This window comes from Ambystoma mexicanum, chromosome 4q, assembly GCF_040938575.1.
Source record: "Ambystoma mexicanum isolate Mex_15411 chromosome 4q, UKY_AmexF1_1, whole genome shotgun sequence".
Taxonomy (NCBI): domain Eukaryota; kingdom Metazoa; phylum Chordata; class Amphibia; order Caudata; family Ambystomatidae; genus Ambystoma; species Ambystoma mexicanum.
This window is the reverse complement of record NC_090928.1, coordinates 649,062,734-649,134,822: the sequence shown is the minus strand read 5'-3', so window position 1 is coordinate 649,134,822 and position 72,089 is coordinate 649,062,734.

The window sequence follows — 72,089 nt, the reverse complement described above, 5'->3', positions numbered from 1 at the left end:
CAGAATAAAATGAAGCTAGTCACAACCACATATGCCAGCACTGGCCCCATTATGCTGCTTATTGCCAAAGAGAATCATGAGGCCATTCACAAAAATATATTCCAGTTTTGACCTCCTAACATAAGTTTTGTGCCCAAAGAATATGCTGCCAGTCACAACAACATATGCCATTGCTGGCCCGCTTCACTTCGCTGCTTGTGCCCGATGGGTAGCATTAGTCCAGTCAGAACAATTTATGCTAGTGTAGACCCCCTTTATCATGCTCCTTGTGCCAAAAGAATAACAGGTGGGCAACCACAACAATAATATAATTCCATGCAGCCCCCTTGACTTACATGCTAGTTGTGCCCAATGAAAAACACAATGCTTATATATATAAATGTAAACTGGCATTTATACAGTAAAAAGCATTTTCAAGCTGCTTTTTGCCCAGTCTCTGACACATGTAGCTTTCTTTGCCCAACATCTAACTGTGTGTCGGTTTTAGATTTTTGGTAAACAATGGATGCTTTTGTATTTGCATTTGTATTTATTTGTTTGTATAGCGCTTTCATCCAAAGCGCTTTAGATTATAACAACTGAATACATAGAACATAACGATCTTTTGTGAACGAATCTTTTGTGAAAGATTTGTTGGAAAAAACCTCTCCAAAGGTTCATTCAGGGGTAACGTAAGTGATTCCTAGTGCACCTCTTCTTCGGGCATTGTCAAAGCCTACAGTTTTAGAATGTGCGTAGGTGTAGTGTAGGCATTTGGCAGACACTGTCATAATGGTACTAAAAGTCCAAAAATGGCTTCAGCTGACAAATGGTGGGAATACCCAGGGATATAATGGTAGTCCCTGTTGGCCTTGCTAATGCTTGATTTTATCAGCACTGCAAAGCAAGCACACACATATTGGTTATAAATATAGTGGCTGAAGATACACTAGGTGCTGACATTTTTGTTATACCAGGAGCTGATTTCCAACTGCAATGAAGCCATTGTTTTCCGATAATGGCAGCACGCATCAATGCTGAAGAGAAAAGACTGACGGGTGAAGGAGGAAGTGGGGTGAAAATAAAATGGCATCATAGTCACTACCCTTTGGATTCAGGGTGAGTGAGTGACTATACAGTTTGCGTTTAAAAGGCAAAATAAATACGGTCTGGTCATTGATTTCCTGGCTACAGCTGGACTCCGTGTGACAGTGGGAGAAGAGATGCATTGCAGAGGGTTAAGCATATTGGGTAGTTTGCACTGCAAACCATATGTGACAAAAGAACTACTGCTCTTCAGGAGTACAGGGATGAGCAGTGGCTAAAGCACCTTCTCAGCCCCACCCTACTACTAAATCAGCAGTGATCCCAATCATAAAGGTGAAACAGGAACAGCCCTAAAGGTATACCTCCTTCACCTCTCTTGGTATCGTGGACTGAGGGCAGCCTATATCTTCAGGAGGTTTGTGAGCTGATAACAGTACTTAAATATAATAGTTCCAAGAAATATATATATATATATATATATATATATATATTCAATCAACCTACTAGAAAGCACTACAATACCCCAACCTTTTAAATTAAAACACAGGGAATGGAGACTTTTGTGAAAGGGCAGTCTGGGTAGATGAGCAGGGGGGTGTTCAGGCAATCGTTTGGCAACAATACCACTGCTCAAGGTTATGCCCTGGAGGAAAAAGGTAGAAAAGGGGGCTTAAAAGTCAATATGGTCCCAAGAGTGGACCAGGGTGACAAGGGCTCTTCACAGTACCTTTATTCTTGTCTTTGTGGGCTCGACTGTGTTGATCCAGGCTTCTTGACGCTTTAGCTGCCACGAGCCTAGGCCAAGAGGTTTCGAGTCAATGGGCCTCATTACACGGATGGCGGAGAACCATGGCGCTATTACCGCCATGGTTCATGCCGGTAAAATACCGGCACCGCCTTGGCGGAAAGGGGAATTACCGCCCCATTCCAAGGTTGGCGGGGCAGTAATTCCCCCTTCCACCATTGCCCTTCCCCATTCCCATTTTTGCCTCATAGGGCATAATGGGAATGGGGAAGGTGCTAATTACGGTACAACAAATTGCGGTACCGTAATTAGCTCCCTGGGTCCCTTTGTGGGTTGGTTTTTAACGCCTGCAAAAAGCAGGCGTTAAATCCGCCAACCCGCAAAAGGACCTCGTAGTAAGGCGGTAAGGATTTACCGGTGCCGGTATTTTACCGGTACCGGTAAATACTTGCCGCCATCCGTGTAATGAGGCCCAATGTCACTGGCAGTCCACATCGAGTTCATTCAATGCTGCAGGCTCCTGAAGGGTTGAGTCGGTGTTCGTGGCGGTGAGACAATGGGCCTCATTCCAAGTCCGGCAGTAACAGTGCCGGAAAAACCGTCAGATTGCTGCTGGACCCAGAATGAATTACCAGCTCCGGACTTGCCGGAATTACTGGGGCATTACAGCCCCGGTGATCTGGTCATTCCGGAGCCGGCATTCCCTTACTCCCCATTCGTATGGAATCCCACAGGACTCCATGGGAATGGGGACCGTGTTAACGGTGCCAGTGTTTCCATTTCCATCAGCAGAACTGGCGGGAGTAAGGCTACCCGCCTGCTGAACTCAGTCTACTGGTCCAAAGCAGCACCACAGCTCCTGTGGTGGCTTGATGGTGTTGAGCGCGGTTGATTTAGATTCAAGATTTGTCGAGGCACACTTGCAGGAAATAAATTAAGAGGGACAGCACTTGCTTGGCTCTTAAAAATGTTCAGCTGCACCCTCATATCATGGGAAGCCTGTGAGAAGCCAAATGGCCCGCCAGCCTCAAGCACAGGGCGTGGATTAGGGGTATTGAATTAAGCGGGGCTGTACGCTGTCATTGGCCCCAACCCAGGATGGAATGATAGCGGATCTACCACAGTAGAGGGCACTGTGACCATGCAGAGGAGTCCCCAGGAATCAAAGCCTGCCAGGTGTTTACACATATTGCCACATAAGTGGCTCTCCAGGCATTTTGCAGGTCTACGCATGAAGGGATACACCTATTAGTCATTAGCCGTCCAGCTATCAAATAGCTGGGGGAGCTTATATTAACATCCTGAAGGCATTGAGAATCTATGGTAATTCATTATCATCCTGTGAGGCTGGGCCTAATGCAGGGCAGGGCAGCTTATTTTAGGGAGTGCCAAGCTTCCCCAGTTGGAAATCACTTGAGTAGGATCACCATCATCATCATCAAATAACTTTATTTGGCCATCAGGCCATCAAAGTGCATCCTAACATAACCAAAGCAATTAATTTGGTATGCCAATACATCATATCAGAAGGACAATATAACATTTACCATGGCCCCCAAGTCCTGCCAATCACGGTGGTGCTCGACAGTTCAAAGACCCTCTTGTTGTCTTCACTTAGAAATTCAGGGCCCCACAGGCCCTAGTTTGCGGCAGTTGCCCTTTGTCCAGAAGGATGAAAGGCTGAGTTGGTCTTGCCAGGATTCGAACCTGCAACCTGCAGATCAAACACACATCGCAGCAGCGCACGCTCAATCCACTGAGCTACCTTACCAGCTAGACCAATCTTACAGGTTATACGAAAATGAGCAAGTACATGTCTGAATGTTCTCAAAGTCAGAAAGCAAATTACACTCTGCAGTGGCTACCATTAAACTGGTAACTAAGTTTTACAGCAGGCCAGTTCATCTGCAGGTCTGGTGCAAAGTTGGCCACATGTCAAACCTGCGTGGATCTACTTTTCAGGCTTCAGAGGATGTCAAAATACATACCATTGGGAGGGTTCATAACTGTGTATTAAAGAATTTAGAGTAGCACTTGGAAAGCAGCACACTCACATGGCATCCTGTACTCTGGACACTCGTTACCTCATACATACAAACATCCTGAACAGCATGCCAGAGAGATAGGAAAGATAGACACATTACAAAAAAGCATTCATTGTGGCACAATGAAATCAAGGGACACTTTATGTATTATGGTCAAACATTTCTACACTGTACACAAGCATTTAGGCACAAGCATTTTGACAAGTGACCAAGGACACCGAGATGGAATGTCTTGTGATGATTGTAACAGAGACATGCTATAACTGCAACTTGTGAAAAGCAAAATACAGAGTCCGAAATGGATGCTTATTCTACTCTAAATGCTTTTTGGACGTTTTTGTCTGCATTGTGAATTTGAGGTGTTTAAGAACAGACTAAATCAGTAACCCACCCCCTGAAGTGTGCCTGAAATGAACCTTTAATGAGTTTAGCAATTATTGTATAGAAATCTATGGGTTTATGCCAGCATTCTGCTCTCACCAGATGTATTACACGTAATCTTTACAACTTTTAAACTGTTGCAGTAAATGCAATGCAGTGGGTTAAGGTTTCAAACTCCAAAATGAGACCTCAGGTAGCAAAGGAGACCCGAGGGATGGCAAGCTACCGTATCACGGATGGGTATTCTATTTTTGCCAGATTTGGTCTTCAGCCCATTTTGGGGGCTTTTATTTTTAGATCAACAGGAATTTTACAGTATGATGCATTTATTACTCTGAATTAAGATGAACAGATTTGTTCTAAGGTGTTCCTTTAATTGAGCTCTTTCCTCCCCTTTTCTCTCTTTTTTCAATTGTTTGGGTCTCCATGATTGGTTTTTCTTATTACTTACCCTAATGTGTGTGGTTTTATTCTATTTTCTGTATTGTATCTGGTTTTCTATGATCGGATTTTGGGCGATTTCTGATCCTTCCTTTTCGCTTCCTTGCAATGGATTTGCTTATTTTTTGATACTGCTGTGTTCTGAATGACATATGTGATCAGAACATTTATGAATACGTATTTGAGTGTTTTTCTAATAAGCCGTGCCTTGAAAAGGACCCAAGAAAAAGGGTCGAAACACGTGTCAGCAAAGAATCTAATTAACAAAGACAAAGAACCGAATTAAAATCGAGTATTGTCACTTAATATGAGAGTGTGATATTGTGTAATTTTGTTCTTTTCCTTAACCAAATATATGAGACAGCGCATCCTCCTTCTCTTTTTATTTCATGTCTGTTTAGGCGATGGTCTGCCAGTCAGCACCAGTGGCATTCCAGCAAAGCTAATGCCATCACCACTGCATCACTGCATGCCGCCAGTGGTATCACCACTGCATCACTGCGTGGTATTACCACTGCATCACTGCATGCCGCCAGTGGTATTACCACTGCATCACTGCATGCCGCCAGTGGTATTACCACTGCATCACTGCATGCCGCCAGTGGTATCACCACTGCATCACTGCATGCCGCCAGTGGTATCACCACTGCATGCCGCCAGTGGTATTACCACTGCATCACTGCATGCCGCCAGTGGTATTACCACTGCATCAGTGGTAATGTGGCCACTGCGTCTGATTTACACAGATAAGCACCAGTGTTCGTCCTATTTCCTTCTGGAGGATTTCCTGCAGGGGGTACCTCCAAAGCTGTAATGAGGCTTTAGACCCCGATTAATAAAACATGTGTCCACTTAAACGAGAGAATGCACTAAAAGAACACCTTTCACAAAGTGGATCCGAATGCGCACACATGATATGCCCCTCCCCCCTCTCTGTGGCACAGTGGCACAAAACCTAGATGAGCGAATGTTGCGGCCTTAGACATAGATCCCATGTTAGCGAAAGGGGATGGGCACGGAACTGCATTGAAAGGCCACGCATTTCCTTTCCCGCGCCCGTTTGGACCAGGTGCAGGGAATGCACCGTGCAAAGATGGACTTTTCTAAACCCTGCTGAGTATTTTGATCAGATCGGGACAGGAAACAGCAGGAGCAGCTGCCACTGTCCTGAACACAGTTCGACTCGCTGACAGGAGTAGTAATGCACAATAGTGAACATGTACAGGGACGCAGTACGGGCAGGGGGGGGGCTCCGCCCTGGGGCAACGGAAGACAAAGCAACACGACTTCGAATCCCGGGCCTGCGCTTGCAGACTGGTTTCTGGTATTAAGTGCATTATAAAAGATGAATGAATCATGGCCACACCCCTGCACTTTGTCAACAGACACGGGAATACACAATGCACCCACGGGCTTTTCCTGAAACGCCTGGGCATTTTTATCAGACTGGGACAGGAAATAATAGCACCATCAACTGCTGCTGTCCTGAATACATGTATACTCCTTATTATTATTATTATTATTATCATTGTATTTATGGAGCGCGCACCTAGCTTCAAGAAGCAACAGAGCGCTTTACAGGGGTATACAACAGTACAGACACACAATGGAGCACTTTACAGTGGTATACCCCAGTACAGATGCATAACGGAGCGCTTTTCAGAGGTAACAGAACAGATATACTGCGGGGGGGGGTTGGATACAACAGGGCACAGAGGAGGGGTACAGCTGTACAGGGTGGCGGGGAGGAGAAGGGCGTGCGGCGTCTAGCGAGTCAGGGGGTGCGGTGGCGGCGTGATGGCCTAGATGTTGAGGAGGAGAGACTCCTTGTAGAGGTGGCTCTTGAGTTCTTTTCTGAATTGGGGCCAGTCTGATGCTGACAGGGAGGAGGTTCCATAGTCTTGGGGCGTAGGCATAGTAGGCTTGTTGTTTGATCCTTTCCTTTTTTCAACGGCGGATTTCAAGTCTGCACATGTCCTGGCTTCTGGTGGTGTCCTGTCCGCTGGAGATGCTGAAAAAAACCTGAAAAAAGCACTGAGAATGCTCAAAAACAAGTCTAATATAAATAACCAAAGCATGATAAGACATCTGAAACAAACTTATAAGAACTGGCTAATTAGCCATAAACATATCATGTTACAAAGAGATGCTGAAATTATGATGGAAGTACTTGCTAAAAGAAAGACTAGAGATTTTTGGGCTTTGCTGAATAACATCTCAACACCCCAAGGAGCCATTATGAAATCTATGATTCCGGAAGTTCAATGGGTCAGACACTACGCAGAAACATTTAACAACAATCAACCCAATAAAAGAATTTTACCAACCTCGGAGCATGAGTGGTCAATTGAAATAAAAAAAGAGGATATCTATAGAAACATCCTAAAATTAAGTACCTCTAGAGCACCGGAACCTGATGGTCTAACAAATTACCAACTAAAACAACACCCAGAATTATGGGCAGATTTCTGCTACTCATTATTTCGGACCATTCTCCAGATGAAACAGATACCATCTTCCTGGCGGTGTGCCATTGTAGTACCAATTTTTAAAAAAGGTGCTCAAACTGACCCCAAGAATTACCGACCGATAGCTCTGCTCGATGTGGTCGGCAAAATCTTTGCTTCCCAGCTCCAAATCCAACTACTACAATGGATCCAAGATTCCAAAAGATACGATCTTCGACAAACTGGATTCGTGAAAGGGGTTGGTTGTGGGCTGAATCTAACAATTCTGAACTTTCTAAAAATGGAAGCTATCAGACAAAACAGAAAGATCTATGTAGCATTTGTTGATCTATCTAGCGCTTTTGATTCCATCGACCGTGAGATGCTCTGGGAAAAGATGAAGAAATGGAAGTGCCCAGATAATTTACTACAACCTATAAAGGAACTCCACACGGACACAGTCATTAAAATCAGACTTGATTCAAGTGGAACGCTGAGCAAGCCAATTGAAATGAATCAAGACGTAAAACAGGGCTGCCCGCTTGCAGCAACGCTGTTTGGCTTATTTATGTCTGATATTGGCGATAGTCTCGCAGATGTAAATTCCTTTCCACCGAAAATAAATGGGCAGGCAATAAGTTGGATGCTATATGCAGATGACATTGCATTACTCGACCTAACACCGATTGGACTAACTCGAAAACTAGCGGCTCTAGAGAGATATGTAGAACAACACAAACTAAAAATCAATCCTGCAAAATCTGAAAAAATAATCCTGCAAGATTTAACACGAAGTAATAAACGGACTACAAAAAGCATCCCAAAGTGGAGATTGTGAAATGACATCTTAAGATGTGTGAAAAAGACAAAGTACCTAGGTGTCTGGATCAACAGTAACATAAATGATGCACCCTGGACAGAGAATGCTAAACAAAAATGTAGACAACTAGCAAGTCAAGGAGTAGTAATAAATAAAAAGTTTGGGAAATTCTCGTTACAACCAGTAATAACCCACTATAACCAAAAAGTGATTCCATCACTGATCTACGGGGCAGAAAGTGCCTTAGGAGTGTCTGCCACTCTATGGCCAGAACTAGAAAATCAATATTGGAGGAGAGTCTTGCATTTACAGAAAGGAATCTCGAGTGCATGTGTGAGATATGAACTCAATCTCATATCCATGCATGTCCAAGTGTTATGGAACACGCTATCCATATATCGGAAAATCATCACAGTAGAATGTCTTCCTCAGTTCAAGATCTTACAAAATGCCTTGAAGGGCAACAAAGAAACCCTACTATGTAAATGGGCAGTTGGGTGTAAAAAGCAATTGGAGCTACTGGGAACTGATCAAGATACCCTGAGAAACAACCCGAATTATGTGAAGAAAAAGCTATGGGAACAGGATTGGTGCTCGACAGTTGATGATCGCAATCGCCACAAACTTATGGAAGATGCAGCTATTGAGGCAAAAGATCGAAAGAAATTGCCTCAATACTTGATGAGATCTGCTAATGCAAGACATTGAGCAATCTATATGAAATTTCGTATGAACTTAATAAACACCAGAGTAAGCCAAGCAATAAGAACGCGGAATTCGAAAGCATTACTCAGGTGTCGTCTCTGTAATAAACACCAAGAAACCCTTAAACATCTTACACTGTACTGTGAGGCTCTGAAAGACCGGAGATCTGTACATTTGGGACATCTAGTGCGGAAATACGCCACCTTAAGCGGAGAGGATCTATGGCGAAAATTTCATAACCCATGTGAAAAGGACATTTTCGGGTTGACACATTTCTTAGAAGTACTCGAAAGTTTGCTAAAAGAGATCTAACTTGAAGAAAGAATCTAAAAAGTAATGGGTGCTTCAAAAATGTTGTGATGAGGTGATGAGATGAAGCAAAACCAGATAAAGGATTGGTAATGGAGCAAAGAATCATCTGTAGTGAACAGAGTTAATGAAAAGTGGGATCAACCAAGTCGGAGAGAAGCAAGAAGGCATGGAACAATACACTCTGTTATGAAATAATGCACTGCAATGACTCATTTTTGAAGCACCCCATAGATAGATAGGGGAGGAATTGTGTGTATAATTTTGTTTTTTTCAAAAAGTTTGTATAAACTAAATGAAAAATAAAAAAAAAAAAAAAATAAAAAAAGATGCTGAGTTTCTTCACAAGGTAGTTGGATCACTTGAGGGCGACTGCCTTATAGATGACTTGAAAGTGAGTGATTTGTGCATGCAGTGGGATGCAGTGATGGTCGAGGAGGTCCGGGATGGTGTGCTTGTATCTGTGTAGACCATTGATGGGCTTGCAGCAACATGTAGGACACTTCTCATGGGCACAAGAAAGGATGACGGGAGGGCCTTACCCCAATCTATGTGGGATAGGACCAGTGCTTGAATGGTGGATCTAAAGCTGTCTGGATGGAGGAAGGGCTTGCCTTTCCACAGGAGGGGGAGGTGATACCAACCTATCTGAGGTTTCATAGCTATGTGTGTCTTGAAGGAGAGGTGTTTGTCAATGTGGAACCCAAGGGACTTGGCACAGGAAGGAAACTCAGGTGTGAAGACCTCAGGGTTCATGGATGATAGCCAGGTCTCTATATCAGTATTGTTGTCAAGGTGTAGGAAAGTAGGTCTTGGAGGGGTTGAGCTTCAAGTGTGCACTTGATATCCAAGACTGCATCAGCGAGAGGCAGGTTTGAGCCTGTGGATGTCCTTGATGGAGCCTCCCAACGGCTCCATGTATAGATTGAAGATCATTGGGGAGAGGATGAAACCCTGCGGGACTCCACAGATGACAGGTAGCATTAGCGATCTAGAGGAGTCCATCTGAACAAAATTCAGGTTGGTGAGTTAGGACTTGAACCAGCATAGGGCAAGGTCGCTGATCCTCATGTGCCAATGTAGGGTGTCTGTGAGCACCTGCTGGTCTACTGTGTCGAAAGCAGCTGAGAGATCTAGTGGAATCAGGAGGCAGGGATGGTTGCAATCAAGAATGCTGAGGGCATCATCAACCACCTGTATGGTTGCCATCTCCATGCTCATCTGGGTCTGAACTCAAATTGGTAGGTTTGGAGGTGATTGTTGGTGTTGATGTTTTTCTGCAGATGCGCGGCTACCGCTTTCTCGATGATTTTAGCTAGGAAGGGAAGATGGGGCGATAGTTACGTAGGTTGTCAGGATCCAGAGCATTTGTCCTCTGTTTAGGGTTGATAGGAAGGATCCTTGAGTTAGGCAGTTGTTGATGATCTCCAGGTAGAGAAGGAGAGCTTCTGCTGGGAGGGTCTTGAGGATGAATGCTGGGAGGACATTGTCTGTATACAATGTGGCTTTGAAGGCGGTCAGGGTTTCTACCAGACCCTCTGTAGAGACTGTCTTGAATGTTGTCCAGGGTGTGGAGATTTCACTATGAGGGACATGAGGTGGGTCTGTGGATGCAGAGCTGGTGTCTATGTGCTGGCGAATCTGCTGATTTTGTTGGTGAAGAAGGTATTGATAGCGGTGGATTTTTCTATAGAGTGTAGTATGGCAGGGTCAGGTAATGGGTTGAAGAAGTGCTTGCCCACTTTGAAGAGGGCTCTGCTTTTGTTGTCAGCTTCTGCTATGGTGTTCTGATAGTAGGAGGACTGGGCTATGTTGATTAGTTGTCGGCGGGTTACTTGAAGGTCCTTGAAGAGCGCCAGGTGAGATGCGGTGCTGGAGTGACGGCAGGTTTTCTTTTGTTTCCTGGTGACTATTTTGCTGAGTTTGAGTTCTTGCATATACCACGGTACTGATGGGTTTGGTTTGCAGGTGCGTTGTTTCGGAGGTGGGTATCAGTTGATGGAGGCTGAGAGGGTGGCATTGAGTGGTTCTAGAAGAGAGTCGCAGTTTGTTTGGGGGTGTTCAGTCCATGTGAGGTGGAGATTGGCGAGGTCTTCCATAAGGGCTTCCACCAGGAAGCTCTTAAAGGACCTGAAGGTCTGTATGATGGGTTCTGCTCTGAGTGCTTTACTGGTGTGCTGTGCAGGATGTTGAAAGGCCCGGCTAGGTGGTCAGACCAGTCAAGCGGGAGAGGAGAGCTGTAGTGGAGAGAAGGCAGTGCAGTGATGATTAGGTCAAGGGTGTTACCTTTCTCGTGCATTGGGTCTTTCGTGTGCTGTGTGTGGCTGAGAGTGTTGAGAAGGTTGAGGAGCGCTTCATTCATTGGTTTGGTGGTCTTGTTGCTTGGGAGGTTGAAGGCACCTAGGAAGATTTTGGTGACCCGGTCGGTGAAGTCTCCGATGAAGGTGGTGTTGGGTTTGTGTGGTCTGTAGATGAGAATGAAGGTGACTTTGGCCGTCGGGGAGAAGGGACGTGGCAGGAGAGGACTTTGAAGGAGCCAATGTTGTCATCAAGTCAGGTGCAGGGCCATGAGGTCTTATGGATAACTGCAAGGCCTCTGCCTGTTTAGATCAGTCGGTCTCTGTGTTGAATGGTGTAGCTGTTGGGGACAAGGACATCTAGGATGAGGGTGGAGGTGGGTGTCAGCCAGGTCTCAGTGATGAAGATGGTGTCAAGGTTGTGTGTAGTGATGAGGTGGGTGATGTCTGCTGCATGAGTGATAGCTGAGCAGATATTGGTGAGCATCAACTTCCGTATTTTGTATGGTGAGGGGGTGCTGATGGGCTTCAGGCTGATGTGGGTGGGGTTGATGCATTGCGGATGTCAATGCCTTGGAGGAGGGATGATGATGTTTAAGATGGCGTTGCCTGGTGATGGTGTGGATGGCCTGTGGGGACGGAGGGAGAAAATACATGTTGGCGCATGCTTACCTGTTGTCTGAGCAGGGATTTGTGCCCTGGGTTCCCCCGGTCCGAAAAAGTCCAAGGAATTGCTCTTTTCTTTATCTGCCCTTCACATCAGACGCCCGGGGTGAGAGTCACCCTTGATCTAAGAGTTAAAAGAAGAAAGGAAAAGGCAGGGCTAAGAAGGTAGGTGGGGCTTAGGCCACGTGACCTAGATCCACTTGCACCTGCTCAGCAACTGCAAAGGAAAAGAGGCTGGAGGGCTGCTTAAGTAGGGGAAAGGGGTGGCAAAACAGGAAGGTACCAACAGATTTAGCAGTGTTTGACAGTGTTCCCAGTTCCATGAGTGACACCTGGCGGCAGTCTAGGATTTTGCTTCCAATTGCATGCTGAACCTTGCTGTTTCATTTTTCATAATGATGGGTGGGCCTACAAGTCCCAGCATGGAGTGCGGAAGAAAATAAACAGGACTGCCTCAAAGATTCCTCGTGGAACTGGGAAACTTGACAGGTATGATTAAATACTGTACTGAACCTTTACAGTACAGCAATGCAAGCCTTTGTGGCGGTGCTTTCTGGGATGCACACTTCTTTGAGAATCAGAACCACAATTGTAATTCATCAGTGTGCCCACATATGCCCAACTACATCCAGAGGAAGGTCTTGTAGCCGAACCAGCCGGGGCCAGTGGAGAAAGAGCTATTGTGCTGAGAACAGACGGATCTGGGGCCTTTTTGTGTGTTTACTTAAACTCATTTAAAGTCGGGGAACATTCATTGTTCAGACTTCTTTGGCGCAGGCCCCTCAGCTCCGATTTCCATCAGTAGTTTAAATGAGGTTATGTACTTGGACCCAAATAAGAAACAGAGCTTGTTCCCACACAGAAAATAGCAAACGCAAGGGTAAACATAGAGCACCAGAGATGACAACAAGAGATTAGGCAGAATTAGCATAACGGGAAATGCCAAATGAAACCCCCACGAGCTCTGAACAGCGTCTAATGGATGCAGGCCTCGCTTGGGGCACTGATCGCTAACTGAGGTCGCTGGGCTGCAAAAGAAAACCTTGTTTCCCTGAGTGCTGCTGTATGGGGAAGCCGGTGGGAGAAAACACACCGGACTTCTGGAAAGAATAGAAGGCGCTATTGACGCAGTCACAGAGAAACATTCATTTTGTGGACTGTGCCTCACAATACGGTAATTGGAAAAAACTAAAACGAGCATTGGCAAAACCAATCGGTCTCACGTTTTGTTATTTCACAGGGAAGAAATGTTAGTATGTATTTTTTCAATGTATTTTTATTCCATTTCATAAAAATAACATAGCATAACAATAACACATCGGTGTGCACATATCGCAATGTTGCAGAAAAGCACTATACAATATAATTTTACCTTTTCGTGTAACCCTTATTATAACCCTGGATTTTACCCTCCCGCCATCCTCTTCCCAACTTGGCCAGACTGTAGTAACCTGTTGCTGCGTCATTCCTCGCTGTGCATACCTCGCATTGTCCTCTGTGCCTTTTTTCGATGGTCTCTTTTACGTCTCATCCTGTTCTGTTCTGAGCAGGGTTAGTGTCAGGTCTGTCCATTGTAGCATGTCTTCACTAGGTTCGTGATTTTGGCCACTGATCGCCTGCTTCCACACCTCCGTCTCCGCTATGGTCCATTTTTGCAGGTCCTTTCACCACCTTACTACTGACGGCCCTTTGCCCGATTTCCACTCCATTGCCACAGCGTTTTTGCCAGTACATATGCTAGGTCTTTCAGCTTCCCTAGCGCTTTTCTGCACTTGCTCCTCGGGAAGAGCCCCAATATACATGCCTCCAGTGATTGAACATCTAGTTCAATATGCCCTCGGGATAGTTTTTGTGCTATGCCCATCCAGAACTTTGCTATGACTTACCTTCCTAAAACATATGCAGAATTCCTGCATTTTCCACCTTACATTTTGGGCAGCTTTGCTTACTTGCTTCTTTGAATCAAGCCATGGGCCTCATTATAAATATGGTGGTAAGGCAACAAAGGTGTCGGTATCTCTACCGGTACCGTTGCTACCGTACCGCCATACTAGGAGTTCTGGCCGTGGGTTCCCTTGCAGCCACCATGTCTGATCTGGTGGCTATACCGGCACCCGAGAGCAGAACATGATGGTAGCATTGATGGTATTAACGGTACCGGTGCTACCACCCTCCCCATTCCCATTGAGCTCGGCTGGGCCAGAATAGCCCGGTAATTGCCCATTCGCGGGTGCTGGACCCGGATGAGAGTTTGGAGGTAGCCTTGCCGGTAAAACCGGCAAGGCTACCTCCAACCTCGTAAGGAGGCCCATTGTCTCAGGTGTTAGGTACACCCTCTGTGTTATATACATTTATAATAACTGAAATATAGCATTTCTGGAGACCTTTTTGTGATAGTTTGATACCTTTTGCCATTCCTTGTCCGTGAGGGTCTTGCCTAGTTCTGTTTCCCATTTTCCCCTAATTCGCAGTTCCGTCTTTGAGTGGTTTTATATAAGCACATCATACAACCTTGATATAGCATGTCCGCCCTCTGAGATATTCATCATAGTTTCCACTACATCACATTCTATTGTGTCGCCTCCTATTGTTGGCCATCTCGTCTTAATCATGTTCACAATGGAGTGATGTAGGAGATATTGTCCCACGTGTATACCTGTTATGTCTTGTAATTCGTCAAAGTCTAACAAGGAACCTTCCCTCCACACATCTCCTATTGTAATAATCCTGCATGTCTCCCAGTCAGTTCTCACATTGGCCCTTTGGCCCCTGTTATCTGTCATCACTGTTGCTAGGGGTTTTTCTGATGATAAAGGATCTTTCATTTTAAATTTTTTTCAGATTCTGCGCCTATACCTGTATGCCCAATTTTACCAGGTGTGGGCATTCTTGTGGTTCTGTCTGGAACACCGATAATACTTCTTTTAATTGTAGGGGTTGCATTGCTGGTTGTAGGAGTGTCGTGTCCATTGTAAGTTAATCCACTAGCCGACCAACTACATGCTGCATCTGACCTGCTAGGTAATAAAGTTCAAAAATTGGGATTCTCAGCTCTCCTTTTTCGTAGTGCCTTTGGAGGGTGCTCAGCGCCACACTGTGTCTGCCGCCTTGCCATAGGAAACTTCTGCACGCTTTGTCTAGTTTGGTGAAGAATAATTTTGGAATATTGTAGGGGATATTCCCAAAGCAATGCAGAATTCTCGGCAGCACAACCATTTTCAATAGCGCTGCTCTCCCCATTACCGACAATGGCAACTTCCCCCATAATTTCATCGTATGCACCAGACCCTCCAGTGCTTTTACAGTGTTGGATGTGTGTTCCTGCTTGGGGGTGTGATATATATCTAGGCCTAGATATCTAAAGGTGTCTGTCTTCCACAGGAGTGCTAATATTGGTAGATTCTCACTGTCCACTGTAGCGAGTTTGGCCAATGGGAACAGACATGATTTGTTCTTGTTGATCGTAATTCCCGACAGCACGCTAAAGTAATCTAGTACTTCTAAAACGTGTTGGAGATTCTCCTCTGGGTTTTGTATGTACAGCAGAGAGTCATCTGCGTACAAAGTACCACATGCCATCTACCATCTATCCTGATTCCTGCATCTTGATGTTCTTGCCTCAGGAATGCTGCTATTGGTTCCATTGCTATGATGTAGAGCATAGTTCTCATCTTTCAGAGTAGATGCCACCCGTTTTGACCCTTGCCAACAGTTTAGTGTAAATCAATTTAATCCACTGCATATATCTTGGCCCAACGCCTAATGTCACCATTGTCGCATATAACCAGTCCCAGTAGACTGAATCAAATGCTCTTGTTGTGTCTAGCGAGGCCACAGCAAAGTGCTCATCCCAATCATTTGTGCTGGTAATTACATGATGTAATCTACGTAGATGCCTAGAGATATTCCTTCCTGGCACGTAACCCGTTGGATCAGGGTATACTAGTTCTGTTATTACTCTCTTAACCTATTCGCCAGTAGTGCTGTGAGGATTTTATTATCCCGATTTAATAGGGAAAATGGCCTGTAGGAACCACAGTCCATTGGTTCCTTATTAGGTTTAGGGAGAGGTATTATCACAGCTTCTCTCATGCTTCCTGGGAGCATGCTTGTTTCGAGCGCCTCCGTGTATACTCTCAGCATAACAGGTGCAAGGCTGTTAGCGTATCCATGCCTGTCATTTTCCCTGAGGGCAGCCTTCTAATAATGGCCAGCACCTCTGCAGATGTTATAGGTTCCTCTAACATCTGCGCTTTCTCTGACTCTGTTGCAGTAAGGTTATGAGGTCTAGTGCTTCCTGGAGTATGTCACTACACTCTCTAACGTCTTCGTACAGCTCCCTAAAATATTCATGGAATGTATTGTTCACCTACCTTTGGGTATTGTAGACCATGCCCTCTTTACTCTGGACAGAGTGTATTGGCGTTTTCTTCCTATCATTCTTGCATAGCCATGCCAACAGTTTGCCTGGTTTATGTCCTCCCGCATGTGTTTTCTCGAAATGGTTTGCGTAGCTAAATTTGCCCAGCCTATCCCATTGTGTCATACACTCCTGTCTTTATCTCATTTCTTCGCTCAAATTCTCGTACCCTGTGTTGTTCCTTTTCTCTACCTCTGCCTACAAGGAAATCTACTATTGTGTAAAGAGGAAGACTATTATTAATGCATAAAGGCTTGGGGAAAGGAGCCCTGAATTGTGAATTGTGAAGAAAAGTTGGAAATTAGTTCAAAGACAAAGCTTCAAGCTACTTCTTTCTGTGACATCTTTTGACATTGACATTGAACTTAGGGAAGAGGACCTTGAGACTTGCTACCAAGAAACTGTATTGAACTTGGGGAAGGGTGTCCTGACATTTGAAAAGGTATGGAATTGTATGAACTCAAATACCAGAGAAAGTGACTTGAACATTGTGGTGAACATTTTGGTATTTAAGGAGAAGAAGCTGAAGATTAAGCTTCATCCCCTCTCTTGCCCCAGCTCTGACTTCTGTAACCACTCCTTCACCAGTGGCTCTTTCCCTCTATCCCTCAAGCACTCTCTCGTGCACCCTCTCTTAAAGAAGCCATCTGCTGACCCTCCTACCTGGCTACCTATCGCCCTATTTCCACCATCCCCTTCCTGGGTAAACTCTTGGAGAAGTTGATCCTCCCCCAACTGACCCTCCACACTGATCTTGTTGGTTGCCCTTATGAGCATCAATCTGCATTCCAGGCATCCAGAGGACTGGCAACTGCTCTCCTGAACACCTTGATGGTGTAAAATTTCAAAACTGCCACAAGTTAGAATTTGCAATATTTCATCCGAATTCTCTTCATTTGAGTGGCCAATTGTTCTGCTTTAGATCTAGGCCTCCCCAAAACCACTGCCTTGTTTGGCCCAGCATCTATTGTAAACCCCAAATAAACAAGACTCATCTTTGGGTCAGAGTTTCACCACACATTGACCATAAAAATCCATATAGTTCGACTGCCTTAACCAATCTGTGCAGCCCCAATTGTGTAGAATCCAACAAAATGACATAATCTGCATACATTAGATGAGAAAACCCAGTTTAGGAGCAACAGAAACTGGCATTACACAGCCACTCTTCCAGATTTGCCAGGTATACGTTGTTCAGGCATGGGGCCAGTACACAACCCTGTCACAACCCCCTTACGTGACAAGAATTTCCTCGACAAGGCCCCCTTCCTGTTCAGCCTCAACTGAATCACTGTCTCACTGTGCAAGTGCACCAATATTGCCAAAAGCAAATGCAGCAAACCCAAGGCCTCAAGCTTTGACCAGAGGCGCGACCAGTTAACCGTGTCGAAGGCCATCGAAAAATCGATGGCCATCACAAATACCTGCCCACCCGACACCAACAACGCTTGTCCCTGGATACTCGAGTTCACCAATCCATTCAGAGAAGTAGAAAGACCTCTTCTGAAGTCAGTTTGGAATTGTGTTAATCGTTCTGTTGGCAACGCCCAGGCCTCCAGTTCCTGCAAGACCAAGGAAGCTAATAGTTTGCTCTTGCAGTCCAGCAGTGATATGGGCGGTAGTTAAGTGTATTGTTCCTGCCCCATTTTTTAAAAATCGGAACAATGATAGAACGTTTCCAAGGACTAGGTGTATCCTGTTTTAATAAAATTGACTTGAAAAGGAAAAACAAAATCACTGCCCATACCCCAGCACTAAGCTTGAGGATCAAGTTTGTAACCGACTACCATTAGTACATGTAGGTAGAAGCATAGATACAATTCCATTCTTTTTTGTATTAGCATCTGGTTTCTGATGCCATTTGGGGTCTCAACCAATAAGGGTCTCAAAAGGTGAAGCTTACCTCATGGTGCTGCCTGACTTTCAAGATCCCCAATCAGCCTGACCCGGAAGACACTATTTCCCCCTTATTCCCTCCACCCTTCCTCTCTAAATTGTTTTGTGCGCTCTTCTCACGGTTCTCCTTTGACTCCCACCACCACACACCAGAACCACCCCACCATCTCCCAGCCCTGTATTTAACTCTTCCCATGCCACCATCGCTTCCGATCCCTATCTTTCTGTCCATTCAAACATGGCCACGATGGAAAGGGTAAAGAGACTCAGAGTAGTTCCATTCTCCTTTTTAACATCCCTGCCATCATCCTTTGTGGTCTGATTTAAACTTGTGCAACTGACACCATGCCTTTTGACCACTTTAAAGCTATTAGTACCTCAGACAACAACGTGGGGTGCTTATAGCTATGATCCTCTCGGTGGGGCCATGTTTGGGTCCGAGATCACTACCACATGGCAGTGTGTCCTATCTCCAGCCATCCTCCATATCAGAGCTGATCCTGAAAATCAGATGTCTGCAAGCAATTCTATAGTGTTCAATCATCTTGCGGGACGATAGCAGATATTTAAGATAGATACTCAGGGAAGATATTCAGGATATGTTACATTATGTTATGTTGATTTATACCGCGCACTGCTACCACCCACGGGCAGTCGCAGGAGGAAGGCACGTCATACGGCTTGAAATTATGTCAATGAAGACGTGCCCACTGAGGTTTTGCCCAAGGGCTAATTTGTGTAATCCTGGTGCAGAGGGACCCGTCCTTCACGTGTGGTCTGGTAGTACTTAGACGATGGCATTATTCAGCGGTAGCTGCCATGCTTCATGTGATGTTTACAAGCAGGTGTTTGTGGAGGAATACCAGGAACCTGAAAATGAAGGCGAGTCTTTGAATAAAATTTTCCTGCTTGAGAGTTTAGGGGGAACTCTTTAATTCACTGTTTTGCATGCCCTATGGCTGCAGCTTCAGAAGATGAAGTTCCAGCCGAAGCAGTAAACAAGGTGGATAAAATTGACCTGAATTGGTTCTGTGTTGCCACCAACTTTTCTCTGCGGTGTAGGCTTTATACTGACGCTGCACCTTATATTTCTGTTTCAGGGCTTTTTACACCTAGCATACCCCCGTACCAGGGGGAGTCAGACCATTCTTAAATTCTGGGATACATGGAAAAGCAGGAAGTAGTTCAAATGCGCACCTGTCTTCACAGTTTGAAAATTGTGTCTCTCCTTCAGTGTCAGTGTGCGGCGGGATTATTGACTTTGCTCCTGGAACGTGAAGCTTAGCCAAAAAAAACCAGTGCTGAAGCTTCCATTCTTTTTTATTATGCATGATGCCTGGAAAACGTAATGTTCCACAAAGTTTGCTGGGTCTCCAACTAGCATGCATTATTGAATTAAGTAGACAGTTTACACATGGGGCGGGCTTTTATTTTGTGACTCTTAAGAGGTGGCACAGATTTGGGCAGCTAACTGGAGATTTGTAGAGGTTTACACCTGTTACTTATTAGTCATTAAAAAATATATATATAGTCCCGGCTGCATCGAGTACTTCTTAATTTTAGTTGCGTGTATCTGTGAGTATATCGTGCTTGGTACCACCAAGAGAAAAGAAAGGCAAAAAGCCTGTGTCCACATAAAATTGTGTAATTTATTCACAAACCAGTGCTCAATAAGCTCAAGGTAAGAAAAAGGAAAAGAAAAAGGAACAGAAACATCAGTTTAGGTTATGCATTAAAAGTAACACAATATATACAACATCAAAGAAAAGTATCAAAAGGAAATATACAGTGAAATTCAATTCATTTCAAATGAACGAAAAGGGAGAATGGTCAATTAATTTTTGCCTTGTGAGATACATGTCTTGTAGATAGATTAACAATGACAAAAGGGTGTAGAGTTTTCTTATTTCTTTTTCATAAAGTTGATTAGTAAAGTCCATCAATAATTTCACATGAGCATCAATCAATGAGATGAGTTCAATGTACTAGCATTAATTGGTTCCAAATTTCCCTATCAAAAGTTTCACAATCCATAAACCATTCTTATGGGTGGCAGAACAAAGAGAACTATTGTGAAATTTGTTTCTGCCTAGATTTTGTGAGAGAACTAATCCCTCTTCTGGACAAAATATCCAAGTGTCCATTTTAGGGTCTGCCTACGTGGATGTTGTCATCCTAAATGGCTTGGTGGACCCCAATTGTGATAGTGGGATCAAGAATCACGTTTCGGCAGGAGCCAGCAAGTTGGCAGTCAATAGTGCCGTCCTCAGGGCAGGTGGGAGCACCCTAGGGGGAAGCAGACAAGGGGAATATAATTAATCTGACTGTTACCTGCATCGTGTACCCTAAATAATTACATCTGCCTGTAGTTTGAGCTCTCCCCTGGTGAAACTTGCCCTCTGATGGGTAAATGGGGGAGTTCCAGATGCTACATCTCCAATGGGTGACTGCGTCACAGTCCAAGTAAAGCCTTCCCTTGTAAGGTTGATTGAGTTAAAAAATCTGTTTAAAATAGCATATGCAGTAGACTAGGGAATGTATTAGATTCTTTAAAATTCAAGAAAAATACACTGTTTGAATAGAGGATGAAAAGGGCTATGCTAACGTTTCTAACGCAAAAAGGGCCAGCAGAGTTTGTTAATGATTCAGACAAGAATACGTAAGTACTGTCTATTGGAAATCCTACAGAGTCAAGTACTGTTTGTGGAGACTGCGGCTCGGCTTGATTTCAGCTCTGTGCGTGGATCGCGATTCTATGGTTTGTAAAGGCGCACCCAGGTTAAAAAGAATGAAAAAGAGGAGAAAAAGCAAAGCGGTGTTGGTGATCGTTACTCAACTAGGGGGTCAATTAGTGCATAGAACAGAAGGCCGCCTGTTCAAATACTTTAAATCCCAAAACTTTGCGTTAAGGCTGCCATGTCTGTGTGTCCCTGAGCCAGGTATGCAAGGTTCTTGCCATGGCCATCGTTACGGCAACCCAGAGGGCCCTCCTGATTGGACACGTAACAGCAGCGTGCCTGTGACGTATAGCCGTATTAGAATGTTTGTACGTGTCGTCATGGTAACCTATCTATGTGTGCCGTAAAGGTTCTGGTTTGTGCTTGAAGCCAGAGATTAAATGTAAAAAAGCAGTTTACCATGAAGGTAAACACTATTCAATGCACCAGTGCGGTGCAGGGCTCATAATGAATGAGCAAAATGATTGGTTAACCGAGGCAGAATAAAGTGGACACATTCTCTCTCAGTTACTTCCTTCTGTGTCATGCCGCTCTCTGAAGCAAATAGGCATTCAGTGATTGGGTTATGATTAGCTGATGCACAAACTGAGTGTGTAAAATGAGATCTCTGTACTTGGTGTTGATAAAATGCTGCACCTTTGTGCGGTTTGAAACTTGCTTGTCACATTAGTGCATGAAGCTTGTGGGGTGCTTGCCTCACTGGTAGTTGCTTAACTGCACACAGTATTGATGTGTGAAGTATGGCCTCAGCGGAGGATGCTAGGGTGCTACTGTGGGTAACGAGGCCCAAGGATTGTCTGGAGGGTCCACTGAGGTAGATCAGTTCATAGTGAAGGATGGAATTTGTCGTTCATATCTCATCGATGTGATGCCAATCTGTGGATCCAACAGGCTTCTTTTATTAAAAGACTCCTCGTTGTGTTGGATGATTCTTTTACTATGTCCAACACCCACCATGAAAAATCATTAGGCGAGTGTTGATATTCTATGTAATGATTGACTAAAGGTGTCGAAGACTTTTTGCACCGGATTTTCGACCTGTGTTCAAAGATCCGGATGTGGATCGATCAAATGGTTTGTCCAACTTACATGAGTCCGCAGGGGCACTCAATGCAATAGACCACTTGTTTGTTTTTGCAATTGGTCAGGTTGGACAGAGTCCAAATGCACTCTCCAAAGGTGAAAGATATTATATTTTTTATAAATTTGCAGCTATGCAATTCCCTCTTGGGAAATGTCCAGGAACTTTTCCGTAGATTACAGAGATCTGACATGGGTATCAGTTTGGAGAATTTAGAATGTACTAGTTTGTCTCTCAGATTTTGTGCACATTTAAATGCGAATCTGGGAATGGGTTCATTTGGTAGACAGAGTTTCGCTAAACGCCAATATTTAGTGATCCGCCTTTTCACTTGGAATGTGTGAAGGCCATGTGTGATCACACATGCCATCTTACTCTTTTCTTGCTCCACATTGGGAGACACTTTGGGGATGAGTAGGGTGTCTCTGTCAGTGAATCTTGCCCGTTTTTTGGATCTACTGAGAAGTTTTCTAGGATAGCCCCTTTGTTTCAATCTTGAATCCAAATCATTGGCATGGCTGTAAAAGTCATTCAATGCTGTGCAGTTCCTCCAGTTCCTCCAGATGTGGAGATATTGCCCATAGGGTAGGTTCTTCCTGAAATGTCGAGGGTGGTCGCTAGAGAAATGTAATAATGTGTTTCTATCACTTGGCTTGCGGAAGAGGCTGCATTTCAACTTTTCTGACTCATGTTGGATTTCAAGGTCAAGAAAATGAACCTCCATATTGCTGTATTCCATAGTGAATTGGCTATTGCTGCCCACATGTTAAAAAGGATTTTAGTCTGTCTTCCGGTGCATCCCAGATGAAGATGATATCATCAATGTACCTTTTCCAACATGTGATATGATTGTGCAATGGATTCTTATCTGCAATGATATTAACAGATGAAAAATGTGCCATAAATAAGATTGCTAGATTTGGAGGGAAGGCCACTCCTATTGCAGTCCCTTTGGTTTTTTAAATAGAATTGTTGTTGAATTCAAAGTTGTTTTTATACAGCACCAGGGTTAGTAACTCCATAATAAAGTTATACAGGACACGTTTTTGTAAATTGTAATGCGTCAGTTGTTCCCTATACATTTAATAGCCAAGTCTTGGGGTATGCTGGTATAAGGTGACTTAATATCCATAGTTACCATCCACTGTCTAGATTGTTCAAATTCATGGTTCTCAAAAGATTACACTTATTACAGGCACTTGTCCTAGACAATAGGCACCCAATGCTCCATTCGCGTTTTCCGGGAAACTGATGTGTATCTCTGGCATGATGCCAGACACATCTTTCTCCTAACAAATGTGTCAGGAAGTGATGGTTTCGAGGCCACTATGCGCGAAAGTTCCTTTGCAGTCAAAGAGGCCCCCCTTTCCTTGCACTTATCCTTTCCCCAAGAGATCCTCAGAGGGTGTGCCTGCTTTGCAGGCAACTGACTCTTCTCAATCATTCAACTGAATCAAACCAGCTTTTCTTGTAGGCCTCAGAAGATGCGGCGCAGATTGGTCATCACTGTAGCTTCCATAGTCATCAGACAGGTAATGTGAATAGAGTATGCCTAGAGCGACAGATTCATGGGGTGTGCATGCATGGATGTGCAAGGTTGAGTGAGTGCTGGACATGTTACAAATCAGAAACAGGATAAAAACAAAAGAACATGGTTGGAGAAAGTTTGTGGCAGACAACGTTGGCTAGGGGAGACACTGAGCATTCACACCAGAGGAAGGGCACTCAGCCAATCAGGTGGCTGGAACAGCTGGTGAGAAAACACAATCCCAGCCTGCTGTCTCAGCCACCCAAGGCCCTTCTCCGGGTGGCGCTGTTTCCTTCATTTTTCCAAAGCGGGGAAGCAACAGGGAGCCTCTCCTTGTTGCCTCCCCGCCCCTCCACTTACCTGCAGCACCTGAGTATTGCTCTCCGATCGCGGCGCTCTTCCTGTTTGGCCACCACCATGTACATGGAAAAGGGACTTAGTCCCATTTTCATATGGCGGTGGACATCTTTTTTTTTCATTTTTCTTTGGGAGATCGGCTGGGCAAGCAGAACGGATCTCCCAATAAAACATTCTGAAAGCCATTCGCACCCCGGACGAACTCCAGGTTGCGAATGGCTTTCATGCCCTGTCAGGAGGGCAGACATGGGCTTTAACGGCCCACAGCCCGATGTGAGGCCTTTGCTTCACTCGAGCCTTCCTTAGTTGGGGTTGGCGGGCCATTAAAGGCCATGTCTGCCCTCCTGCAGGGCATGCAAAACCACATTCATGTGGAATACTGGGAGGCGAACAGGATACCTTGAAACAGTTGTCCACCAAAAACAGCATTATGGCCATAATCACCCCGGCACATCTGTCCTTTTTTTGGGAAGAAAAACCCTGCCGCAAAGATGGCCACTATGGATGTGGAAGATACGTGGTCCACGTGGAGCTTGCCTTTTAATTGCAAGGTGGAAAAGGGCCTCAGTGGAGAGGATGGCACGGAGACTGGTAAGTACATTTTAAGAAGGGGCTTGCAGGCAGGAAGGGAGTGCCAGGGGAAGGGAAAAGTTCTGTTCTAGATGGCAGAGACAGGTGGCACGGGGATGGGGCTGGAACCATTGCAGGCCATTGGCAGCGTATTATACTGCCATGTACCTATAGTTAATGACCGCAATCCGAGACATCTTATTGGCTGCACAGCCACCGGTGGGTACTAACGAACCATCACAATATCTAGCAGTATGCTTGGTGGTCTTAAAGATGGGCTTTTCATATCCGACCTAGCTTTTGGCTCCTTCTTTCTGTGGTTTTTGTGTTATTTCGTTGGAGCAATACCCAGCATCAGGGCGGGCCCTAGGATTTGTGGGTCCCTGGGCGGCAAACGATATGTGGGACCCCCTTATTTGAATATGTAGTGACATTGCAGTAATTCTCACAAAATTAGTCTTTACTATTTGGGGGGATCATGGGAAGTTACAGTAAAACAAGTTGCCAAGAGACAAGCTGTGATGGTCGGTAGATGAGACGTCACTGTTAATATTACATAGTGGACAGTGCGAGCTGAACCACTTGTAGAGACTTCGAATGTCGGCAGATAAGGCATAGTGAGATAAAATGATTTACCTGCGAGCACACAACTGGGTAATACAATATTTGGGCTAGGAAGTCCCTGTGGAGAACCTCCTCAGAAATGGCTGCACACTAAACCAACAAATTAATTATAAATCACATGGACAATTGCCTGATGACAGATGTGGGATTGGCCAATGCATTTCGGACCGAAGCTCCTTAATCAGGGCAAATTGTCTTAACTCTCATGGGTGCACTGTCTCATGTGTCAGCAAACAAATGGGCCTCATTACAACCCTGCCGGTCCGGTAACAACGGTGCTGGTATGCTTACCGGCACTGCTGTTACCGGACCGGCAGAGTACAACTTTGCGGGCCGGGTGCCTTACCCCCGCTAGGATGGACCTGGCGGGCAGAAAGTCACCCGCTCGCAGACTTTGACGGTAGCATCGGCACCATTATGAATGGTGCCGGTGCTATCATCCTCCCCATTCCCATTGAGTCCAATGAGACTCGAATGGGAATGGGGAGTTCCTATTTCCGGCGCCTGGCTTCAGGGGCCGCCGGGGCTGTAATTCCTCAGTGATTCCCCATTGCCAGGCGCTGGAAAAAAACACGACTATGGCGGCAGCCGTGCAGTTTTTACCGGCACGGCTACCACCGGGGTCGTAATAAGGCACATACGCCCAGGAAGTGAATAAATCGTAAAGCGAAAATGCACATTTCATTCAATTGGCCTTTCCTAATAGAAGAAAATGCACCAGGTAAATCAACATTAGGCTTTCAAAAAATGGATCATCAACACCCAAAATGAACAATTAGGGGTGATTTTACTAAAAGGTGGATGCCTTCTTAAAACGACCAAAAACCTCTATTGAAATGTTACTGACAAAGCAAAATACCGGTAGGGAGACATGTGTTTAGGAGGAGAGGAATTCACTGACAGGCCCATAGCTCAGCGCTCACCCTCTCGAACTTCTAAGACAAGATAGCTGCACTATGTGAGGACAGGGGGTGCAGGACTCACTTTCTCCAACACGACTCAATAATGAGGACTCAGTAAATTGGCAAAGGGAAGTCCGTTTAATGACAAGTACATCAAATAGAGAAACAAATGGAAATCAGCAGCATTGAGATCACCTGTCTCGCTCCGATTTCCTCGAACTTCAGTTGAACAGCAATTCTTATAGGCAATATTCGTCATCATTGACATCTAACTCTACAAAACCTCGACATGCAATATAATTGGTTAGGAAAGGTAACTTAAGTATAGGTACTATATCTGTATATGATAATAGGGCATGCGGATTGGATAACTCTTATCGGGTGGGCGTCTACGCCCATCCCACTACACCACACGTGATTGACGTCACTACAAGTACGATGTCTTATTGGTTCTAATATCTATAGGACTCCAGATAACTTGCTCCATTGTGATTGGGCAGGTTACACCCCTAGACATAAATCCCCATTTTAATTAGCGGCATGCAGAATGGACACCAAAGTGCCTGGTGTCGCAAGTTTCACCCTGCCTCCCTTCCATCAATCAGTATCTTAGGGCTATGTGTCAATTAGTTGGCTGGGTATAGCCTCGAAACTGTAGCCTCTTATCAGGAAAAGTTATGGCATCCTCGGGTCCTGGATGACATCAGGCGGTGGTACTTCTTTGCGCCTGGCTGGTCACGTGTTAGTTCACCATGAATCTGCTTCAGTTTCCAGCTTTTAGTGCATTTAATTGTGTTTCAGCCTCGCCACCTGCATGGGCCCCCCCCCTTATCTTGGCCTTCATGGGGCAGGCTGGTATGCTCTGAAGTTTGAGACTTGTTAGCTGATGCTCTCCTCCCTTTCTCTGGTTGACCTCGATTTCCTAGGCATGAGCTGCTCTTTGTTGAGTTTTGATTCCGCTCCTTTTCTTGCCTTTGGCTGGGTTACGAAACTTGGCCTGTCAGGCCTCTGGCAGCCTCGGTATATTTCTGCTTTTACAAAATGGAGTCGCACTTGTATAATGTGCCTTATTGATTTAGATATATGGTTGGCGCTTGCAGCTCTATCTTCTACTAAGCATTGCAAGCAGTATCGATATCTTTAGCTTCTTGCGTTCCAAGCCTATTTACACATGTTTAACAGGTCAGTTGCTTCCATCTTGTCTCGTAGCAACGTTTCCTCACGTTTTAACATCATCTCTTCTCTGTGTCCATTAAATTTATTTTCGTAGTTACTCGCACTGGCGTGCTATCTTCGATAGCTGCTTTTCTTCATTCACAAGTTTGTTCAGGCCCTTGAGTCATTTCCACTGGCCATCCATTAGGGCTCTTTGGGTCTCTTCATGGACCGTTTGTAGGTACTCTTTGTTTCGTATCAGCGGCTGGTACGGCTGTCTGATAGGGTACCGTGCTGCCCAGGGTTGTCTGGTTAAGGGCGCTTCAACAGGTATGGATCTTCTGATGTATACTGGGTAGATGCCCAGTGCAGCTCTTTGTTGGTTCATTTGCTCCTCATAAGTCACATACCTTGGCGAGTACACTCCTGGTACCTCGAAATGAGGGGAAGGGGTGCAGGCCATGTCTGGGACCTCCTGTACACTCCCCCCATCTGGTCGGTTCATCGACCACTTCTACAACCTCTTTTGCATTTATTTCTTTTGATTCTTCGGTGTCATGTTCATCGTCTTCAGAGTTTGTACATGATGGTGTGAATGTGTGAGCCTTTGGAGTCCATATTTTTATCACTCCTTTCAAACTCCCTGCTGTTTTCACATGTTCGTCTTTGTTCCATGCCATTAGCTGGCATTGTCCATTTGGGCTGCACTAGATCCATTTTCCTTCATACCTTCTTCGTTTCTTAGGGTATGTGAACCTTGTTCCTTCTGGAGCAAATTTGCTGGCCTTCACAAAGTCTCTTATTTCTTCATCAGTCAGGTCTCTGGGCTTTCACCCTTGCTCGACATCAACCATTATTTTCATCCCTATGGCTTTCTTCACAGTTTTCTGGCACTGTGTAATGATTATCTTGATAACACAGAATCCTAGCAATACCATTGCTAGTAGAGCTCCCAGAAACTTGAATATATCTGCCATCCATTGTGGAACCCACGAGAATAGGTCTCCAAACTAGCTGTCATCGTCCACTTCATCACTTTCATCGATCATCTGGTTTTTCAGGTTTGTCAACATGCTTATGGCCTCTGTTAGGGTTCCGTTTTCTTCATCGTGTGATGGTACAAATGTGCAACATGATTCTCCGATTTTTGCACAAACACCTCCATCCATTGCAGTGATCATGTCAAGCACATATCTGTTTTGGAGGGTCATCAGTCTGATTGCTCTCAGCTCTTCTTTGATCGCGTTGAATCCTTTTATAGTGGTATTGATGGTCTGCAATAACTCCCATCTGGTTATCTGCAACCATTTAGCATTCACTCCAACTTGGATGTGGGGCAGGAGTAGTGTTGTGAATACTGTTGAGGTGAGGCTGAATAGCCTGTGTTTCTACGGGATTGCATGGAATGCCTCTTCTGATTTGGGAGAAAAGTAATTTTCCCTCTTCATCCTGGATACCAGTTCCACAGATCTCCTTCTTAGATGAGCATCTGCTTTCGGGAAACTGTTCAACTTCAGGTCATTCTTAGGGATCACCAGCGCGGGAACGTGGCGTTCACTAGTGTGCATTTGCCTCCCCAGTTTTTCGGCAGCCTTATGTATGACTTGGATCCACACGCCCAGTAATGGTCCATAATAACTGCAGTTCCTTGTGTCATTCGTGGAGCTTCAAAGATTCGTCCGCAGTTTTGATTCGCTCCCATCTTCCTTGTGCCATTGTTTCTGAAGCATAGTTTCGGGCTCTCCAGTGGCACTATCTGCAGGGGTCCCCCTCTATCTTCGACCCATGTTAGTAACTTTACTAGCTTTGGCCATAGGGGTTTGCACAGTTTTTGAGAGTTTTCTATTGCTTCTTTGCAGGCTCCAAGGACCATCCAAGCTCGGCAGATCACTACTCCTTCTTCCCATCCATTTGGGGAAACCACTGTTCCCCAGAACTGCATTTGGCCTCTGTTCTTCCAGATTTGTGCCTCTTTTGCAGCTTTTCCGTGAATGTTCAGTCTCAGGTTTGTCACCCATCGTGTCCCTGATCCTTTGACGTCAGGATTCTCGTATCGGATCATGTGATTCCTGGTGTGCGCCCTGTTTCTTGTTCTAATGTCCTGGACGTAGCCATCTTTGTCTGGGTAGTCCTTTTCGGTGGCCCATATCAGTGAAGCGTCTCTTCCCATAAATTGTCGTCTGGTGTTGCACATTGCTACGTGTGACATACAGTGTGCTGTAGGGACATCAATTTCTACAGCCACGAAGATCTTGGATTTTCCCATGCTGTATGGTAGCAGAGCACAGACAAAGCATTCTCCTTCCGACTGCCTTCGTCCTACTTCCTTCATGTGCTGGTACCATATGTTGTTTCCGAGATGGGCTGTGCTGTCCAGGTAATCATTAAGTTCATTGTTATCTTCGTGCAGGCTTCTCTTGAGTCTCAGCGTTCTTCTGTAGTTTGCTATGACTATGTCTCTAAATGCGTTTGTGCTGCTTTTCCTCTCTGGGTGTCTCAGTGGAGCAGGCTGCCTCGACTGCATCGCTGTGGTACGAGAAGGTTTTGTGTTTCCTTTCCTTCCCTTTTTTATTTTGTCATAGACTTCCTCTAACCGCCATTGGCTCCCCAACCTCCCAACGCGTGGTCGTGTTGTCGGCCTGAGGCTTGTTCCTTGCGTTGGAGCAGGTGTGCTTTCTGTTATAGTCTCTAGAGTCCTGTCTTTCAGCTCCTTGTGCAGTTTCTTTGCTCTGACTATGAAGGGGAACAAATAGTCTATCAGCATTTGTGTTTTCTCTGTGAATTCCTTTGTGGCTACTTCTGTTCTTTTGAGGGATTTTGCTATGTCCTCTCTCTCTAGTATTTCACTTGGCTCCTCTTGGGTACTTCCACTGTTTTCTGGAACTGATTGTTCGGCAGGCAGTCTCCCCCTCTCTGCTGCCTTCGTTGGAGACCCTGTAGCCATTCACACTTGCCCTTGTCTGTGTGCATCCTGTGTGTGGGGCGTGCTGTGGTCAGTGCTACACTATCACTCATTCCCTGCTGACCCTGTCTCCAGCTTTTCTCTTCATTTGTTACCTCAAATGTGTCTAAATTACTGCTAATTACATTTAATTTTAGTTTGTTACTTTTATCATCAGGTTTTCTTGGGACTGGAATGACTATATAGGGTCTGGGTGCTTTCGTAGGCCCCAGATGTTCATTATCTGGTGGGTGCACTGTGATTGGGACACTTCGTGCACCAATAAAGAAAGCAGTTCTGATAGTCAATGACAGAAAAACAATGATAATTACCAAGAATATACACATGATAGATCTGTAGGACATCTGGCAGCATTTTCTCCCAGGGAAGCGGGGGCGCCCCTCTGCTGGTGGTAGAACTAAGTTACTATTTTGAGCCCCCATTTCGAACGAGTTCATAGTCTGTTATTTTAATTCCTTCTCTTATTCCGATCTCGTAGCTCAAAAGTTCATTACTACTAAAGTGACGAGTGCTTTTCGAGTGTCCCCCTCTTGTGAGTGATGCGGGTAGTCTCTAGGTAGGGAGTACAGTTCCTTTGTTAGTCTATGGAAAAAGGTTAGGCTAGCAACTTTGGTACATCACATTCATTATGCATATCTATAATAGGTAAGGTCCCAGTGCACTCCTCGAATTTGCTTTGGTCCTGAGGACATGCTGGAACTTGCTCAATGCGAAGGAATGAAGAGATGGAACTGCTACAAATCACACAAAAATAAAATGGTTGTAAAAATAAAAATAAAAATAAAAGCGAACATGAAAAAATAAAAATAAACAAAAAATAAAAATAAGGAACAGTAGAGGAAAAGTACAAAGGAAAAATATGACGGTGTAGTTCTTGTCTTTGCTCTCCTCGATCTGTCCTGCGGATGAAAATTGAAGAACTGTGTCTCTGTCCTCTGTTTGTTCCACGGCGGAAAGTCTTACTGGAATCTCCTAAGGTATTCTCGCTGGAAATTGGATGGCTCCACCTGGAGCATTATGCCGTAGAGAAGTGTGCCCATGTGTGGGCCGTTGGCTGGATCTCTAAGGACGGTGATTACGTCAACATCTGCAGGCCTTCCTACCATTTCTGGATAGTCTGTGACTAATCTAAACAGGACGTTCTGTGCCAGCCGGGTGTCCTCGGGTGATAGGGACACTTGCCCTGTTTGGCTGTGTCCTGATCACAAACTTTTCTTTTGATTTGCACAGTCTTTGCACCTGCCCGTTGCGTGGATTACCACCAAATGATTTAATTTAGTCCACAGCTCGCTCAGTTGAGCTAGGTTTCTTGGATCTCTGATATAAGTGCGTGTATCAGTTGTTCTCCCGACGAGCCCTGGGCATTTCTCGATTATATGGAAGAACAAATTAAACGTGAGTTCATCAATGTCTATTGGCGCTGGAAGCATTTGTGTCCTTATTCCCCGTACTCTGGCACCTCGGCAAAGGCCTCAGCGAGGACAGTCAGTAGTTGCCGTATTATCTTCCTGTTAGCAGGATTCTGAATGAAATCTGGGATACTGGTGTCTCTTCCTACAAGTGATGGATATATCTCTAATAGCAGCCGGAAACAGGAAAGCACATCCCTTGTGATATTTCTGCTGGGAGATACCATAAGTTCTGTGAACAAAGTCTCGATACTGATTGCTTCAGGATACTGTGTTTCACTCTCAGACAATGGCCCTCATTACGACCCTGGCGGAAAGTGACTGACCGGACCGCCACAGCGTAAATAGCGTTTCCGCCATTGCACGATGGAGCAAAGTGCGGCCCATTCCGACCCATCGGGCACGAGCACCACGCCATGGCGGAAGTGCAAAGTCCGCGATGGCGCAAATGACCCCAAAACGGCCCACACCGCCGCCGTACGGCGCCCTAGGTGCAATACCGCCACCCATCATAGCGGACACCGCAGTGAGCGCCAACCGGAAAGTACGGTGACCGTAAATATACGGAAACGGAAGTAAAAACATGGGCCCGGAACGGGAAACAACACCCCGTACACCTATAAAACCACAAAATACACACAACCACTAAAAACACCACCCTGAGACACATCCCAACCCGTCATCCACCCTAGTGAAACCAAGAAAAATGGGAAAAGTAGCGAAGAAAGCGTGCGACCGCAAGCGGCAGGTCCACTTCTCCCGTGAGGAACTCACCGTGCTAACAGAGACCCTCCAGGAGAATGCCGCCGCCGTCTTCTCCACACAAATGACCAGGACGGCACTTGCGAACAAGAAGGCCATATGGGCCCTGGTGGCACAGCGGGTAAGTGCGGTGGGGACCGCACCCCGCAACCCACAGCAATGCAGGAAGCGGTGGGACGACCTGCGGATACGCGTCCGTAGCATACTTTCTGCCAACCGCAACATTGCCACAGCCACCGGGGGAGGATCGGAATCACCCATCAAGTTGACCCCCTGGGAAGAAATCTGTGCCTCCACCATTGGAATGGAGAGCATAGAGGGAGTCGGAGGGATGGAGAAAGGAGTGCAGACATCCGGAGAATCAGGTAGGTGGCCCAAATAAAACCATGCCAAATCCACAATGTCCAATCATGTGACACACATGTGTCCACATAGCGCAACAGCAACACATGGCCAGGAGAACGTCCACACACATTGGCCTGATAGCGCACTTTAAAACTCACAATAAATACATAAATAAGTAAAAACCCCAAAAACACCCACTACACGTGCAGCAGGCACACCCTAACTGCAGGCTGCCAAACAACTGCACCCTCACTCCACACACAAATGAAAGCACCTCCAAGGCCCCGACCCAAATCACCCTCAGGTACCACCCCAATGCATGTGATACATTGCCATTCCAATTCCCACAGACCCATTAATAACGCTCGCCCTCCTTTACTCCACCACAGGGTCCGATCCAAACGACGAGCTCCAGGACACCCCTACCAGCACACCTGCAAAGAGGGCCAAGACCGACGGCCAAAGACCCTCCACCTCAGCTGCACGCATCAAGACACGGCAGCAGCACATATCAAGTGGCAGCACACAGGAGGGAACATCAACAGGCACCCCAGCAGCCAGCATGCCCACAACAGCACCACCACAGGTCCCCCCAATGGATGCCACAGAAGGTACTGCCTCTGGTGGCAGCAGCACCATAGGTGACACCCCATTAATGGCAGCATGCTCCGACACAGAAGACGGGGATGTCGAAGTCAGATCCATCCATGACCTGTCCCAATCCCCCTGTCTGTTCCATCCCGTACACCATGAGGATACCACGCAGGGGCACCCACAAGACGACGACTGGCCATCCCCCACAAGCCCTGTGGCAGGGCAACATGAGGCGAACAGCCCCTCTGTGACACCACAGCAAATGGCCATGGCCCAGCACAGGCAACAGTCCCTCGACCAGTTAATCGTGCAACAGCAGCAACTGGCCACGCTCCTCAAGGACCATGCCGATGGATGTGGGGGCACTAAGGCAGACATAGAAACATCAACTGAGACACTTAGGGCACAAATGGAGAGTAGCACCGAGAGCCTGAGAGTCCAAATGGAGAGTAGCACCGAGAGCCTGAGAGTCCAAATGGAGAGTAGCACCGAGAGCCTGAGAGTCCAAATGGAGAGAAGCACCGAGAGCCTGAGGGGGGAACTGCATGCGACGTCCAAAGACGTATGTGCCGAACTTGCCGCAGTGCGCCGTGTGCTCACTGAGCTCTCACAAACCCTTAGGGACATGCATGGACGTGAGCAGGCAGAGACATCATCCGTTGCAAGTTCCGTCCAGGGCAGCCCCCAACGTAGATCTGGGAGGAACCTGCGCTCCACAGGCAGGGGTGCCCCTGATACCCGCAGAGGGGGCTTGCAATAGCGACTGCCCACTGACAATGAGCATCTTTGGACACTGGTGTTCGGGGGGGAGGTAGGAGGGTGGAGGGGGTGTGTTGGGCTCACTTGGGTGGCGGGTCGATAGGGTGTTCAACATGATATCACATATGCCATAAACAATGCACGATCAAACAATGAGATGTGTGGACAATGATCTTTGTGTACTAGGCCATCATAGGCGTACAGTCCATATTGTGCATGTACCAGACACACACAGTGCCACGAGTCCCGTGTCCATGTATCAGCCACCAGGCGTGAGTGCTAGAAGCATGCATCTATGAGATGCTGACGAATTTCACGGCCCTCCTGTGCCTAGCAGACTCCTTGAGGTGCTGCCACATCCCCACCCTCATCATGACCATCTTCAGGTGCTTGCAGTTCTGCGTCAGGGGGCATGGGCACATTTCTACGTACGCACATGTTGTGGAGCATGACACATGCCATCACCATCTTTGCAACCTTCTCATGGCGGTACAGGAGTGCCCCGCCAGACCTGCTGAGGCACCGGAAACGGGTCTTCAGTAGGCCGAATGCCTGTTCAATGACTACACGGGTACGTGAGTGGGCATGATTGTAGTCCTCCTCATGCTGGTCCCGTGGGTTCCGGACTGGTGTGAGGAGCCATCTCTTCAGTGGATATCCGGCATCACCTGTATGTGGACGATAAACGAATTATGTGGAATGCCATTGCTACGTACGCACCCCCCCCCCTTCCTGCCAGGTCATTGCCGCATCACATACCCCACATCATCATGCATGAAATGAGACTCACCGAGTAGCCAGGATCTGTTCCCTGCGTGTCGCTCCATGTAGCGTGGTATTGTAGAGTTCCTCAAGACCATAGAATCATGGGTTGATCCAGGGAATCGGGCACAACAATGTGTAATGATCCTGTTGGAGTCACACACCATTTGTACATTCAGTGAATGAAATTGTTTTCGGTTGCGGTACTGGGCCTCCATGGCATGTGGGACGACCAATTCCACATGGGTGCAGTCGATGGCACCAATGCAACCCGGTATGCCGCCAAGTGCATGGAATCCCACTTTTGTGTTGGTTATTTCCTGCTCCGAGCGTGGTAGAGAGATGTAGTCGTCTGCGTGCTGCAGGAGGGCATCGAGCACTTGCAATAGTGTCCGTGAGAACAGTGGCTGAGAAATGCCATGCAACTGTCCGACTGTGTGCTGGTAGGTGCCTGTGGCCAGGAAGTGGAGTACAGACACCACCTTCAGTAGGGGTGGGATGGCGGTTGGGCTATCTATCATGCTGACAAGGTCAGCCTGTGTCATGTCCACAATGGCGGCTATGGTGTCCCGGTCCAAACGGTAGAGGGTGTGGATCTGCTCATCAGTGAGGTTGAACGGATGTGCTCGGAGGCGTGGGATTGCGGGCTGCCTGCGTGGTGGTAGTGGCTGTTCTGGCAGCCCTTGCTGGCCCTGCCTTGCCCTCCTCCTCCTGCGTCTCCTCCGTGCGGCCGGTTGTAGTTGGTGTTCGTCTTCTTCTTGGAGTTGGAGTACTTGCAGTGCTATCAGGTCCCCCAGGGCCAACATCGCGAGTCCTGCCGGTAGCATTTCAGAGTGGGTGTGGTTGTGGGAGGAGACTGGGTGTGCAATTTATGTGTTTTCAGGCTGTATGGCCTCCACCTGTGGTGATTCATTCCACCTGTGCAAGCTGCTCTCCCCTTTGGGCGAGCACGTCCCGCACACAACGCTGCAATTCGAGGAATGGCATCTTGCTATTACAATCATGTATTAGTACCCGATGGCCGTGTAACATTGGTTGATATGTTCATTCGGCTATGGTCCCATTGTTTCACATGCATTCTTTGCAGTCGCGAACAGACTTGTGAAGGGTCAGTGGAACGTAGTACTCGAGTAACGGTGGACCCTCATGCATCACTGTACCGAGGTTCACCGACGGGCGGGGCCTCCCATTTGTGAGTGAAGGCAGTTGCCATTTTCACACACAGCCGCACTAGATGGATTAATTTGTGATTTCAAGCGGCCACAGATGCCTTTTCGACGTGATGTTGCAAATGAGGAATTCGAAGGGCGGCGCTTTCGGTCTTCAGCTAGCGGCGAGGAGATGCCCACAGGTCTGACTGCAAATATAACGTTCTATTGTTCAGTGTCCTTGGGACAGGGGCCATGGCGAGGATGCAATGATTGATATGAATAGTTTGGGATGCGCAATAGCGAAGTGGATGATCAGGCCGGACGTTCCCAAATACATGTTACTTCACAACACTGGAATTACGGGCTGGGGCACAGTGGATTTTGCAGGCTGCATAACGCACAGACTCAATGGAATTCTCACATGTTATGTGAGTATGGAAACAGGCGTTCTCATTACGGGATGAGGGAATGATGAATGGATGCATGGACAGATGATTTGATACGGTGTTTGCCATGTACAGGGCTTCTTGGAATCTGTCCGCCTCCCCTGCGCTATGTGATGCAGGGCTGCCATAGTGGGACCATCGTCTATCTGGCCTTGTTGAGCCCTCCCTGTCTCGACGCGCCTTCAGACACTTGTGTCCATGCATGTTACCAATCCCATCTGATGGATTCTGTTTTCACAGACGCATGCACAGGTACACTCGTTTGTGATGGTGTTTTCACCTCGATATGGATAGTTATGAGTCGCAAGTGGTTTTGGGGTGGTGATGATCCTTTGGAGTGGGCTAGCATGCATATGGCTGTGGATCTAGTGTGGTCATTGAAGTGAGTTGTTCGAATGTAGTTCTGATGGCCATTCTATTCTTTTTCTTTTCTTTTGGTTGACAGGTATCTCCTCCCCTTTTGCCACTGCCATCTGTATGCCACTCCTGCAGATGGGTTTTACTCCCGACACCTGCTGCTTCGTGTTAATCAGTGGAGCAGCATTACGATCTTATGGGACGATCGCCAATGGGCCACATGCCCTTACGCAGTACTAGTGGCTCGGAGCAACATTTCGGCCTTTCAGCTGGACTAGTGCCTCCCTATTGGGACGGCCCTGCGGTTCTAGGCGCTTCCATGTTGCCTTTTCGTACGAGAATGTAGCCCCTGTGTACCATGAAGGAACAGGGCGTCACACAAGAAGTAGCTGGTCATTTATTGCGGATGCAGCCCACAATGGTGAAATGTGTTTTGGAGTTCATGGCCTAATGGCTGTATGGGCTTGGTGAATTTGTTGTGCATTAAATTTCTATTCTGATTTGGGCCGTGTGGCGTTCTTCTTTGCAAGTGATGTGGCATATTCCTATTTGGGGAGCGATGTATTGTGAGGAGATCTGCATTGGGTTCCAGCTTCGGAGTATAGTTGCGTGGTACTGTGCTGGGCGCGTTTGCCTACGAAGCCCAGTGAGGTCAGGGGTGAGGGCTGCCAATATGACTGTTTGAATGATGTCATGCTCAGGGGCGGGGGATTAGGTTTTGTGTAACAGATGCCGGTCAGCCAGGTGGATTGGTGGAATGATGTGATTATCGGAATATTGCTGGTCACAGGTGCCTGTGTTTGCGTGCGTTTCTGGGTGGGAGACTGAGGTCATGTCCATTGGTATAGCTTCTGTATTCGTGCCATCTGTGCCCTGCAGCTCCCATTGGCCCCTCTTGTGATTCTTTTGTTCGTTGGCATGCATGGGTGACTTGTACATTTCACTGGTTGCATTGTGACTTCGTTGCACCTACGGGGAGTTGTACTATGTGGCCAGGGAATGGTGTACAGGCACTCAGTGGGGCCGTTTACGGTTGATTCGCGATGCCGTACTTCTCACCATGGCGGAATGGTACTTTCCGCCGTGCCTGATGGCGTTAAGTACATGTCCGCTAGGGTCGGAATTCGCGTACCCTTGCGCCATGGTGCTAATTACGGTTTGGCATGGCGCGCGCGCGCGTACTTGGTGCAGTTAGCGTTGGCGTTCACTACGGTGTCGCTAATGGCATCGTACTTTACGGTGACGGGTCATAATCGCACCGAGCGCTATTCGATGGCGGTATTGCATTTCCGCCATCGTTTTTCGATTTCCGCAAGGGTCGTAATGAGGGCCAATGTCTTATTTGCAGTCTATCAGAGTCTTGATTCTTTGTATTATTTGGGCATGACGTGCTTTCAAAGTTCGTTTTATCAACGTTGTCGTGGCTTTGGAAGTGCTTCTTTTTACTCTGCAACTGTGGTGCACAGAGTGTTCGTATTACTATTGTTTTGTCATCTTTCACTTGGTTTGAGAAAATGTTTTGTTTAAAAGCCTCAATTTACTGGATTATTTTGCCGTTGTTTTGCTGCTCATGCATCCTTCTTCCTCGCCATGGATCTTGTCTGCACGTGCTGAGGTTCTTCCCCGTTGTCTGTGGTTTCTTTGCTGTTGAATGCAACTGGAGGGCTCTCTCCTACATAAGGTTTAATGTCATTTATGAATATCCATGCCCTTCTGCCCTGGAGCTTGACGGCGGAAGGGGTGCAGTCCACTAGGATGAAAGGGCCATTAAATCTTGGCTCGTCCCACCTCTTCCTGGTAAAGTTCTTCACGAGCACGTTGTCACAAGGGAAGACGAGGGGCGCATGTAGACCTTGTGCGGGGTCAGCTTCAGCACTTCCTGATGTGTTTTGTGCTGCACTGTCCCCTTTTTGCCATCGCTGCAGCTGGACTGAAATGACAGAGGCGCTGGATGTCATACAGTTAAGGTACTCCTGCATCTCTGTTCCCAGAACCTCTCTAGTTGGCTGGGCATCACATCTAGCTCTATCTCAGGTGGTGAGAGGGGCCCTCATCCTTCTGCCTGTAACTATCTCGTGCAGCGTAAGATGATGGTCAGAGCCGGGTTGGTTCCGAAGTGCATACAATGCCAGTGGTAGACAGTGCAGCCATCCCTTTCTTAATGTGAGCTTCAACTTGGCTATCCTCTCCCTTAACAGGCCGTTGAGCCGCTCACATATCCCATTTCCCTCCAGGTGATACATCGACGAGAACTTGTGCTTTATACCAAGCAACAAGCTGATCTGTTCGAACACTGCATTAACAAAGTGAGCCCCGTTATCTGATCTCATTACTTCGCACACCCCCCATCTAGGGAACACTTCCCTCACTAGAAATTTGGCAGCACAGGTAGCGTCTGGGTGTGTACAGGGACCTTCTTCTATCCATCAAGAGAATGGACACACCACCACAATTAAATACCTGTACCCGTTGCACACTTGAAGCATGTCGATGTAGTCGATATGCAAGTGCTAGAATGGCCCATTCGGCCGGGGGATAAATCCTCTCACTACTTTTAATGTGTGCCCAGCGGTAAACTGTTGGCAGATATTGCAGTTCACCATGAAAAATGCAACATGCTCTGCTAAATTCGGTGTGAACCAGTCTTCTGCGAGCGTTGCAGCAAGATTTTCTTTTGTCATATGTATAGGGTAGTGTAACTGCTTCAATGCTACCTTCAGTAGGGCGACAGGCATTACCGGTTTACCAGTGCTGTTCTGCCTCCACAAACCATCAGAGGGGTTTAAGGAACACCCTCGACACTTCAGCAAATTGTTCTCTTCCTGAGGTGCCTCCCCTTGGAGTTCCATTAGCTGAGTCTGCCCCATGTTACTATAGGCCTCAGGTGTGACTCGCGCTACCATCATCTTCTCATGGGTACGTGCCACCTCCACGTCGATGATTGTTTCAGTTTGGGTTTCCATGCGCTTGGCTTCCGTGTCCACTTCATGGTTTCCATGTGACACGAAATCTGTCCCCTTGGTGTGGGTGGCGCATTTCACGACCGCTATGCCCACTGGGAGCTGTAGTGCTTTCATCAACCTGTCCAGTAAGGCTGCGTGTTGCACTGGCGTGCCCTCCGCTCGGAGGTAGCCCCTCCCTTTCCAGCGCACTAGACCTGCATGTACTGTGGACGTCACATAGGCTGAGTCACTGTACACAGTTTCTTCCTGGTCTGTATGATTCTCAATGGCGAGTATCAGCGCCAATATTTCTGCAGCTTGCGCAGAATAGTGAGAGGGTATTCGCGCACTGATGAGTACTTGGAACTCTCCATTCGCTAGGTGTTTTACCACGGCCACGCCTATATATCTTTGTCCGTCTTCTTGATCGATTCTTGAAGAACCATCAATGAACACGATTTCGCCACCTGCCAGAGCATTTTCCTTTACCCTGGGGATTTCATCATAGAATTCCTCATAATTCGTAAAGTCATGTATAGGTTCTCCTTCTGTGACTGGCTCAGCTATGAATGTAGCAGGGTTCACAGTTTTACATCGAACTATTTTGATCGATGGGTTGGAGATTATCACCTCATAGGCAGATGCTCTCTGTGATGTCAGCGTGCCCTTTGGCTTCTCTAGTATGGCGAATACCGAGTGCTCGACGTACAATGTCATGGAGCACCCCATCACAATAGATGACGCCTTTTCAATGGCGAACCCGGCAGCAGCTAGATTTTGTTCGCATGGGAAGTGGCCCCTCATAACCGGGTCCAGACTCCCGCTGCAATATGCTAGGTGATTGTACCCCAGCGAGGTTCGCTGCGCGAGCCCTGCCATCATAAAATTACCATCAGAGTGTGAGAACAGGTAGAATTTCTCTGCATAATTAGGAATCCAGAGAACTGGGGCCTTACAAATTGCCCCCTTAAGTTCTGCACACCCCTTCTCCATTGCCTCAGTCCATTCAATTTCTCCTTTTGTTACCTGGGCTTTTTTCAAAGCCTGAAGCAGGGGCTTGGTACACGAGCTGTAGTCGAAAACCCATGCTCTGACATAATTGCACAGGCCTAAGAAGCTTTGCATTAGTTTTATCGTGAGTGGTTTAGCCGTGTTCATGATAGCTTCGACCCTTTCTGGGGTTACCTTTTTCCCTTTGTGTGAGATTAGCTGGCCTATGTACAGCACCTCTCGCTGACAGTATTGTAACTTTTCCTTATCAACTTTGTATCCTTTCTCAGTCAAGATTGTCAGTAGCTGGACAGAGTCGCGCCTGCATTGTTCCTCAGTGATGCTGCAGATCAGAATGTCATCCACATACTGCAAAACAACACTGTCTAAATATTGTTTAGGTCCATCTGCAGGACTCTGTTGAAAATGGATGGAGACTCACAGTACCCCTGTGGCAACCTCATGCTTTTCAGGCGCATTTGTCTGAAAGTAAATGACATCAGATCTTGAGAGTCATGGTGCAAGGGGATTGAGAAAAACACATTTTTCAGGTCAATCACCATCACCGTGAGGTGTTCCTTCTTGTCGGCCGGACTGCGTGGCAGACTTCGTTGCCCTACTTGTGGACCCGCCAGCGTCTGAACATCGTACCCCTTGGTCCCCTGGGGACCGTTTTTCCCACCGTCTCCCTTCTTCATGTGCCTCGTGCTCCGTTTCCCCACCGGAGTCGGTCTCTGAATGATCCCAGTCTCTGCAACTCCTTGCATCCTGTCCGTTCTGCCTGATCTCCAGCCTGTCTAGGGACAGTCCCCTGCTCCCACTACTTCGAGTGACATCCTCAGTGTCATATAGCTGAGTGCTCTCCAAGCGCTCATCTTCCCTTCCCCCATCGGATATCTGCTCTAGCCCTATCTCATCGTATATTTTATCAATCGTTTCCCCGATGCTTTTGGTGTCGAAGTCATCTTCAATATTGGTCCCACTTATACCTTGCACCGAGTCGTGTGCAGGAAATAATTCTTCTATGTCTTCCCATTCTACAACAGGATTGGGTTTTTTAACTTCCCACTCCAGATATTCCAGATCACGTGTCCTCTGTCTGCGCTTACGTTCCAATTCCTCATTTACTTCCTTGCGCTTCCTCGCTTCTTCTCTAGCCTTATCTACTTCCCGCATTCTTTCGTTTCTACGTTCCTTTGCCCTTCTAGTTTCCTCCTCTTCGCTCTCTTGTCACGTACCCTTTGCTCTTCTTCCATCATTTGCTTAGTCTGTCTGTACCGGTCGTAGGCTACCTCTTGTCTGCGATCGAGCTGTTTCTCTTGCTCTTCGCGATATAGTTGTTCTCGCCTTAGCCTATCTTTCTTTCTTGTCTTTTCATCCCTTACTTCCATCTCTCTCTCTCTCTCTCTCCTTTGCGTCTCATCAGACCTCTCCCTTGGCCTCAAATCATCACTTCCTTTTCCATCCAACTTCAGTAATATCTGACCTCCCATCCATTCGTCTTTCGCGAATGCTATCTCATCAACTCTACCTTCAATTCCCTTACGTTTATTTCCCTCTTTCTCCTTATCTGGAGGTGCAGAACTCTGTGCCCAATCTTTTCCTTCATCTTCGCATCTCTCTTTGTCCCTTGAGACCACGTAGGCGATATTGTTTTCCTGTTCCTTTCCCTTATTATCGTCACTACTGTTCGTAGGTGACTCATATGCGGGGTTGCTATACCCCGTGGCTGCCTTAAGTTCTCTTAGTGGGTAAAGCCCCTCTGTTTTACTCCCTTCAATGACTGGCTTAGGCGGGGCTGGTGGCGCGGTAGGCGTCTCACCCCCCCTCCGTACATACATTTAGTATCCAGTCTGTGGGTGATTCTTCCACCTTTGTTTCTTCAAACATCTTCCATAATTCTAGAACAGCAAGACGTTTCTCTAGCTTCTTGCCATTATATGTGGTGTGTAGGAAGGTCGTCATATGCTGTTAAACAGCCTTAGAAAGGCACCCATTCTGTGGCCAAGGTATGAACATTTTGTGGGCGGTACCCTTAACCCACTCTGTGCTATACTTCTTGAGTTTTGGTTCATGCTTAGGTAGTTGCATGCAAAGGTGTGCAAGTGGGGTGACCTCCTCCATTTTTGATTCCGCCACCAACAATGTTTATACAGTATTTTATCCTTCCAATAGTATGAGCAAGCACCAAATATGCAAGCTCCGATCCAATCTTTTCCCGCCAAAATTTTACTATCAATTAACTCAAAACCATCAATTCATTAGCGATTCCCTCTCAGTTACAGAATCGCGTAAAACCAAATTTCGTTCCACACAATCAATAATACAATGATTTTACATTCGACGTACAACAAAACACATGTGACAGACACTTGACAGACTAGACAAACACCAGCTGGTCATGCATATACCTGCCTTCTCATTAATACCCCGTCATGGAGTTTAAACAAACTCCTTTGATGCGTCTTTAAACATCACAGTAGTCTATTTGTCCCTTATTATATGGGCTATGAGTTCACGTTTCTTCTGACTGCTGTATTAAAGCACAGGAATAAGGCGAATCCTTACGTTTTCATCACAGGTGCCCCCCCTGGTAATCCTTCGTTTTTATCTCAGGTGTCTCTCTGGTAATCCTTCGTTTTTATCTCGTGTGTCCCCCAGTACCCCTTGTTTTTCTCTCGGGTGTCCCCCCGGTACTCCTTGTTTTTCTCTCGGGTGCCCCCCCGGTATCCGTTCTTTATCTCTTATGCTCGAGTCATTACCCCCTATATATATATATATATATATATACACACAGTCTTCTCTACTTCTGACTATTTAATTTTTTCTCCGCCACCCACCGTTACCTTTCCCTTACTGGCTCTAATTACTACACGACATTTGCCAAAGTAATGAGTTTGTTGTTTCACTCATTGATCGCATCTTTTCCTCTCTGGAAATTGGGGATCACCGCCCCTTCCTCTTCCAGCCTTTTAAGGTTTTTTCCTCCGATTGGCTGCCCGTGGGAATGAGAAGGGTTATGCTTGGAAAGGCGGGTTCCTTCAGACCCACTGCAGATTTTTTATGGACTTACTCTATCATTGTCCACGGGGAGCTTCTCAGTCTACTCAGCCGGAATGGCGAAAGGACTTTTGACATTGCCGAAGGCCCGGAGTTACTTTGTGCCGTCGGTCTAAGGTGTCTTAGTATTATATAATCAATAATTAATGGCCGAAACCATCCTCTGCTACCAAGTGTTCAGGAGGAGAGGAATTCACTGACAGGCCCATAGGTCAGCGCTCACCCTCTAGAACTTGTAAGACAAGATAGCTGCACCATGTGAGGACAGGGGGTGCAGGATTCACTTACTCCAACACGACTCAATAATGAGGACTCAGTAAGTTGGCAAAGGGAAGTCTGTTTAATGACAAGTACATCAAACAGAGAAACAAATGGAAATCAGCAGCATTGCGATCACCTGTCTCGCTCCGCCTTCCTCGAACTTCAGTTGAACAGCAATTCTTATAGGCAATATTCGTCATCATTGATGTCTAACTCTACAAAAACTCGACATGCAATATAATTGGTTAGGAAAGATAACTTAAGTATAGGTGCTATATCTGTACATGATAATAGGGCATACAGATTGGATAACTCTTATCGGGTGGGCGTCTACGCCCATCCCACTACACCACACGTGATTGACGTCACTACAAGTACGACGTCTTATTGGTTCTACTATCTATAGGACTCCAGATAACTTGGTCCATTGTGATTGGGCAGGTTACACCCCTAGACATAAATCCCCATTTTAATTAGCGGCATGCAGAATGGACACCAAAGTGCCTGGTGTCGCAAGTTTCACCCTGCCTCCCTTCCATCAATCAGTATCTTAGGGTTATGTGTCAATTAGTTGGCTGGGTATGGCCTCGAAACTGTAGCCTCTTATCAGGAAAAGTTATGGCATCCTCGGGTCCTGGATGACATCAGGCGGTGGTACTTCTTCGCGCCTGGCTGGTCACGTGTTAGTTCACCATGAATCTGCTTCAGTTTCCAGCTTTTAGTGCATTTAATTCTGTTTCAGCCTCGCCACCTGCATGGGCCCCCCCTTATCTTGACCTTCATGGGGCAGGCTGGTATGCTCTGAAGTTTGAGTCTTGTTAGCTGACGCTCTCCTCCCTTTCTCTGGTTGACCTCGATTTCCTAGGCATGAGCCGCTCTTTGTTGAGTTTCAATTCCGCTCCTTTTCTTGCCTTTGGCTGGGTTACGAAACTTGGCCTGTCAGGCCTCTGGCAGCCTGGGTATATTTCTGCTTTTACAAAATGGAGTTGCACTTGTATAATTTGCCTTATTGAGGTAGATATATGGTTGGCGCTTGCCGCTCTATCTTCTACTAAGAATTGCAAGCAGTATCGATATCTTTAGCTTCTTGCGTTCCAAGGCTATTTACACACGTTGAACAGGTCGGTTGCTTCCATCTTGTCTCATAGCAACGCTTCCTCATGTTTAAACATTGTCTCTTCTCTGTGTCCATTACATTTATTTTTGTAGTTATTCGCACTGGCGTGCTATCCCCGATAGCTGCTTTTGTTCATGCACAAGTTTGTTCAGGCCCTTGAGTCATTTCCACTGGCCTTCCATTAGGGCTCTTTGGGTCTCTTCATGGACCGTTTGTAGGTACTCCTCGTTTCGTATCAGCGGCTGGTACGGCTGTGTGATAGGGTACCGTGCTGCCCACGGTTGTCTGGTTATGGGCGCTTCAACATGTATGGATCTTCTGATGTATACTGGGCAGAGTCCCAGTGCAGCTCTTTGTTTGTTCATTTGCTCCTCATACGTCACATACCTTGGCGAGTACGCTCCTGGTACCTCGAAATGACGGGGAGGGGTGCAGGCCATGTCTGGGACCTCCTCTACACATGTACATGGAGGACACTTTCATGTAGTCTGCCCTTGGAACATGATAAACTGGGTTGAAACCTTGGCCGAATACTTTTTGCATGCCTGCCTCGAAAACGCCCCAAGGACAATGGTGTCTACCCTCTGAAAAAAGTGGGTGGATGTGGTCAACTGATATGTATCTTCCATTTGTGCCTCGAAAATCCGCACAGGGCCAGCACCAGGGAAAAGAACCTCTCCAGTCCAGCAACCTCTCTTCCCACAGCCATGGACCCGGTACATCGTCACCCACTTGCCCCCTGCTCCTTTCCCCTCCTCACCCCCATGTTTGGCTTTTAACAATACTTTTATAAAATGAATGAAAAAGTGCACACATCATAATAAAGCACCCCACAAATATATACATTGTTTTAGAAAATATGATGTTAAGGAAAAAGAGTAGGATTGTACCACTAATCCTCCCCCATATTGAATGAATGTAAGCCTACAAATACCAGAATGCAACTCAGCAGATTGCTAAAGAAAATAGCTTGTGTGTTTTCCTTCAAGACAGGGCATAATTCACAGAGCGTTTTCCTATTGGATTGCGCCATTATAAAATGCTCTGATGAATAAGGCCCTAAATCTCATAAAAGAATATAACGTGACAAGGTAATTGGGGCGCTTTTCATCACTTCACCAAGGTATGCTTTATATAGGCTGTGAGGAGAATATTACATTCTACAAAAAATAAAAGCGTGGTGTGTGTCAAATACAAATGTGCGAAAAAGTTAAAAACATTCTTGGGCGTGTACATATTTGAATTGTCTTGAAAGAAGGCATACATTTGGGCAGTTAAAGGCTGTTTTGTGTGTGCTTTCAGAATGAAGGTTCCCTTTTGTAGTTCTTCTTCTTGCCGAAAAGGTAACAATGTCTTGTCCAAAACAATGCTTACTAAAAAGGACTATCCCTTCTAAAGAGCTTCTACTTCAAATGCTCTGCGCAAAAAAACGTGTGATATAAGTAGTAATTGTGAGGCCCCCAAAGAGTCGGGTGGGCGACTGGGGAGGTGAGTGGGCCACTGGGGAGGTGGGTGGGCCTGGGCTATTTGTCTCTAGAAGAGATTCACAGGATGTTGGGAGGAGACAGAATGGCCTCACTGAGACAGGCAGAAGAATAAGCCTCCTGCCTGGAAGCTGTGCAGCGCGTCTTGTATTACTGTAAGCTCATGGCAGCTGTAGCCCTGTGGGGCCCCCCGTGAGCACAGGGCCCTGGGCAGTGGCACAGACAGCCCAGGCGCAGGGACGGCCCTGGCCAGCACATTTCATACCAGAAACATACTCCTATTTCAGTGCAATGATTGCTTTAGTGTTGGCAGCTGGGATGCACAATACACAAATCTAAGCCCCGAATAAGTAGAATGTATACAATTGATGTGGTTATCATTGAATAAACATCCTGTTCCATTTCCTACTCCGCCCAGACGGTTCAGAACTAAAGCAGTTTTTATATTCATGATGTTTTTTAATCCCGGATTTGTTGACTCATAAACACAGCTGGCCAGATAACTCAGCGAATCACTTCACATGCCTCATTGCAGTAACAGGCTCAGAGGGCTTGCTCAGCCCTTAGACTTTCTAATGTCAATATGCCCTGTAGCATTGATCTGTAAAATAGTAACATATTAGTACAAATAAAGTGATATGACTTTCAGATTGAAAAAACAACAGAATAAAGGATTGTTGGCACATGGTTTGCCATAAGCATGCAGGTTCCTTATAGAAAGTAATGTGGTTTAATCCTATTTAGTGTTTTATTTAGGCTGTAAACTATTGATCTGGGTTGTCTTCATCGAGTGACAGCAGATCTTGTTCATGGCATTGTAAACATTATATAGTGCTTCCTTCATCACTCTGCCAATGTGCTGCAACTCAGACTCCAATCTGACCCCTGTTCATCCTCCGATTACTTACCAAGAATATTCATTAGACTAAGTCCAACTCTCCCTTGTCATAGTCCTTATTCCATGAGGGTAGGCCATGTCCAGGAAACAAGCACCATGCTAGTCCTTTAAATGTAATCAAACTTTTCATCCCTCCCCTCTGTTATGGGTATAGAGTAGCAGTATTCAAACTGTGGGGCGCGACCCCCTCCGGGTCTGCCGCCTCATGTCCAGGGGGTGCGCACCCACAGTCTAAAAAAATAAAGGGTGTAGAGGTGCTCTTTTTTGTGTTGAACTCGACATGGATTTCACCCCCTACTTAATAGTAACCACGACTTCCACTGCCCGTGCTGCAGCACAATCGCACGCTGCTCCTTTGTTTGCTGGGCTCTAGCTTCTTGGCACTGCTTGCACAAAAAACACTCCCTTCATGACTGCACCGGCATTTGGCATACTGCTCCTCCGCTCCTCCTCCATCCTGAATCTACCAAGGATCGAGACAGAAGACTTACTTCTGAACCCTCTCACTTATCCATGGTGGCCATGTTCAAATGGCTGATCATCCATTTGATGAATGGGTACACCATCAGGTGCTCCAGCCGTCGAAGCGAGTATCATTTTCTTTAATAAAGGAACACTTTTGGCGCCCTGAAAATGAAGCTGGGTGTGAATGGTATTAAGCCCCACGTTCAGGGATGGGCATGGGCAGTAACAGCTCTGAGCCATCACCAAAGCCAACACTTTAACCCAGGCTTGGACTAGCAAACCATTACTGCACAAGCCACCCTCCAAACATATGTTACACCCAAACTCCCCACAGCACATGGAATATCGTCTGTACTCCTGTGTTTAACCTCAATATTAGCAGGCTGAGCATAAGGGCCATATTACATTCAGATAATAAGCCATAGCCTGGCTATTAATTTGATTCTGAGGTAGTCCTGCATTGCGGTTGAATGGAGTGTTCCTCCTCGCACATACACAGAGCAGGCTGGAGCAGGATAGATGTCCAGTAAAAAACACTATGCCTGACCCCAATTTTAAAAAAAACATATGCTCTAATATGCAACATTTTAACCCATTATTTAAAAAAGATTCCCAGGGGGTAACCCCCCCCCAAACCTGCTTTGATTGGTCGGGCTCCCTCTCTATGTTCGGTCGCTATGGCATGTCGGGGGGAATTATTTATGCCCCTCCACTTAAAAACTCACCAGCTGCCAATGGCCCTGGGACTATGCCAGGAGCGGGGTGGGGGTGCCCAGGAACTGTGGTGGGAGCAAGATGGAGGGAAGCCATGGGATAGTGGTGGGAGCAGGGTGGGGAGAGCCCAGGGACCTTGCTGTGAGCAGGGTTGGGAGAGCCCAGGGTCTGTGGTGGGGCAGGGAGAGCCCAGGAACTGGGCTAAGAGTGGGATGAGGGAGCTCAGAGCCTGTGATGGGAGCAGGTGGGGGAGCCCAGGGATTATACTGGGAGTACGGTGTGGTGACGGCATGCAATAGTTCATAGCCATTTGGACTTACTGTCCATTTGGCATTTTTGGGGGGCCTGGCCGGCCCACATTTAGCTGCGCGGGGCCCAGGCCAAAACGTTTTGAAGACCACTGGTAGAGCTTCTGAATAATCCTTAGTAATACCCAAACAGTGCGCTAGTGGTTGAAGTTGCACATCCCACATAGCCGGGCCGGAAGAGACTCCAGGACTGTGATTAGGAAGAGTAGGACAAGGTGCAATTAAGTTAACTGGAAATCAATCATAGCATTACAGATTCACACCTCTTCCTCGTCACAGTCCTTATTCTATGAGGATATAGAAGGCAGTGTAAGTCATCGACCAACATACCTCAGAATTTCAGCATGAGTCATGCAACAGCTGTACCCCAAAATGTCTTCAGTATTGGGGCGAAGGCAATACCATAGCCCTACCTGTCTCCCCTTCATTCCGAATGTCGGAGACAGCCTCCTATTCTGAACGATGATGCCACCATAGTACGCATTAATTCAAATTCTGATGTCCCCAATGAATGCTTATTACTGCTTTATGTAGCCCCCTTCACAAGAGATTTGGGCTCTTACAGTTTGCACCTAATTCACCCACTTCTTCCATGATGTATTCTAGTTTAGCCCCCGTAACAAGAGGTTTGGCTTCCCTAGTTAATATTTACCTTACTTACTATGTCCCATGAGCTGTGCTAGTTGTAGCCCCGTAACAAGAGGTTGGTTTCCCTAGTTAATACTTAACTTACTATGTCTGATGATGTATGCTAGTTGTAGCCCCCGTAACAAGTGGTTGGCTTCCCTAGTTAATATTTACCTTACTTACTATGTCCCATGAGGTATGCTAGTTGTAGCCCTTCTAACAAGAGACGGAGCTGCACTAGCTTGTATCTACTTTACTCAACATGTCCCATGTTTGTATGCCTGATGCAGCCTTTGCTAAACAGAAGAAGCATCCTAGTATGTATTAACTGTACCCATGATTTATGGATTACATGCCAGTCGCAGCCCCCCGCAATAAGAGGCGTGGCTACTACAGTTTGTATTGTTTGCACTAACTTTTGTTTCAGTAATGTAACTGAATGTAACACAATGCAATATAATGTTCCATTCACAAGCACTTAATGTAACTGTATTAGTTAACAGCGCCTAGATACCTCAGGGTTTTGTGTGCTATAAAAATGTCAAAATAAATAAATAAAATAAATACCAAGTGTAATACACCTATAAATCACAATATAACAGTACTGCACTTCACAGCATTCACTTTACATATTATATCCTGCATCAATGCCTGAGCTAAAAATATGTGTTGTGAAGTAGCGGTATAGTTTGATCTAAGGTTGGATTTGTAATTGGAAGGATTTTTTTTATATTAGAGAAATAGTTAAGTTGAGCTGAGTGTTTGTAGTAACTTAAATGTGGACTTTCCAACATTTGTCTACTTTACTTTTCCTAGGCAGTAACCTTAACTCCCAGCAAAAGATTATTTGGTCCCACTAAAATAATAGAGAAAATATGCCACAAAAAGGAAATGTGAGATTCAACAAACCCACAGGAAGATAAGGAAATGAAGGACCAATTCCTCAATGAATGAGGGCAGTAGAATCGTCACCCTAACCTAAATGATGGCACTACAACACTGTGTCCCACAAAGAAAAGGTTTACCCAGCACCGTGAAGTGAAATCAGGAGTCGAAGCTGAAGGAAGATGAGGCATGTCATTAAAGACAAACTCTGAATTATGCCAAAACTACCAAGAGTTGAGTCTCACATCAGAGCCCTTCCAAACAATCTCTGAGAAGGTGGAAACTCATGCATGATGTATAACACGAATGAAACCGAATTACACAAATGACAAATATGGTACAAGACTAGTGTAGAGGAGATCTAACCCCACTAACCCCCATTTATGGTAGACAGATAAAAATGCTAATTAGGGCCAACATTTCACTCTCCTTTCCAACATTGTCGAAATCAGGATTTATGTCTGTTAAGGTAGGTTAGGTTGCTCTTATTCAAGGTAAAAGTACATTGGAAATAGGGGTCAGTGAGCACACTTGTTTGTGCTGGCATGGGATATGGAGGGTGTGCTTACATTTTGTACAAACAAAACATAACATAAGACATTAGGCCACACTGTGTTTAAATATGAAGTAGGTTATTCACATTTAGTGGATATTCATTTTAAAATGGACTCCATAGTTAGCTCACAAATAAATTAAGGCTTTAAGTCTGATGGGAGTTAAGTATTTAGCAACCACAGGGAAAGTGCTGTGTGCAAAAATTCAAGGCTAACTGAGATCAGCTGAAAAACAGGTGCAGGCAATTCAGTATTTCAATAGCAAGAACATGTGTTTTTCAGTGGTGTGTTTCATGAAACAGAATTGGCTTATATTCAGAAAAGTTAAGATAGAGAGCCAGGCGGTGTATGCCCTGAACAAAATGTGCTAAGAAACCTGGCATCAAAGGTCTGGAACAAAATGAATCACCCTCAGAAACTTGGTGGTTCAGTGTAAGAACTGCAACATATCGTATGGTCAGTGAAATTTGAGAAATTACCTAGATGTGCTAATTTGCATAAAGTGTCATGTGTTTCAGAGCTGCAATTTTCTAGTTTGGGAAATAGCAAGTCATCCTAAACAGGAAGTGTTTGTTGTCCAATGGAGTGTCAATTATAGTGTGAGCCCGTAGTAGAAGCACCAATGAAAATGTATTGGACAAATAAGGTCCAGATTTGCATATAAATATTGTGCAAGCCTGTATTTACTATAAAAAATGTGTTTAAAATAAGCATTTTTGACTGGCCAACTGTGGCTGCACTTATGATGTCCAGCTGACTGAGAATAAACCTTGCTGTGGGTACAGATCCCGTATCTGAATAAGACTTTTTTGAAGTATGACTGTGCTGGGGCCTCCAGCACATTTTGGCGGCTGAGAAAAGACCTGAGCCCAAAGGCTTTCATGATGATATGCAATGGTACTACAGACTGCAGAGACGGATGCAGGAGTACGATGACCTCATTCAAAACAGATGTGTCCTTCCTTCTCTGCACTCCGTACTCTATAGTACAGGCGCAGAAGTCGGATTTTTGGGTAAAGTATGAAATGCAGCTTCAGAGAAAAACCTGGCCAGATAAACAGCTTCACTTACAGATGCTGAATAAAGGAAAACATATTTTTTTATGAATTGTTCCTTGATTAGGTTGAAATATGTGCACATTGTACAATGGATTACTTCAAGCAAGAAACAAAAAGACTTTAGAAAATGTACATGCCGTGTTTTTGCTAGGGGCAGCGCGACATTTCCTGGCATCATTCCAAGACTTCAGCAGACAATTATTGTTTTCAATATTTAGCTTATGCTACAAATGATAGACTTTAAGAAATAATAGCGCATTGCCATAAGGGGATTTAATTGCAGGATTGATAGCAGAATGCTAGAAAAAGAGGCAGATACAGATAACATTTTATTTTATTTTCGTAACGCAGACTTCAAATAAAATGGCTTTTGCAGAAAACAGATAACAGCTAACAAGTCTTTGGCAGAAGGCAAGATGGAAGGGGGCTCAGAGAAAGAGCACAGAATTCAAGGTAGCTCAGTTGGTTAAAGTACAGAATCACTCCGTTCCCTACAATGATTGCAGTAATATGCATTTAAAATGCAAAAACGTTTGTGTTAGAAATGTTAGTAAGGATGGGATAAATGACAGATGAATATTTATGGAGAAGTTCGGAGCAATGATGAAACATATTTGGATTTTTAGGAAAGTGGATTGAGTTGTTTTGCAAGTATGACACTGAAGGAAGTATTGGTTTTGATTTTGGGTTGGCAATGATAGAAATATGAAGGTGAAGCGCTTGAAATTACAAAGCTATGTGATGTTGAATTACAATGCGCAGAAAAATGTAGTTGTCTTTATAGTAGCAGTTATGGGTTGATTGTAGGGACAGAATTTTGGAGTGATGTTCAGATGAGCGTACTATGGTACACTGGGGATTGCCCTCCCCTGGAGCAGCAGATCAGGGCAAATGTGTCAGTCTGCATGGATCAAAACAACTGTGTGCAATAGTTTCCAAGTAAAGTAATTTATTTCATGTCAAGTGGACAGTGATAAAATCACGCGATCAATGCGTTTTGCAGTTCTCCAACCACTTGTTCAAGTATAGGGAAACATTGGGCCTTATTACAGGTCTGGCAGTAAATGTGCCAGTTATACCGGCAGGGTTGCGGCCGGACACGTAATGATTTACCAGCGCCTGACTTCCCAGTGCCACCGGGGGATTACAACCCCGGCAGCCCGGAAACTCAGCCACTGGTAACTTGTGAGGCCCTATAGAACTCTATGGGAGTGGGGACAACGGAAGCACCGGCACTTTTAATAACAGTGCCGCTGCTTCCATGAAAACTCTGCGGGCGGGTGCCGGTCTGGACTTAACAGCGCCTGTAAGATTACCGGCCCCGTTGTTTCCGGACCGGGACACTTCAAATGAGGCCCAATGTGTCAATTAATCTTTAATACACCATTACAACTCTATGGTTTTACCAAAGGAGTAAGTCCTGTTTTGCTGTTTCTCAGCAGTTCCATGTGCTCATTCTGTTAATGTGTTGGCCATGTTGGAATTTCCATCTACTCCATGTATACATACACTTGTGATATGCACAGTATAACATACAATACAACATGCATGACAAAATCCAATAAATTACGATTTTGAAAATATATATCAGCACGTTCAAACACTGTGCCTAAGCAGAATGCATAGAATAATGTAGATTAGAACTTCCGTATTATGAAGGCTCTTAATAGATGCCTTTGAAGTGACATGTAAACACGGAGTGTGTGAATGACAATGCTTAGATACAGTGCTGTATAGGCAGTAATTATATAATAAAAATGTATAGAAATTGTAAATGAAGGAACAAAAATAACAACTTTGCATAAGATTTATGAAAACGATGTGGATACAATATTCTGATTCTTTGATAATAAGAAGCAATTAATGATGCCTGCTCAAATTGATTAGTGTGTCATATTTGATAAAATAAAGATAAGAATAAAAGGCCAGACAAGTATTGACAGTCGAGATGGACTTGTCATCATGGGCGAACTTCCACCAGTGTACAAATGAAAATATGAGAGTAAGTAACAAGAACAGTATTTTATGTATATATGTGTTTATCAACATTTTTGATTAAATGTTATAGGTGAAAAAGGTGACATTTTTGGAAGCATGGGGGAATATCTATATGGCCTTAGTGAAGTGTAGTGGTACAATTGGAAGAACTATTATGAAAAAAGGTAGGTACTAGTGGATGAATAAAAAGAGAGAAAGGGTAAGTACCAGTGGACACAAAAAGTGTGTGAAACTCCTTATTTGATTATTGTTAGGAGAAAGAGGAGCAAGGTGAGTACAAGTGAAAGGCAATTAGGGATACAGTAGTTTTAAATTGATAGCATGTTTTCCCACCCAATTAAAGGGTAGCAGGTATTGGCAGAATAGTATAGACATGTAAGTATGGTCAGATCTAAGTGAAAAAAGCAAAGAAGACACATGAACATAAGAAGGTGGAGTAAACTTATTAAGATGATGCTGATAAAAAGCATTGCATATGTATAATATGGTTAATGTATACAAATGTAGTGATAGGCAAACATTGTATGCATTTATGCCACATTTCCATAGGACAAGCGCTTACTCCCAGCATCATGGGTAGGTAGATCAGGGTAAGAAGGGCGACAAAAGTGTTAATTGTGTCTCATCAGAATAAACACAGCAAAGAAAGAAGAGACTGTGGTCCCACACCATCGGAAGAAGGACTACAAAAATACAGAGAACATTTTCAACATAGCAGAGAAAATGGCCTGCTACCATATCACATTCATAATAATAATAAATCAAAGTTCACTATTGATTTACTTAAGGAAAAAGGAGTTTGTGCCCTACCTAACAATGGACATAAAGAGATGACCCCCAGGCCCATCACATGAAGGAAATCCCAAACAATAAGGCCTAGTTTAGGGAAGTACAGTTCTTGTTAGCTTACCATGAGTTTTTGCCTCTATTTGGTTTCTGCAGGAAGCAAAGGACAATGCTATCGATGGATGCGTCAAGAAGAAAGAAGAAGTGCGGCTAAAGAAGAACCTTTTTTTAATGTTTTTGGATTTATCATGTTGTCTGTTTTATCTTTTATTATTTTTATTATAAAGAAGGGGACAATTTAACCCCAGTGGTGTGAGAAATGAGAAGCCAAGTGTAAAAAAAACTCTATAAAGAATAGAGGAGAAATGTTATCTTTTTCACTTAAAAGAAGAGTTTGGAGATGACGTTTGAGTTTAGCATGACACTAAGAAAGACAAAATGAGGTGTAAGCCTATGAAAAAGGTGGTGCAAGTCACAGGCACACCCATATATAGGCATAGATGAACATAGGTGACACTATGGTATGCATGAAAGGGAGAAAAAGCAGCCATTTATATTTAGGAAGGGGAAATTTAGTAGCAAGTATTTTAGGAGATAGGAATAACGTTTTAGAGAAATAAAAGCACTGCAGTAGTAATGTTTAGATTTTAGGAGGAAGTACTGATGATAAAATTCACTTATCTTTAAAAAAACACACCCACTTTTTATATTTCAGATGGACAGGGAGCACCTGCATGGTGAGTGATCCAAGACAACCGTGCCTATAAGCAGGGAGAAAAGCCCTCATATAAATATCGATTAACAATATCGCCCAATTCTTGTAGTGGCAGAAATCACTCACTGTGCATGTCAAATAATATTTAATTGGTTAACAGGGTTGGGAACAAGATGGGAGCAAACAAATTTACTGTTTGGGGATACATACACACAAATAATAAAGACGGAAATAAATGCCACACCTTTGAAAAAAAGGGTACATACACATTTGATGAGGAGAATACAATATGATTAGAGACACTATTAGTTCTTTAGAAATGTGTTTCACGATACCTCCTATGTTGATTAAGAGCATTGCATTAAGGGGGTGACTGAGACAAGGATGTATAGGGACACTGCATGCGGGGGAGGGTAAACGCTAGGTATGAGGGTAAGTAGTCGAACATATATCGAGCAGAGGGGGAATGTAGAAGAGGTCTAAACCCCTCTCTTATGGTAGACAGATACAAATGGTATTTAGGGCCAATATTTCATTCTCTTGTCCAACATTGTAGAAATCAGGATTTTTGTCTGTTCAGATAAGTTAGCTTGCCTTTATTCAAGGTAAAAATACATTGGAAATAGGGGTCACTATAGACACTTGTTTGTTGGAGTGGCAGGGGATATGGAGGTTGTGCTTATATTTTGTACAAACAAACATAAGAAGACATTAGGCCACACTGTGTTTACATTTGAAGAAGGTTATTCACATATAGTAGACATTCATCATTTTAAAATGGACTCCACAGTTGCCTCACAAATAAATAAAGGTTTGTTTTTAGTCTGATGGGAGTTTAAAGGTATTTAGCAACCGCAGGGAAAATGCTGTCTGCAAAAATTCAAGGTTGACTGGGATTAGCTGAAAAACAGGTGCAGGCAATTCAAGAACTACTGCCTTTCCTGTGAAGCGGATTGCGAAGTGTGTGCTAAGCATTTTACAGTCTGCAGTCTGCAGGCAGTGGGCTGAGGCAAGACACTACACTTATGTTTCTATTTAATGACATCATCAGATCAATACATCAGTGAGAGCTGCCAGCCCTTCTACGGATTACTACAAGGCTCTCGCTTGGCGGACCTCGAGCGGGGGAGCGGGGAAAAGGTGGTGAGAAAACGAGCACAATTTCCTCACTGTATCAGCTTTAGATCAAGCCATGGACGAACGTTGCGCATGTGGTTCAGAATAATGAACTTGAGAAAAAACTGGATTCTATTGCACAGCGGTTTCTATTAACCTAATACTTTTTTGGTTTCTGTGCCAGTAAGATCTTTATCTTTGCATATAACGAAGGCGCACATCCTTGTACCGTTTTGTCTGGACAACACGATCAGTTTACAGCCTCCATTTTCAAGCACACTGCTCGTAGCAGCACTGTTAACCATTATGAATGTTGATTTAGTTAATCATTAACCTGAGCAAATTGACATGAATGTCTACGTCACCTGTTCCTGCTGAACAGTGACAACGGCCAATTAGGTCTTCTGTGGAGCCCTTAAAACTTCACCTGTCACATCTACTCCAACTCGCTGACTGCAGGCCCTGGTCCTTTGACCCGGATGGCAGTTTGGACTTGTCCCCAACTCAGTGACTGCAGGTAGTTTGGACCTGTCCCCAACTTGGTGACTGTGGGTTTGTGTGCCTGTGAGCTGGTTGGTGGTTTGGACCTGTCCCCAACTTAGTGACTATGGGCGGTGAGCCTTTGAGCCAGTTGGAGGAGCAAGAGCTTGAACTTTAAGCAGTTAAGAAAGTGATTTTGCGCCAAGTTCCTTTTCTGCAAAGGCTCAAAAATGGTCTCATATATACTACCTGACGAGTGGGCTACTAGATGATGACCTAAGAGCCCCCGGAATTGGTGGTCCGATGGAGTCATGTACATTGGCAGAAAAAAGGCCCAGTGCTAGGGTCAAAAGTATACATTATTCACAAAGTGACACTTTGTCCGAGAAGAAATATCCTTCTATAGTTGAGGGAACGAAGGTCATCAGTCAACAAAAAAGACTCAGACTCTGCACCCAATACTTCCAGCCTAAAATTACCATTAAAATAGGGCTCTGAATTTACTTTAACTGTCAGTACTATGAAAAGAACAATTAAAAACGTCTTCCCAAGAAGAAAATGTAGAAGTGTGGAAGATGCTGATTTGTATGAGGTAGAGAACCTCATGCGTAATTCTGATTTGGCTAGACAAGTAACTGATAATAGTAGCAACTCTCCAAAGATAGGAAACAGAAAAGATCATCATCAAACAACCACATCACCCCCTTAGCATCAGGCCTAGCTTTCAGTCCAATACAGATGCTAGATGGGCAGCGGGGCTGTAGTACAGCCCCTGAAAACAGGAATAGACTGTTACTGGGGGGAGGGGGGAGTTTCAAGAAGAACAACAAAGCGGGGTAAATTAGGCCACCCTACCAGCTTTAAAGTCAATCCTAAATTCTTTAGTGAATGTCTTTGAGCTACTGAGAGGGGAAGTGCAAACTCACTCAGGGCTCCCACTAGAACATACGAGAGAAGTAGGAGCCTGTGAAAGTTCAATGATGGGACTTAAATCAACCATAAATAAGAACCTGCTCACTCTGCCAGCAGATTTAAAACTGGATATTCAGCAACAGTCAAAGGGCATAGAGGATTTACAGGTGAAATGGTCGAACACACAAGATTAGTTCGGAAAACTGTCTGCTACTGTAACCTCAGCGCTGGAAAAAGTTCATAGTAGGCAAAGTACAGAGGCAAGGTCCAGGTTGAATAATCAGGAGAGGGTGAATTTAACGATACGCCACTTTCAGAGTAGTGATGGAGGAATTCATTTGCATGGCACAATCCTGCGACCCCCAAGAGGGAAAGGATTAGCCAAATCCACCTAAGATAGATTTAAAAAAAGAAGTTATTAAAGAGCAGATTTCGAAGCATAATAAGATCAATAGGAAACCCAAAAGAAAGAAAAAGAAGAGAACGCTTGAGGGGGACATTCAAGAACCTCCGATTATAGAGCAGAGACAAAAGACTACAAATCAGAAAACCGCAAGGAGGAAAAAATCATCCATTGTGCAGTTTGTTCTGTCCACTACTATTCCTAAGAACCCAACAAGGATCAATGGGCCGACAAATAAGACTAAAACAGCTAATATCGTCACTCTTTCTGACAATGGCTGTACCTGTTTAGAACAGGCTGTTGGGATGTCAACAAGGGGTAAGGATATCAGTTTGAGAAAAGACTCACACAGGTCAGGGATGGACCCTATTAATTCAACTATAGGAGCTCAAACCATGGCGCCCTTAAAACCATTAAGTGTAGTCCCAATATTCCTTAGTAGGAGGAGAGACAACAAGAATACTAATACACAGGTATCCTCCGGTCTATTGGAGGCAGAAGGACTTCCAAAGGCTGACTGTACAAACAATTTAGATACTAAACCAATGGCCATAGAAACAAAAATGAAGGTGGCCAGAGCTGATGCACACGCCACCATACAGGGTATTTAATTAAGCCTTGCGCCAAGTCAGATTGTAATGTTGGAGAGGATCTAGACCTGGCTTCAAGTTCATTTGCAATCTCGAAAATCTGGATTAAACGAATGGATGGCAAGCAGGAAACAAGATCATTAAACCGGAGCGAAATTCTGTCTATCTTTCACCGCATAGATAAATTATTTCTCTTTTCCTCATACGACATTGAATATGAAAAATTCCCGGATATAAGAAATAATAACATCTCGGAATTGGGGCTGAAGTCAAGACTAGGAGCCAAAGCAATATTAGCAGCAGCTCCAGTATTAAGATCTTTAGGCATAGAAGCCTCAGCCAACCCTTATAGTGAGCAGGGGGTTACCCAAACCACAGAAGTGCAGCCCTAGAACCTAAGGTGACTAAAGTAGGCTTAACATCTATTAATAAACACCTAATAGTATGATAGAGAGTAGGATTACTGATCATCTTCCTCAAGTACTAGCAAAGACTAATAATCCTTGGTCACTAGTACCAGAAATATTTTCACATGTCTGTCAGACGATGGGTCTCGCTGAAGTGTCATTTTAGTTAAGGAGGTACTAAAGTGACTGGGCTGGAACATGAGGGGCTCCAGCTCGTTTAGAAATAAAAATAGCAGAAACTAGATTTTTGGTGAATACGAAATAGTAGCCCTGCATGAAACCTGGCTAAAGCAACTGCTAAAGCTAGATGGGTTTACTATAATAGAACAGTTGGCGTTGCACCAAGGCAAATGTAGACCAGCAGGAGCCTTATTGATCGCATTCAGGAATTCTATTTTCTCAGGTTCAATAATAACAGGCAATGTAATTCCATGAATTCTTGCTATAATAACCGAATTTAGGGATCCTAAAATAGCCATGGTGCTTTGGGTGATTAACATCTATTGGAACCCTAGCATCGCACCCCTTATCCTCTTCCTGAAAAATGTGCCACACATTTTGACCCAACTAAGCAATCTACAAGGAGCTGGCAGTATCATCTTGATCTCGGACTTGATTTCCCAGTGCTTTAGATTTAGAATAAATGAAGCTGAATGGAAGGATCCTATGCCTAATGGTCTACAGTGGCTAACATTTTTAAGAAAAAAGGGAATCTCATTATGGCCAGTGGGAATATCAGAGGCGATGTACCTGCATCTGCCACTTGGTCAAGGGGCATGCAGCGCTCCACTACAGACTATACATTCCTAACAAAAGATCTCTTTGATATGTATAAGGATTTTAAGATTGAGAAGACGGGTTGGAGTGATCATAATAAGTTGACAAATCACTTGATCTAGCCACGGAGAAATGTGAATGGAGGTATCTACCTGTCCTGGATACAAATACAGGTGGCAATAGACTTGTAAAATTTGAAAGGGGCAACCTTAATTTGAATCGGGAATTATCAAGAAAATGCGAGACTATATCAAAACAGGAACTCAATGTACTCTATAATCCATCAACATTCGTAGAATCCATATGGGATGCACATAGGCCATCATTTGCTGGGCAATTGCCTTGGCGCAACTATCATCACGCCGTTGATGAAGAAACATTTGTTAAAAAAAGGGAGCTAAGGAAGGAACTGCGTGGGTTAAATAACAAAGTTCTGAATAAAGAGGAGCTGATCTGAGAAAGAAGAAGGTTGGGTCAAAAATATAACCATTGGTCAAAGTCTCACAGACATATCCACCTCCAAAATGATGGAGCTCAAATGCTAAGATCCCTGGGGAACCATAATTCTAGGAGTTTTTGGGCTAGTGTGAACAGGGGTTAACAGAGACAAGTAATCACCCAAAGTAACACAATACAAGAGTCAGTATGGGTGAAGTATTTTTCAGCTCTTTATGGTTTAGATAACGGGGGGAGTATTTGAAAAGGGATGGTGGAACGTGTGAGTGTGGAAGTAGTAGAGGAAGCCATTAAGAAACCCTCTAGATCTCGGGCCTCATGCCCCAATGGACTCAGTAATTAAATTCTAAAATCGGATACTACCTTATGGTCAAACATCCTTTTTACTCTCTTTTGGGAGATAGTCAGCTCAAAGACCGTACCAGACTCTTGGGGGGAGGCCATTGTTATACCGATATACAAGAAGGCAGACCGGGCAGATCCTACGAACTATTGCCCGATCTCCGTCCTGGACGCGGAGAGTAAAATATTTGCAGGACTAGTCCTGAGGGATCTCAACAGCTGGGTCAAAAATATAGAAACCTGTTGAAAAACCAAACTAAATGGCCTGGTCCTGAGCACAACAGCAAGTAAAAGTGTTCTAATGGGTGGACCGACTCTGTTCGGGGCCTGGGTAGATTTGTCCTAGGCTTTCAACACGGTAAACAGAGAACGGTTGTGGCTGAAATTAAGACAATGGGGACTGCCTGAATTACTCCTATCAATAATTATAGAAATCCACAATATGTCCTATCTGAGGATAAGGCTGGATACTAGAGGAAATGTATAATCTTGCATACAGACCCACAAGGGTGTGAGACAGGGAAGCATGGCTGCCCCGTGCCTCTTTAATCTGTATTTGGCAGAGTTGGCTAATAGCCTCAGGGGGAAGGGCCTCTCTAGTCCAGTTGTGGGGAAAGATAGGTTGAACTGGATAGCTTATGCAGATGACGTTGTATTGTTGGACCTTACACCTATCGGATTGCAGAGGCTACTAGTGGACCTGGGAGAGTTTGCAAGTGTTACAATTTAAGGCTATATCCAGCCAAATCTAAAATAATTGCTTTCAAACAACCTTCAACAAGGGACCCCACTTTTTCATGGGAATTATTAGGGTAGGTAATTCCGATAAGTAAAGAGGTTCTGTGTTTGGGCTTTAACATTCTCTCATGTGCCTGAAAGGGCTATATAGAGGGTATTATGGAAGAAAAGCTGATTAATCTAGGAAGTTAGATGAAGAAACTTTGCTCCAATTTTTTCAAGCTCTCTATAGTCCCCCTAATAAAATATTATGTGAGCAAGTTAACCCCCCGTTATCCTTGCAACTACAACTATAAATTGGGAGAGACTGGAGGGTTCCCTATGGAAAAATGTGCTTAACCTCCCCCAATCTCTTCCAATTTCATCATTGAGATATGAATTAGGCCTCCTCTCTCTCAGCTCCTATATAGAGTGGAGAATATTGTCTGTTTACAGGCTAATCCAGGTACCCCAAGCAACCACCCTGTATGAAGTTCTTAAAATAGAGCTTATAATGAAGGAAACTCCTTTTCTGTTAGGTTTGTCTATCTATGCACAGGATATTCTGATTTCTTGTGAATGTGAAATGAGCGATCTCTGCAATAATCCTATGTATGACAAAAAATTACTGAAAAGAAGGGGTGGATCCACACGATAGCAGAAATTAGCATGACAAACCACAGGTCATCTACATGGTTATCTAAGGCGCTTCCTGAATTCTAGAGGTCAGAATAACTTTAAGATTTTGCCTTAACATTCTTCCAATGAGGGAAATTCTTTTCTTAAGGCAAAAAGATCTGTACAGTGATTGTGCTTGCATTGTTACAACTTGGCATGCACTATGACACTGAGACATGTCATGACAGAATGTCCCGGTACACATGCCCTAAGGATTGTAACCCTTGCAAGGTTTGTGGGCAAAGAATGATGGCTAGAGTCCCAACCCTTCTGGGACTGGCTAAGCTCCGGACACAAAAGTCTTTTGACATGGGCAGTTGTATTATTTCCAAGCTATCAGAATTTTCTAAAATTAGACTTATTGAAAATTTGTTTGCTTTGAACTGCGCTGTCTTTTTGCATTCTTTTTTTAAAAAAAATTAGTTGATCTTTTTTGTATACTTTATTAAAGTTTTATAACATGTGAAAGACAAAAGCAGTGCCTCAGATCAGCCAATAAACATAGTATAGGCAGCATGTCCAGATATTTATACAGTTGTTACAAGGAGCATCAAAAGCAGAAAAGAAAGAGTAGACAGGGAGAGAGGAAGAGAGAAAAGAAAAAGAAGAAGGAAGACAGAAAGAGATAGAGAAAGAAAAGAAAAAAGAGAGGAAAAAAACATGAACAAACAAAGGAGGAATTCATACATACAATTCATTAAAGACATTCCATATAGCACAATATTTATCAGCTATTTTCAACCTCTGATAAGTTACCTTCTCTCTACTTGAAAGAACTGCTAAATCTTGCAACCAGCCATCAATTGAAGGCCTAGAATCAATCTTCCAGCATTTCAGGATCTGTTTCTTTGCTACCAAAAATGCCCTATCGGACCAAAAGAGCTGGCCGACAGATAGCTGAATACCAGAAGGTCAGGGAATAAACCTAGCACACATAACAAAGGAGATCGAGGAAGCGATAGATCTACAATAAGCTCCTTACGCCGCAGGACATCATCCCAAAAGCTAACAATTTTCACAAAGGACCAAAACATATGCAATCTATTATCAACATCCAATTTACAGTTCAAACATGTATCATCATGCACAAGCTTGCAACGCTTCATCTTCGAAGGTGTCCAGTAAATACCATGCACAACCCTCTGCTGGGTGAACCTCAAATCCAAGTCAACTTTGTATCTGCATGGTCCTGCACAAATATGACTCCAATCCCCCTGTCTGATCAACGGTGTGGATTTAATGGAGCAGTCCTTTTTTCCATACTAAGAAGGCAGTCCAAGGGTACTGGCTGCACCACATTCTTCTCTATATTAACCCAATTCAGGGAGCTAGCAGCGTCCTCTCTTAACCAGAAATGTAAGGTGCGTAAAGAGAAGGCTCTATGATATGAGACAATATCAGGAAAACCAAAACCACCCAACGTACCGGTTTCATAAGTACATCCATCAGGATCCTGAATCTTTCCCCCTCACCCAATAGAACATTTAATGGAACTTTATTAATGTCACAAAGTAAATCACCAGTCAAAGGTAGCGGTAGCATACTAAAAATATAAAGCAGCTTTGGAAGCAGGGTCATCTTTATTACGTAAATTTGACCCCATAACGTAAGATTCAACCTTCTCCACTTCAAACATAACACTGCTATCTCCACAATTTTGGTTCAAATATTGGCAGCTAATGAGCAGTTTACAAGCCTAGAAATTTGAATACCCAGATACAGGAAATCATTATCTGCCCAACTATCCTGCTCAACTCCAAAAATACCTCTATTACATGATACTGAAAGTGGAAAGATCAATGTTTTAGATACATTGATTTTATAATCTGAAACTTTGCCAACATTTGTCAGTGTTAAAATTAATTCCTTAAAGGAAGGCTCAGGATCGGAAAGCAAAACTAGGTAATCTGCATAAATAAGAACTTTAGAGGTGCAGTCACCCACCAGGATACCCTTTATACCAACATTTTCCCTGATTGCAATAGTCAGAGGCTCCATAAAGAGAGCAAACAAAAGTGGGGACAAGGGGCAACCCTGCCTTGTCCCCCGATAGATTTGGAAGCAATCCGATAAACAACCATTTACTATAACCTGAGTCTCCGCGTCCTTGTAGAGGGCAGCAAAGAGCTTCAAGAAACAAGAGCCACAATTCACTCTTATTAGTACTTGTCGGAGAAAAACCCAGCTAACTATATCGAATGCTTTTTCTGCCTCACTGTTGACTGCAGCATAGGGGTACAATGAGTTGCTCTTCAAATATATAACATCTAATAGTACCCTTAAATTATCATAACTATTCCTACCAACGATGAAGCCTCTTTGGTTTTGATGGATTAATTTCGGGCGCAGTGGATTAATCATAGCTAAGAGTTTAACATCCACAGTCAAAAGAGATATCGGTCTATAATTACCACGAAATGAGTGATTCTTACTCTGTTTGGGAATCACGGATATTACCGCAGTCTTCATGGAATCAGCCACTTGCTCTGAATTAATTATCTCTTTGAAAAGATCAACTATGAATGGTGCAAGTAGGGAGCTTAACGTTACATATAACTCAATAGGAAACCCATCAGGTCCTGGGCAATTTAGCAGGCGCCAATAGTCCCATCAGGTCTATAATCTCCTGCACTGTAATTTTATTTTCCAGCCAGAGCATATCGTCATCATTTAATTTAGGAATAGGGATTTGATCAAGGTAATTTGACACTTCATCAACCCTTATACACCCCTCCTCACGATATAAGCATTCATACAATTTCTGGAACGCACCACAAATATCCTCATTTTTCCTAAGAGTCAGCCCATTACCCTCTGATATGGTCAGCACCTGCCTTCCACACTCTTCGCACCTCAGTCTACTAGCCAGCAATGCACCAGACTTGTCCCCACGTTCTCAGAATGCCTGACTAGTGTAAATGATATCTCTCTCAGCCGTTGCACGAATTATACTATCCAATGAGCGTCCGGCTCTTAACATAGCAGATACAGTAACATCACAAGGGGAAGCAGTATGATCATCTACAGAATGCTTGTAAGTAGATTCTAGATGTACATATTCCACCGAAACCTTCTTTTTTCTGTAAGAGGCATAACTAATTATTTTGCCACTTAAATAGGCCTTCAGCGCATCCCAGATAGTAGATAGGGTGTTAACTGAGCCAACAGTATCTCTAAGAAAAAGGGAAATTTCAATACCTATTTGTTTAATGAAATCTTCATGAGCCAACAAGCGAGTGTCGAGTCTCCATTACCCATTACCCCTTTCACCTCCTAAAGATTGGTCCAGTTCCAGAAAAAAAGCAAGCATGGTTAGAGATCACAATTTCCCCAATGTTTGAAACCCTTACAGCACTATGAAGATCAATACTAAGTAGGAAATAATTAATCCGGGATGAAGTACCATGCGGAATCAAACAAAAACTGTACTGTCTGTTATCTGGGTTTACCTCGTGCCATATATCATGCAAGTCCCAAGACAGCATGAATTGCAGGAGACCCTATCTGGCCCTCTCCTCTGAATAAGATCAGGGCAGGTCTGGTTTATCCAACACTTTATCCAGGATGGTATTAAAGCCTCGCCCTATCTATATTGCACCGTCTCCCATGTTCATCAGGACATCTTCCAATTTGCCAAAGAAATCCGATTGTCCAATATTTGGGGCATAGATATTAATAATGATTAAACGGCTATGCTCCACTTACAGCTTAACAGCCACAAATCAATACCCTCAGAATCAATATCTACTCCATCCAGAGTAAATCTTAAGGTTTTTCCTAAATAGGATAGTCACGCCTCTCGAATTACTGGCAAAGGCACTGGAATATTCCTTCACAAAAACAGTGTTCAAAATGTACTCTGTATTATCCTGTTGTAGGTGGGTCTCCTGAAGCAGAACAATATCAGGCTTCTTTCTGTTTAAAAAGTTGAGTACTTTCCTCCTCTTTATTGGATTATTAACTCCGTTCACATTCCAACTCACTATATGTAGATTTTCAGCCAGAAGTCAAAAAAACAAATTTCCTACTGAAGCTGGACAGCCATCAAACATTCAGAGCCCCTGCCCCAAAGAAACATCGGCCCTAACAAAGTCCGATACCGTTCAAAATACAAACCCACTGCATATCCAATATTGACATGAAGAACAAAGTCCCTACAAAAATAAAAAGAATTGAGATATAATCAAATCAAGACAGGAAAAAATAAAGATGAAAAGGAAAATGAGATAGAAAATCTGTAACAATAAAAATAACCAAAAACAAATCAGACACAAGTGGAGGCCAGAACATGGCAAAAGAGCAGCAGAAAGAGAACTCACAGCCCTGTATTCGGGTGATATCAGAAAAAGATGCAGAAAAAACTAGACAAGATATGTAGTTTAGCATACAAGCTAGACAAAAAACCAAGTGAGTTAATTCAGGTAAGTGATAAATGCATAACATCTAATAACAGACAGGAGCGCTAAAGCGAATGGAAAACTGAATGGAGTGAAAATAAAGATGATAATAGTAGATTAAACGAAATTCCATCAGCAAATTACAATACTAAAATATTATGTGTTTTGTCAACAAAGTAAACACTTTATCCCCCCGCACAAAGAATTTATACCCTAATAGAACATAAGAAGGCTTCCCAACGGATTGATATCTGCTTACAGGGAAATAAGCAAACAAGTATGGAGACCAAACTAAAAATACCTGTCAACCCAAAATAATAAAAGCCTTGTGAGTGTATTGTGTTAAATTTGAAGAAACATTGCAAATATTGAAGCTTCTGTATTCAATGCTATTTAATCCACAACCACCCCTTCTCCTTCCCACTATCCTCTGCCCTTCCACTTCATCCAGACCCCCTCAGGTGACATCAAAGAGCTATGTTTTCACCCTACGTAACATGTACATACCAGAGATAATAGATGTTCACAAAGCTGTTTAAAAGTGGAAACGAATCACAGACCCTCAGTTTGCACAGCTGTTTCAAGAAATGCATGCACAACAAGAAAAAAACAGTTATTGTAGCTTGCTAATGTTCGGTGGGTCCATTAAAGCAAACCATTAGAGCATGAGACTTTTCTTTACAACCCTTCATGCCTCCCAGCCATCCCCTTCACTTTCTGTGTTTATTTTCACTTTTGTGGAATCCTGTTGGCCACATAAACGCATCTGCAGACCACGCTTTCCACGCAGAGTCAGCTCCCAGCACAGTAACTGATACGACAAACAGGGGGCGAGGTACTCATCTGGAGAGTTAAAGTCGGCGCCTCACGTTAACCAGAGCACAAGGGTTGCTGTTGAAAATGACCTTAACCCGCCAAGCACAGAGTTCTGTGGCAAACATGCAGCAGAATGGAGCAATGTCATTGGGCCTCATTACACGGATGGCGGTAAGGGTTTACCGGTACCACTAAGGGTACCAGTGCCGGTAAACCCTTACCGCCTTACTACGAGGTCCCTTTGTGGGACCCTACCTTAACGGCTGGTTTTACCAGCCGTTAAGGACGGGACCCGCAAAGGGACCTTGGAGGTAATTACGGTACCGCAAATTGCGGTACTGTAATTACTGCCTTCCCCATTCCTATTGAGCCCTATGGGGGCAAAAATGGGAATGGGGAAGGGCCATGGTGAATGGGGAATTACCACCCCCACACACCTTGGAATAGGGCGGTAATTCCGCCATTCACCATGGTGGACTCGGTAAAATACCGGCGAACCCACCACTGTACACGGGGCGGTTTCATAATGAAGCAGAGAATGCAGAAGGAAAAACCCAACAGAACGTTCACATTCTCAGATAGCTCATCAGCAGGAACTCCTTGCTGGCTGGTGATCGGATTACAGACCCGGGCACAGAACTCCTCCAGAGAACGGCGGACACATCTCTAGCCACTATGGATACTTCCGGGCTCAGGCCACGAAAGCGAGGCAGTAGAGGCATTAGAGGAAAGGCCATATGATGGGCCGTCTGTGCTCTGTTGCAAGGATTCCAACCAACTGAACTTCTGCAACGGCTTTATAAAATGAAAAGGTGCTAATGAACACAATCCTTAAGATGTAAATGAGAAGTGAAAAATTGTTTAAAACAAATCTTATTACGGTTCATAGCAAGTTCAGATCACATTAGCCAGATGCTAATTTCTTTGCTTTACAAGTGGTAATTTTCCTTTTTCTTTTGCATTTGGAGCATTTACAAAACATATGGCCTCATGCTGGTCAGTAAAAGTATAAATTACACCATCCACGACAACTTTGAATATTGCTGGGTAAATCATGTAGTGAACAAGGTGTTTCACCCATGCTAGATTCTTTGAATCCATGAAAAGCTTCCTCTGAGCAGCAATTTCATTGCTGTAGTCACTAAAAAGCATAATCCTGTGGTCACACCATCTCAGATCACCCAGCTCTCTTGCTTTCTTCAACAGAAGTTCCTTAATGGGGAATCTAAATAATCTCACAAGACAAGTGCTAGGGGGCTCACCCAGAGCAGGTTTAGGAGCTAAAGTATGGTGTGCCCGCTCAATATCCAGTGTTTCTCCTGGCGGGAGCTTCAGTAGTTTGGGCAATGTTTTCTGCAAAAATTCCACAGGGCGCCCATTCTCAACACCTTCAGGAAAACCAGGTATTCTCAGGTTGAAGCGTCTTGAATAATTTTCCTGCTCAGAAATCTTTTTCTGAGCATCATCCAGATGCAGAGTCAGGAGAGAACCTTGTCCTCCAGAGCATGGAGATGGTACTCAGAGTCAGATACTCTGGTTTCCAGAACTTCAGTTTGCTTTTTGACCAGCGCTTGGTCATTTTTCATCTCTAGAACAGTCTGCTTGATTTTCCCAATGGATAAGACAACGCTGTCCATAATCTCTGTCAGATGATCCTCTGCAGATTGTCCCTCAGCTCTACAGGCAATCAGACCATCCTCCTTAACTCTCTTTAAAGGTTGGGCATCACTTTCATGAAATACAGGGGATTCACCCCACTGTCTGGACCTTCTAGAAGAAGATGGGTCTATCATTTCAATAGAAGTTGAGTCTGACATCTTCAGGATCTCAGGGCTGGAGCAGAGCAGAGCTCCTTCAGCTGACATTTCTAGAATCCCTTGCTTTCTTTTGTATGTGGAAAAATGTAATGTTAATCAATTGTACAAAAAAGGAAGCAGGCGCCCCTTTCTCGAAAGAACATGGCATGATAACCTGTTCAGTGGTTTGTAACCACTTTTGGAGTTCGCAGCCATCTGCTTTTTGCTCACTGTACCTTTCACAGATGGGAAATATCCATTTGCATATCAGTCTTTGTTCCGCCCACATGGGCAGTCCTGCACCGAAATGCTATGGCAATTCCCTTCTGAACGAGCGTACCAACAGCAACCCCACACACGAGTTTCAGCCTTGTTGAGCCTCATCAGTGAGGTGGAGTTGTGCCTTTCTGAGCACAGTGAGCAGGGAGTCCACGTCTGGCTGCCCCCATGTAATTTAGGGTGACCAACCCCAAGTTCCTTCCAAAAATACAAAAAAGGTAGCAGGCGCCCCTCTCTCAAAAGAACACGGCATGATAACCTATTCAGTGGTTTTTAACCACTTTGAGAGTTCACAGCCATCTGCTTTTTGCTCACTGTACCTTTGACAGATGGGAAATATCCATTTGCATATCAGTCTTTGTTCCGCTCACATGGGCAGTCCAGCACCGAAATGCTATGGCAATTCCCTTCTGAACAAGAGTACCAACAGCAACCCCATACATGTGTTTCAGCCTTGTTGGGCCTCATCAGTGAGGTGGAGCTCTGCCTCACTGAGCACAGTGAGCAGGGAGTCCATGTCTGGTTGCCCCCAGGTAACTTAGGGTGACGAACCCCAAGTTCCTTTCAAAAAAGGTAGCAGGCGCTCCTCTCTCGAAAGAACACGGCATGATAACCTGTTCAGTGGTTTGTAACCACTTTGAGAGTTCGCAGCGATCTTCTTTTTGCTGACTGTACCTTTCACAGATGGGAAATATCCAAATGAGAATTTTTGCTCACAGTACCTGTCACAAATGGGAAGTATCCAAATTGATATTTCCCATCTGTGAAAGGTACAGTGAGCAAAAAGCAGATGGCTGCGAACTCTCAAAGTGGTTAAAAACCGTATTAATGCAGGACTGTATGTAAAAGGTACATGTAACCCAGGATAGACAGATAACTCACAGTTGTTGCCTTACAGAAAGCAAACGTGCTCAAGCATGGCTAGAGCAGACCAATTGATAGGAAGGAGAAAGCTACACATACCATAGCATAGATAGTGGATGTAGATTAGAAGCTACCAGGAAGGGAAGGTGTCACTAGGCGGACAGACTGAGATTATAAATGGGACATGGTTTTCAAATAGGGTTGCCATTAGAGATCAAAAGAATAAGTCCCTGTGGTGTGCAATATATCAATGCTCACTGTTATAGTGGAAGCAACGTTATAGCCAGTGACACCGTGAAGATCATACCCTGAGAAGGAAATCACTCTGATGGGCTGACAATTTTGAAAGGTTTATGGACAGGCAATTTCGAGAGCCTAGGCAATACAAGATTAAATGAGATGCCCAGTATTACACACACTGGTTAAGGGGTGACTCTGGGATTTGTGCCAACTCTGCAATTTCTGCATTTGAACTCTTTTATTACCAGTTCTTCCCATGAACTAAAATAATCTAATTTTATATAACTGACTTGGAAAGTACACTAATCACATTACCAAACATGACAATTTTTAAAAACAAAATATTATAGAAGGGTATAACACAGAATGATTCTAGCTTCATTGTTTCCATCATCAAGAGAAGTATATAAGTACCAGCATACCAATTGGTGTGATTTAACAGATTTAATTTGGGTTTGTCTTTTGTATTTTAAAGCTTTACATACTTCCAAAACACTGGTTTGTGAAATTGTCATTCATAAACGTGCAGAAAAACCTTTGACTTTTACAAAAATGCAAAGTGTTGTTTTGTGTCAAACGAGCAGACTTTAAAATATGCTTGCCCGAGTCCTGCACCATCTGGTCCGCTCACTTCTGTCTACCACCCCTTCCACTCAAATGGCCTACGAAAGAAGAAAGATCAAGTAATGGGCTAAACGATGCCACCAGCATGCGAGAAGGCAAACTTCAGAGAAGACAGTACAGTAATGTACGAGATATTAGTTGATTTGACAAGGATCACTGTATTGTCTGCTGGCAAAGCCAGGATGCAAGCATGCATGCTTTGGTTCCAAATTTGGATACTTATTCATCTCTTGGACTAACCGTTTATGCTCCTCCTTGGAGGTGATGGCCTAGAGACTCGAATAAAGGGAGCCCTTCTGGATTGACAGACTAGACACTGTCTTTTCAACGGGTCTCAACGAAGAACTGGATCTACATTGTTTTTTGTGACTATTAACATGAAAGGACAACAAATGAAGCCTCATGCATGCATGAAACGAACATTACCCATAGTTAGCAACGTTATGAACAAGCAGTTATTTTATGGTACCTTTCCATACAATCTACAACCACATGCTCCCTCTTGCTTCTCCACTCTTTTGACTGCTAACTCTCTGTTCTCTCCTCCTTTCCCTTCTCCCTTTTCCTATCTCCTCCCCTTACTTTCTTCTATGCACTTACTCTATCAGAATTGTCCCTGGACCTAGTATGATA